Raw genomic sequence first — 69,183 nt, forward strand, 5'->3', positions numbered from 1 at the left:
TTCACTATATAATTTCTCTTCCACCAACTCCAATGAGATCTCCTCTATACACATTCCACTTATTTCTCACTCTTAAATAAAACAAAAACAAAAACAAAAAATTGTGTATACACATACATTTATAAGAGAGAGAGAGAGAGAGAGAGAGAGAGAGAGAGAGAGAGAGAGAGAGAGAGAGAACATGGAGTCTATTTTGTTATTTTGTCTTAGGCAACTATTACTGAGCATGTGCTGGTGATCTGCCCTGGAAGTGGCTGATAATTCCACTGTCCTATGGGTCCTATGGCCATGGAGTGAAGGCATCACATTTTTACAATATTCAAACTGGAGATATTGAGCTGGTGCTCAACTCGAATACCCTACTATCTGATGGTCATAGTACAAAAGACTCTACTACTAGAGAAGAAAATTATCACCAGTATCACCCAGCTGTGAACACCCTGCAAGCTACAGCAGTGATCTACATGCAAAGTACACCCACTGGCCCAATATTATCACAAATGTTATGGGTGTAGCCAACCACCTTTTTATTGGATTCAAAACTTCCTTAATGATACACTAGCCATACCTGATAGTGAAAATGTGGCCAAGAACATGAAACTAGATAGATCATATGCCATAGGGTAAAACCTACTATAGTTATTTTATTAAATTAACATACTAATAAAATGACACCTAGGGACATATTGCTATATCCATAGATCAGTATACCTCTCATGGTACATCAGAGATACTTCTTGCAGTATATAGAAATTAACACAGAGAATTCAACAAAGTTCTAGCTCCCTGTGTTCTGGCTTGTTACACTGGCCTTCTGTCTTCCTGGTCCTCTCCAGTGTTGCCACTCGCTCTGGTCGAGTCAGCTTAAGCCGAGAGGCTTGAAAGTCACTCATGAAGCAAAGAGCTTCAAGGAAGCTCTCCTCCTGGAGTCTGGCGTTCACTCTAACCCATACATTAATTTTCCATTCCTGCGTTAGTCTAGTGTATGGATCCACATGCTCTCTTTCAGTATTTTCCTATTATAAGTGCCTTTTAAGATTGAATTCTGACATAGCTAAAGCCTTCCGCCAGTATTCCAACAGTCCTAGAACGTCCTTGAGCTAGACAGTGACATTCAGAATAGCCTTCGGTATTACACTATCAATAAAAGCCAAGTTGCTCCCATATACAGGAATTTACAATGGTTTAGGAAGTAGATCGGGCTGTGGTTTTAGAGTATTGCATTATTCATGAGATGGTTAGCTAGAAGGGAACTCCCTAGTTAGAACCATGACTCGGGTGTGAAAGCCCTTGCCCTAGGAGAGTAAAGACCTCACACCTGGCTTCTAAGACTATAGCTGAGTTACACCCATACACATGTATTTACAATGGCCTAAGGGGAAGGTGGACTATACAATAGACTAAAATAAGAACTATGGCAAGGGCACGAAGCCCTTGACCCAGGCTTCTAAGTTTAAGTGAATCTTAGGTGGAGCCCTTGTTGATCCTAGTTGTTATCAATGAATTCTATCCCAGGTGGTTCCTGTTAGACCTTTTGTGTTTGCATTCCTCTGTTTTATGTAAGATTCCGGCTACCTCATTTGTACCTTGTGAATATGTCACCCAACTTCCTTATTGTCTTCTGCATAAAAAGTCTGATGCTTGATTTGAAAAATACATTCAGATCCAACACGACCTCTCCTGTGTGCATCTGTTTGTCACTCATCTGACGCTTTGCCCACCCGCAACGAGAGACCCGTTCCACGCAGACAAAGGGACCCAGAGGGTCTGCGGCATAGTATGTCCCTAAATGTTGTGCCTTGCCTCCTGTCTCTGGGATCAGGGAGGATGAACCCTTGTTTCCACCCTTTTCATTCCCCAAGCCTTTGATCAAGATGTAAATGAAGAGAAAAAAACACTAATATCATCCAAAATATAGTTTCCCATGAATTCAGTTTTGGTCCAGAACATCTTCCAACTGAACACCCTAGAAGGACACCCTCCTCTAAACAACAGCTTTGGTTTATATTTTCCCAAAAATATAGATGTTAGGAGGTATGGAGTTATATCTTGTGCTCCAGCAAGCCAGGTTAGGACACTTATCTTAACCTATAATTAAAACTGAAGAATTAGGTGGCACAGCTCTCCATTCTCAAATCCAGCTCATAGAGAGCTGTTCTCCCAGGATTGAAGTTACTCCTAAGTTTGCAGGTAAGACCATCACTCTTGCTCCAATAACTGCACAAAGAGGGAACTCCCAGGAGACCACAGGGCCTAGGAACCCTGGAGCAGCTGGTGACAGGATCCTCTGGGTCTCCATCAGCACCATGGAGCTAACCCTGTGGCACAGGACTCTACACCCAAATCCAACCTGAAGAGAACTGGTCTCCCAGGAGGTGCTGACACACCAAAGATCACATACTCACAGGCTCACAGGAGGGACAGACTCCAGTCAGAGTCAGCAAGACTAACTAATACCAAAGAAAAACTTATGGTGAGAGGCAAGCCCTGAAAAAGTAAACACAAAAATCCCTTAAAGAATTACAGAAAAACACAATCAAACAGGTGAAGGAATTGAAAAAAAAAACAAAAAACATCCAAGATCTAAAGATGGAAATAGAAACAATAAAGAAATCAGAAAGGGAGACAACTCTGGAGATAGAAAACCTAGGAAAGAGATCAGGATTCATTGATGCAAGCATCACTAACAAAATGCAAGAGATAGAAGAGAGAATCTCAGGTGTTGAAGACACCATAGAAAACATTGACACAACAGTCAAATAAAATGCAAAATGCAAAAAGTTCCTAACCCAAAACATCTAGGAAATCCAGGACAAAATGAGAAGACCAAACCTAAGGATAATAGACAAGAAGGAAGATTTCCAACTTAAAGGCCCAGTAAATATCTTCAACAAAATTATAGAAGAAAACTTCCCTAACCTATACAAAGAGATGCCCATGAACATACAAGAAGTCTACATAACTCCAAATAGACTAGACCAGAAGATAAATTCCTCCTTTCACATAATAGTCAAAACACCAAATGCACAAAACAAAGAAAGAATATTAAAAGCAGTAAGGGGAAAAGGTCAAGTAACAAATAAAGGCAGACTTAATCAGAATTACACCATACGTCTCATTTTTCTAATAGGGTTATTTGGTTCTCTGGAGTCTAACTTCTTGAGTTCTCTGTGCATATTGGATATTAGCCCTCTATCGTATGGTAAAGATCTTTTCCCAATCTGTTCGTTGCCATTTTATCCTACTGACAGTGTGCTTTGCCTTACAGAAGCTTTGTAATTTTATGATGTCCCATTTGTCAATTCTTGATCTTAGAGCATAAGCTATTGGTGTTCTGTTCAGGAAAATTTCCCCTGTGTCCATGTCTAAAGGGTCTCCCCTACTTTCTTTTCTATTAGTTTCAGTGTATCTGGTGGTATGTGGAGGTCCTTGATCAACTTGGATTTGAGCTTTGTACAGGAAATAAGAATGGAACGATTTGCATTCTTCTGCATGTTGACAGCCAGTTGAGCCAGCACCATTTGTTTAAAATGCTGTCTTTTTTTCCACTGAATGGTTTTTGCTCCTTTGTCAAAAATCAAGTGATCATAGGTGTGTAGTTTCATTTCTGGGTCTTCAGTTCTATTCCATTGATCTACCTGCCTGTCACTGTACCAGTACCATGCAGTTTTTATCACTATTGCACTGTTATACAGCTTGATGTTAGGGATGGTGATTCCCCCAGATGTTCTTTTATTGTTGAGAATAGTTTTCACTATCCTGGGTTTTTGTTATTCCAAATGAATTTGAGAATTGCTCTTTCTACCTCTATGAAGAATTGAGTTGGAATTTTGATGGGAATTGCATTGAATCTATAGATTGCTTTTGGCAAGTTGGCCATTTTTACTATATTAATTCTGCCAATCCATGAGCATATGAGATCTTTGCATCTTCTGAGATCTTTGATTTCTTACTTCAGAAACTTGAAGTTCTTATCATACAGAACTTTCACTTGCTTGGTAGAGTCATACCAAGGTATGTAATATTATTTGTGACTATAGTGAAGGATGTTGTTTTTCTAATTTCTTTCTCAGTCTTTTTATCCTTTGAGTAGAGGAAGGCTACTGATTTGTTTGAGTTAATTTTATATCCAGCCACTTTGCTGAAGTTGTTTATCAAGTTTAGGAGTTCTTTGGTGGAATTTTTTTGGGTCACTTAAGTATACTGTCATATCATCTGAAAATTGTGATATTTTGACTTCTTCCTTTCCAATTTTATCCCTTTGACCTCCTTCTGTTTTCCAATTGCTCTAGCTAGCACTTCAATATTAAATAGATAGGGAGATGGCAGTCTTTTCTAGTCCCTGATTTTAGTACAATTGCTTCAAGTTTCTCTCCAATTAATCTGATGATGCCTAATGGTTTGCTTTATATTGCTTTTACTATGTTTAGGTATCAACCTTGAATTTGTGATGTTTCCAAGACTTTTAACATGAAGCTGTGTTGAATTTTGCCAAATGCTTTTTCAGCATCTAATGAAATGGTCATGTGGTTTTTTTTTCTTTGAGTTTGTTTATGTAGTAGATTACATTGAAGAATTTCTGTATATTGAACCATCTCTGTATTCCTGGGACAAAGCCTACTTCTTGAATTTGGTTTGCAAGAATTTTATTGGTTTTTGCATCGATATTCATAAGTGAAATTGTTCTGAAGTTCTCTTTCTTTGTTGGGTTTGTGTGGTTTTGGTATCAGTGTGATTTTGGCTTCATAGAACAAATGGGGTAGAGTTCCTTCTGTTTCTATTTTGTGGAATAGTTTGAAGAGTGGTATTAGGTCTTCTTTGAAGGTCTGATAAAATTCTGCACTAATCTCATCTGTTCATTGCCTTTTTTTGGTTGTTGTACTTTTAATCACTGCTTCTATTTCTTTAGGGGTTATGGGACTGTTTAGATTGTTTATTTGATCTTGATTTAACTTTGATATTTGGTATCTGTCTAGAAAATTATAGATTTCATCCAGATTTTTCAGTTTTGATGAGTACAGCCTTTTGTAGTAGGACCTGATGATTTTTTTGAATTTCTTCAGTTTCTGTTTTTATATCTCCCTTTTCATTTCTGATTTTGTTAATTTGGATACTGTCTCTGTGCCCTTTGGTTAGTCTGGCTAAAGGTTTACCTATCTTGTTGATTTTCTGAAAGAACCAGCTCCTGGTTTTGTTGATTCTTTGTATTGTTCTTTTTGTTTCTACTTGGTTGATTTCAGCCCTGAGTTTGATTATTTCCTGCCATCTACTCCTCTTGGGTATATTTGCTTCTTTTTGTTCTAGAGCTTTCAGGTGTGCTGTGAAAGCTCACCTTTAAAGTGCTAGTGAATGCTCTCTCCAGTTTTCTTTTTAGAGGCACTCAGAGCTATGAGTTTTCTTCTTAGAACTGATTTGTGTCCCATAAGTTTGGGTATGTTGTATGTTCATTTTCATTAAATTAAAAAAGACTTTAATTTCTTTCTTTCTTTATTCCTTGACCAAATTATCATTGAGTAGAATGTTGTTCAGCTTCCATGTGCTTTTAATATTATTTTTTTGTTTTGTGCATTTAGTGATTTGATTATTATGTGAAAGGAGGAATTTCTTTTCTGGTCCAGTCTATTTGAAGTTCCATAGGCTTCTTGTATGTTCATGGGTATCTCTTTGTATAGGTTAGGCTGGTTCTTTCTTTCTTTCTTTCTTTCTTTCTTTCTTTCTTTCTTTCTTTCTTTCTTTCTTTCTTTCTTTCTATAATTTTGTTGAAGATATTCACTGGCCCTTTAGGTTGGAAATCTTCCTTCTTGTCTATACCTATTATCCTTAGGATTGGTCTTTTCATTTTGTCCTGGATTTCCTAGATGTTTTGGGTTAGGAACTTTTTGCATTTTGCATTTTATTTGACTGTTGTGTCAATGTTTTGTATGGTATCTTCAACACCTGAGATTCTCTTTTCTATCTCTTGCATTTTGTTAGTGATGCTTGCATCAATGAATCCTGATCTCTTTCCTAGGTTTTCTATCTCCAGAGTTGTCTCCCTTTCTGATTTCTTTATTGTTTCTATTTCCATTTTTAGATCTTGGATGGTTTTTTCAATTCCTTCACTGTCCTTGTAACGTTTCGCCAGCAAAACATACTCGGACAACCGGATCCTTCTACGGCAAAGCTTTATTGCTTACTTATCAGGAAGACCTCGAATACAGGAAACTCAGTCCTTTTATAACCCACAAAGAGTGGTTGGAGACGTGTTTCACCATGAATGGTTGCTCACTATCAGCCTAAATGATGCCACGGGACAGGCAGGGCACAAGGCATGGAAAAGTACCCCAGCACATGCGCAGACTACTTGTTTACTAGTTAGAACACCGGATATCAGCGCCATCTTGTAATGGCGATTGTAAGGGCGGCTCCTCACACTTCACCCGTTTGTGTTTTTCTGCAATTCTTTAAGGGATTTTTGTGTTTTCTCTTTAAGGTCTTCTACTTGTTTACTTGTGTTCTCCTGTATTTCTTTAAGAGGTTATTTATGTCCTTCTGAAAGTCCTCTATCATGAGATGAGATTTTAAATCAAAGTCTTGGTTTTTTGGTGTGCTGGGAAAATCAGGGCTCGCTATGGTGGAAGAACTGGGTTCTGATGATGCTAGTCTTGTTTTTTGTTGCTTATGTTCTTGTTTGACTTTTATTATTATTTAAATTTTTTTAGATATTTTCTTTATTTAAATTTCAAATATCCCTTTTCCTAGTTTCTGCTTCCCCCTTCTCCTTGCTCTCCAACCCACCCACTTCCATTCCTGGTTCTGACATTCTCCTATACTGGGGCATAGAGCCTTTACAGGATCAAGGGCCTTTCCTCCCATTGATAAATGACTAGGTCATCCTCTGCTACAAATATAGCTAGAACCACAAGTTCCACCATGTGGTTTCTTTGATTGGTGGTGATTGTGATGCCCCTACTTAGGCCCCCAAGTGTTGGGATTATTGGCATGTCCATCTCAGAAAAGTACTTAATTGATTCATACTTAAAATCTTACAATGCATAGAAATATAGAGGGAAAGTGCCTTAAGTACAGGAATAAATTACACTTTCAGAAGATCATGCCATTGCTTCCTCGATAATTCTGCTGGTGAAGATTATAGTAAACAAAATAAGCCAGGCATAGAAATATAACCAGCAGTATCTGGTTGTCCTGCCATGTGCAATCTCAAGAGAAATCACATCACATTCATAGAAACAGAATAAAACTGTTTGTGGGGTAGAGAGGAGTGAAACAATGAGTGTGTCAAACAACAGCAAGTAGCACATATATGCTATATGCCATTCCTGTGATATCTTGAAGATGATTGATAAGATTTTGAAAGAAAAGTAAATTTTGTTTTGAAAGAAAAGTAAATTTTGTTTGCTCTCAGATTACTATCTCCCAAAGGATATCTACCTCTATGAAATAGCAGATTTGTTAATCTTCTGGGTTCTAGCAAATTTTCACTATGCAAAAAACTTAATAATTCTAGTGTTGAAAAGGAAAACCTAAATTGAGCTTAATAGTAGATTTGCGCCAATGGGAAAGAATCCATGAACTTCAGATCAGCTCCATTGAGATTATCTAGTCCAAATGACAGAAAGAAGATAACTGCATAAGCCTTCTCAGAATTGAAGGGCAAGCCCAGAGCCAGAGCCAGAGAATGGAGGCCAGGAGAACCCATGCAACTCTCCTCTCTCTCAAGTTCTTTTAACTGGACAACTTGTTGAGTGTATCATCACCCTACTTTTCTGTATTTTCTCATTTTGTCCTGCTTTTGGCTGTTTGGAAGAAACATTCATTTTTTCAATGATGACTTTAAGATTGACTTTTATGCTATTGATGTCTTCCATCTTCGGACAGAGCATATTATTATACTATGTGTAGTATTATGCATAATATAGCTGGATAATACTGTGTATAATATATTTCATGGCTCATTTGTATTTAATTTATGTGGCTGTGTTCCTCATGTGCATTTGGTTCTCTATATCATGTTATTCTTGGATGTATGCTTATGTAGCAAGCATGCCTGGTAAGGCTGAATATATTCCAAAATATTATTTTGTGCCCCAAACTTTAGCTATCAGATTATTGAAACAGTGGTCCCAAATAAATTGAAATCCTGCTAGGAATCACCTTTTTGAAGAAGAAAAGTAGGAAACCTATAGAGAATTCAGAGAAAGAACTTACCTCCTGGAGAAAGATTTCCACCTTCCCAGGGGATCTTGAGCTGATATAATGATGGCGAGACCACATCTTGGCCTGATCTTCTGTCTCCCATCTTCTGTCTAAAACTTGTCCTCAGTATCAGGATCTCAAATGTACACTGGATTGTAGTGGGCGTTAATAGATCTATTTGTTGTTCTTCCCAATATGGCCATATCTAATAAGCCCTTTTCCAGCTTTTCACTAGTAATTATATGATTTTAACTATCTTGGAAAGATAAGTGTACTAATTTAGCTTGCTGGAGCAAAAAGTATGACTCCACAGTTCCTAACATCTGTATATTTTAGGAAAAAGTAAACCAAAGCTGTAGTCTAGAGGAGTGTTTTCTTCCAGGGTGTTCAGTTGGAAGATGTTCTGTACCAACTCTGAGTGCATGGGAAAATAAGTTTTGGATGATATTAGTGTTTATTTTCTCTTCATTTACATCTTGATCAATCAGGTTTGAGACATTTAGAGGGTGGGATCAAGATTTCATCCTCCCTGATCCCAGAGACAGGAGGCAAGGCACAATAATTAGACACACCCTGGAGTGGACCAGGTAGACAGAAGGCCAGCGAAACAATTCAGAACAGGCAGACCTAGAGCCTTGTTGAATTCTCTGTATTAATTTCTCATCTAGTGTAAGAAGTAGCTCTGATGTGGATGAGTGGTGTCCTGATCTATGGATATAGCAATATGTCCATAAGTGTCATTTTATTAGTATGTTAATGTAATAGAGTAACTACTGTAGGTTTTACCCTATGGCATTTGATCCCTGTCATTTCATGTTCTTGGCCACATATCAGGCATGACTACCATATCATGAAGGAGGTTTTGAATCCAATAAAAAGGTGGTTGAATACACCCATAACATTTGGATTCTATTGCACCAGTGTGTGTACTGTGCAGGCAGATCCCTGCTGTAGCTTGCAGCATGTTTATAGCTGGGTGAGACTGATGATTATTTTCTTGTCTGCTAGCAGACATAGGGCCTTCTGTACTATGAACACCAGATAGTAGGATATTCTCATTGAGCACCAACTCAATTTCTCCATGTTCAATAGTGCAATACTGTGATGCCTTCATTCTATGGCAATTGGAGCAACAGGGGAATTATCAACCCCATAAGGGTAGACATCATGCTCAGTAATAGTTTCCTGACACAAAATAGACTCCATATTCTGTCTCTGTCTCCCTCCCCCCCTTTCTCTCTCTCTGTTGGGTATGAATGTATGTTTGTGTACAGTTTCTTTTGTTTTTGTTTTATTTAAGTGAGAACTTAGTGGAATGTGTATGGCAGGGTCTATTTGGAATTGATGGAAGAGAAAGTATATATTCAAAATATATTGTATGAAGAACAAAAAAATAAAAATAAAGGGTGTGTGTGTGTGTGTGTGTGATTGAATAAAAAATGTTGATCTGAAAATTGAGACATTTTCCCAAGGGATAAAGTTTGGTGGGACAACTTACTGTTTTAAATGAGGTTCTAATACAACAACCTTCTATTGTCCCAAGCCCTGTAATCCCTCCATCTGCAAATGAAGCCCTACTTAAATTTGATACCATGGAAGAGTTACCCACTGTTAGGTCCCAGGAGGCCTGGGATCTGTGTTCCCTCTCCAGTCTTGTATGGTTCTTCTGCACTGCTCACATGTGGTTTGACAATAAATTCACGTAAGAGTGACATTGCTCAAATCATTACTCAGGACTAGGCAAGATTTCTGGAATGTCCCCTCTCCTGTCCTAAACCTGGACTTTAGCCTTGTATATTCTTAATCCTTTCTAAACCAAAACACAGGTTTCAATAGGATCTGAAGTTGATAAGCTTTAAAAAAGTTTCCTTTATTAAAATATCAGTTACACATCTGTCACTTGACTTCCATGTGCTTCCTTAAAATTGTTTTATGTTCTTGCAACAGCGGAGATTCTCTGGGTGACAGTTACTCATAAACCTGCTATTACCAGGACAAATATTATAGTGACAGAACCCTCCGAACTTGTAGCACCGTGTAAGTTGTGCTTTGAGTATAAGATGTTTTAGATCTCCAACAGCTGCAAGGAGAGAGTAAATATCCTTTAGAGTCATAGCTATAATGCCAAACGTTTGAGAACATTTTGGGGATACAAGATAGATAGATAACATGTCTAAGTTCATGGGACAATTTTCCCTTCCAAGCAATTGTCTTGAAATTGAACCTTGAAGATGGGTAATGAAATCACACATTTTGGAAGAATGAGAAGCAGAATTATGAGTGTAGCTTTTATGTTTGATGTTTAGACTCTCGCTTCTTCCCCAATATACATATTATTCCATCTTACAGTTGTGCCTAAGATGCCATATATACTATTTCTTGATGCTACAGGTGTTACTGCCTCAGGAACTTATTCTGAAGTGCCCCATTTCTCCTCTTTAATCAGATTGGTCCTTCTGAGTCCCATCCAAGTTTCCAGTCTTCTCACCACAATTTCTAGCAAACCTTATAATCATTAGTGCTATTCTGATATCGTGGTTGCCTTGGGAAATTTTCATAGGTTTCAGAAATTCGTACTTATTCTGCCTTCTGTGAGACATTACAGTACACATAAAATATATCTGACATTAATCTTCAACAGTATCCACGATGGAAAAAATTACTCTGTGATATACCTGGTAACCATCAAGTGGTAATTTTACACATATCCTTTGGTAATTTATGGGCTGACACAAATGCTCTGAAAATTCCTGCTCAGAAATTCAAATCCTTTAGGATTATAGAGTGTGATTGTTTTTGGAGATAGGCATTTACGGGTAATTGACATTAAATAAGCTATTTATATCAGACACTAATCTGAATTGATTGGCAGAAAGAATATACAAGGAATTTTATGTATTTATCACCAGCCAAGAGAAGAGGCTTTGTTTGTTCAAGTTTGCTGTCTGGAAAGTTGCTGAGCTCCAAGCAATAGTCTCTAAAATATGTACAGGCTCATATGTACTTATTCAAAGATGTTAAAAACCATGACGATGAGGGGTCTTCAGCATTGAAGAAAGGAACTGAAAAAGACACTAGGAGGTAGGAAGATCTTCCATATTTGTGTGTCAGCTCAGTTACTACTGATACAAAGCCCTTTCCCAAGGCAACCACACTAAAATTGATCTACAGAGTCAAGGCATTCCTACCAAAGTCCAAAGAACATTTTTGACAGGTATAGTGAAAACATACAATCCTTAAGTTCATATGATAATGTAAAGGACTAAAAAACAGTGAAAGCATTTCAGAGCAGAAAGAACAATGTTGTAGGGACTTTGATATCCCTTCCATGTATAGTTCAGAGCTGTATTGTAGTATACAGAAACAGTATGGCATCAGAACAGAAGTTGACAAGTCAGTTTGCAGTTCACCGTGGAAAGAGTCTCAGAATATCCTATTACTGCTTTTCATTTTCCCAATCCAAGGAGACTACCTGTGAGGCTGAATGACTCTGTCCTCACAACTGCAGCATCCCATGGCTGTGGGTGTCTGCTGTGATCACACATTGGCTTGTTTAGAGATACTTCTGTTAGTCCTGCTGAGCAGTAGACAGATCTCTTGCCTTGACACCTTTTCTGCACTGAGGACTACAAAAGGTCCTAATGATGTTATCTCTGGGTATGTCTGTGAGCACCAATGATGCTCCCTCTGGCTGTATCAGTTCTCACAGACACACAAACACATATACAGATCATCATCAGTGCCTATAGACACACAAACACACATAGAGATCATCAGCAGTTTACTCAGAAAAACTCAGAGTATCATTGGTGTACACACCCCCCCACACACACACCATCATCATCATCATCAGTGCTCATAGACACATTCAGAGAGTATCACTGGTGTACTCTCACATACACAGAGCATGATCAGTGCTCACAGACCCACCTAGAGAGAACACTAGTGGTTCTCTCTGTCTGTCTGTCTGTCTGTCTGTCTGTCTGTCTCTCTCTCTCACTCTCTCTCTCTCTCTCTCTCTCTCTCTCTCACACACACACAAAGATCATCATCAGTGCTCATAGACACATCCAGCGAGTACCATCAGTATACACTCACATACACAGAGCATTATCAGTGCTCATACCCACCTAGAGAGAGCATCTATGGTGCTCTCTCTTACACATGCTTACACACACACACACACACACACACACACACACACACACACACGAAGAAAGAAAGAGAGAAAGAGAGAGAGAGAGGGAGGGAGGGATAGATGGAGAGAGAGAGAGAGAGAGAGAGAGAGAGAGAGAGAGAGAGGGAGAGGGAGAGGGAGAGGAGGGAGAGAGAGAGAGAGAGAGAGAGAGAGAGAGAGAGAGAGAGAGAGAGAGAGAGAGAGAGAGAGAGAGACGGGGGATGCTTTGAGAAAAGTATACTAATGTTATCCATAGAATTTCATATCTTTGATTTCTGTAATAACTTCACTGTTCAGCTGAGGGAAGTAAGAACCAGAAACTTGTGACTTGATCTGGATCAACAGAAGTGACAGACTGGGAAAATATATCTTTCATTTCTTTTTACTGGAACCCACTTGCTCCTGAGTCAGAGATAGATTGTGTTGGCTCAGAGCATGTGGGTTCTTCCAAGCTGGACAAGAAGCACCCATTAAACAATGGAGACATTCCCTCAGGGAATAGACTACTACCCTGACTGCTTGAACATGCTTTGGGAAAGTCCCAGTCCCTGTTGCAGGAGTGGTGGCACATGCCCTGAGTTTGGGCACATGGGGAAGACCTCTCAGTGACTTGGGTGAGTATGGAAATGCCTGTCTGGGGATCAGAAGCTGGCCTCTGTGTGTGTGAGGAGCTTCACTGAAGATGAAGAAGAATCCCTTTGCTACAAGACATTTCCTCTATGTTAGGCATAGGACTTGGGTCTGCTCCTGAATAGGTCCAAATCCCTGCCAGGATCACAGCTTCTCCCTGCTCCAGTTTTCTGCCTCCATGTCCCCAGTTCTGAGCAGGTGCTGCAGGTCCTCAGGCTTACCTGGGGTGGTATATGCCAAAAGGAGGCAGCATATCAGCAGCAGAGAGCAGAGAGTTCTCATGGCTGGTAGAAAGGGCATTCAGACTCCAGAGAGGGTCAGTAACCACAGCAGGACTGAAAGTCTCAGGAATCCTGAGGGTTGCCTGCAGCTGAGGGTGAAGCTCATTAACTCTCCCTCCTGCTGTTTGTCTTGAGGCATTTCCAGTGCTCTTGATTGGTGTTCATGGTAAGCTGTAAAGGATTTTGCTTTCAATCTTGAAGCTCTATTTTGCCCCTTGCCTGGATTGCTGAAACTTTCAGGGTAGAGAATCTGAATGTTCTTTGACAGTGTAGCATCTGCTAGTATCATTCTGGCCAAAATGAAACAGAAAGCCTATAAGAGGAAGAAACCTAACAGCCCACAGTTCTTACAGGGTAGCTCAACTGCAAACCCTCTTTGAACAGAAGCTAAGCTGATTGAGTTATGAGAGTTCTTTCTCAGTAGCAGCTCTTGCCCATCTGTTTAATCAAGTTATTATTTAGTTAATTAATTAATGCACTTTACATCTTGATCACAGTCCCCTATCTCCTTTTCTGCCAGCCGCACCCTTCCAAATTACCCTCCCCAATCCCCCTCCTCTTGTCCTCAGAGAAAGGGAAATTCCCCTTGGGTACACCCTGCCTTGGGATATCCACTCATAGCAGGACTAAGCACATTCTTTTTTTCTGAGACCAGACAAGGCAGCCCAGCTAGGGGAAAGGTATCTGAAGACAGGCAACAGAATCAGAGATAGCCCCCTCTCCAGTTGTTAGGGGACCTATATGAAAACCAAGCTGCAACAACAAATGTGTAGGGTCCTAAGTCCAGTCCCTGCATGCTGTTTGATTGATGGTTTGGTCTCTGTGAGCTCCCATATGCCCAAGGAAGTTGACTCTGTAGGTTTTCTTATGTATCTTTGACCCCTTGACTCCGTCAATTCTTGCCCCCACTCTTCTACAAAACTCTTGAACTTCTGCTAATATCTGGGTGTTGATTTTTGTATCTCCTTCTATCACTTCTGGGCAAAGCCACTTAAGGGACTGTTATGCTAGGCTCCTGTAGGCATGAATCATATTAGGAATTGGCTCTCTTACATTGGATGGGTCTTAAGTTGGGCCAGTCATTGGTTGGCCATTTGCTAAACCTCTGCTCATTCATTATCTCTGAGCATAGTGTAGATAGGAGAAATTCGAGTTGAACGTGTTGTGGATGGGTTGCTATTCCCCTTCCTCTACTGGAAATCCTACTTGGCTGTAGGAGGTGACCACTTCAGTTTCCATATCACCAGAATCTCTGAGTTTAACTAGGGTCACCCCTACAAAATCCCAGTAGTCTTCCTTGTGTCAGGTCTCTGGTTAGTCCCAAGTATTTTTCCTACTGATTCCCATTCTCACTCCCAGCCCTCTCTGCCTCCCCACACATGATCATTCTCCCTATCTCCCTCATCACTCCCTTTCCTACCCGGTTGCCTCCCTCCATCAACTTCAATTTTCATTTTCTTCTCCTTCTGAGAAAGAGTCAACCTTCCTTCCTTGTGTCTTCTTTGTTATTTGGCTTCTTTGGATCTGTTCAGCATAACATGGTTATCGTGTACTTTATGGGTAATAGTCACTTATAAGTGAGAACATATCATGCATGTTCTATTGGGTCTGGGTTACCTCAATCAGGATGATCTTCTCTAGTTCTAACCATTTGCCTGCAAATTTCATGATGTGCTTATTTTTAATAGCTGAACAGTATTCCATTGCAGAGATTAACCACATATACTTTATTCATTCTTCTATTGAGGGATATCTCAGTTGTTGCCAGTTTCTGCCTATCATGAGTAAAGCTGCTATGAACATACTGGAGTAAATTTCCTTGTTGTATAGTGGAGCATCTTTTGGGTATATGCCTAGGAGTGGTATAGCTGAGACTTGGGTAGAACTATTCCCAATTTTCTAAGAAACTGAAGGAGTTGGTTACATTGTCCAACAGTCAGGGATATCTTTACATCATTTACAATATAGACATCTTCACAACACTGTGTCCCACATCCTTAGTTACTGGCCATTTCAGCTGAGGGAGCAGTTGGAAGGAAAGAGCTGTCAAGCATCATGAGTTCTGGACCAGGGCATCTATGAGGTTATGAGATGAAGGACTAAAGCCATGGGAGATGTTTGGGGTAAAAACAGGAGCAGGATAAAAAAGAATGCCATGTTTTCCAAAAGGTAAAGAATGACAAACACTTGTGAAGAAAATGGGAGTAGAATGTATGTAAAAATGTCCATGGGAGAATTGACTGGGCGAGTACTATCTCCAGAAGGCCTTGTATTACCATGGTCTTCTAGTTACGGTGGTGGGAAAAGAAAATACTTTGCTACTTTGTGTTTGTCATTTGTCAATCTTTGTTAGAGCAATGTACCCAGCCAAAACATTACTGGAAAAGAACATTGCAAATTGCCTGTGATGTCTGCCTCTTATAGGACACTTGTGCCCTTAGTGTGCATGCCCTGTCTTTGAAGTGCTTTGACCTTTCCCAGACTCTTACCCAGTCATGGCACTTTAGGGATTTCTGCTCATTAATCACATCACTTATAATCACCTGAGGATCAAGGCCAGTTATCCTTCCCAAGTCTTCACATTATTATGAATTAGATATTACTATAATTTTTCATACTTTGGTCACTTTACACAAACTCAGAATAAAAGGAGTCCCAGATTCACCATAGACTTCTACTTGCAGGGAAGATCTTATTCCCAGTTCTGCCCAGCTTAAGCTTTCTTAATAAACTGGAACCCTAACACTATGAGCCTTTGGGCACCTGCCTTGCTGCTGTCCTTGTCCACGTGGTCCATGAAACAGCCATGTTCAGCTGACATGTACATTGTGTCTCTTCAATACAGAGAGTCAGTTAGGATGTAGCATACATGGGTGAAAATTAGAGGTTTAAGAAAGTGGTGTCACTAGCTCCTCCTATAGGGTCTATGGTCTCTGTAGTCCTGGGTAGATGAATAGGTTTCTAGAGCCAGACATACTTTCCTCCTGTTGAGCAGCCTTAAATCCAATTAGGCTCCATTTTTAATATTTCCTTAGAAAGTATAGGACTTTTTTGTTTTGCATGTGTTTGTTAGTTTATGTTGGTGTGTTATTCTGGCAATGGTTTATGTAATCCAGAAAGATCCCAAACTTCCCATGTAGTTGAAGATGACCTTCAACTTGTCATCCTCCTGCTTCAACTCACTGTTGATGGCATATACCATGATGTTGTGTCATTGTGAAGGTGGGGATCAAAGCCAGGACTCAGAGGGTGGAGAAGCACTCTGCCATCTGAGTGACATCTGCAGCTCTTTTTTGTTGTGTTGTTGAACTGTGGCAGTCTGCTGCTCTTTCCTTGTGGTATTTCCTTTTCTCTCTCAGTTTTATACACACACACACACACACACACACACACACACACACACACACACACACTCAAACAAAAATTTCCAACAAGAGCTCTTGGATTTTATACTACTTTCCCTCTGACGTTTTCCTACTTTGTTTTACTAGAGAATTTCTTGAGTGTGCAAAATGTATTTTCATCTTTCTTCCCCCTCATCTTTTACATTTTAGAATTTTATCCATTTACTCAAAATGTTCTCTTCTGTTTATTTAATTTTTCTCATTTGACAGTAATTCTGGAATGCCAAGTGTATTATTTCTAGCCTCTGATCCTCACCCAGAACATTTTGTTACTCTCTTACAATCAGATATTGCAGTTTGTACCAGCTTCCCATGGCTTTGTTCTTCAGGTCCACACCACCCTCCACTTGCTGTAGTGCTTGCTTGGGCATTGAAGATCAAAGATGAAGCTCCAAGCTCTGTTTTATAGAAGCAGTGGGAGCAGAGTGTCCTTTCAATTGGTTCCATTGCAAGATGTTTCCCAGATAACCTTTTCTTTAATAGGCAAAGCCAACCTGGATTCCTGAGATGTGACTGACATGCATAGATAATAAATTGTCTTTTTAGTGTGCTGGTGTACAGAATGCACAAATGCACAAGAGAATGTGTAACTGGAAAGGTGGCACTGAAGATGGGTTGATCTTTAAGATTATTTATTAACTTGCCTGAGTGGTGGTGTCAGGTCTTTCATCAAGCATGGTTTTGCATGTTTCTGAGAGAGGAGGTTTTAAACAAACTCCCTGTTATTTGTGTAATGGTCAGTCAAATGTGGTAATGGGAAACACATAGGATGTATAGAAAGCAAGGTTAATTGTTCCCATGTTAAGAAATTGCATGGAAGGGGGCATGGAAGGGGAGGATGTGGGAAGAAGGGAAGTGATGTGGGTAGGGAAGGAAGTAGGGAATCTGTGGTTGAGATGTAAAGTAATAAATAAATGAGGTTAAAATTTTAAATGCATTTAAAAATTTCAACAATATCATTATTTTCCTGAGAATTTCATACAATGCTTCATTATCATTCTCCTCTTTCACCAACTCCTTGCAGACCCACAACCACCTCCTTGAACATCCAACACCCATGTCTTTCTTAAACCAGTTGATTCCAGTTCATGTCTGTTAACTGTTATTCTTCCCCATAGTGCTTACTCTGAAGTATGCACTGTATGCTACTGGTCACACTGTTACAGAAAACTGACTCTGCTTTCCCAGAAAAAAAGCAAGTGGCAGTAGCTTCTCTTCTAAGGGTGGGAATACACACCTTCCCACAATTCCAGAAGGTCCTGGAGCAGGAGGCAGAGCCTGCTGCAGGCATACATCAGTACCACTGAGGGAATAAGGTTGTGCGGGAAGGAGCAGAGTTATTTTGAGGCTCCTTTATAAAGTGAGGGATGTGGCACAGTGTTTAACTTAGACATGTTGGTTTGGATAAATTTGATGAGTTAGTTTGTTTGTTTTATTTTGTATTGTTTTGGTATCTAGTAAACCCCATGTCTCGTGACAGCTGTCTTTGTGATGGCCAAGGAAGAAGAGTATTGTCACCTGAAGTGTACCTGCTAGAGGGAGGAGGAACCTTTGAGCTTTAGAGTGTGACCATCACAGGCATGCTTCTGCGGTACTCTGTACTGTCCTTTTGGACTGACTGTGGATGGATGGGGTGTGGGACTTTCTTCCCAATGTACATAGTTTCCTGCTTTACTTTGTAGAGTAGGCAAGCATCACAATATACACCAAGTAAAGTATATACAACACAATCTATATTTTGGTAGACATGAACAAAGCAGACTGCTTTGTAAATAATGTGTTGTTAAGAGTCAGTTGATAGAAGAAAATCCAATTTCTTTACAGAGAAAACATTTTGGATATAGTTTATTCTTTAAACTCAAAGTATACTTTTCCTGAGTCTTCTTCCAATCAGGGACCATCCCCTGGGCCATTCCAGGAGTGTGCTCAGCCTGGAATGGGTGAAGCAGTATATAGAATTGGACATAGAAGTAGCTTTAAAGACTGTTGGTCTCTGGCCCTCTAGATCTCTAACTATACTGAATGCTTTGTGATAAATTTTAAAACACCCGCAAATCTTTCTTGCTCATTCTTAGGGTTAGAAACTGTTGGCTGCCCCACCTATGGAATGATTCTCATCTCCAAGACTCTAAATCCAGACAGTATTGCTGAAGCCAAGAATCACTTGCTGTCAGGAGCCTCAATGACTGTCTCCTTAGAGGCTCTGCCAGAGCCTGACCAATACAGATGGACATGCTTTAAGCCAACCATTGGAGTGAGCAAGCCCATAGTAAGAACAACAATATCAATCAACCAACCCCCCTAGAGCTCCCAGGAGTTAAACCACCAACCAAAGAGTACACATGGAGGGACCAATGGCTCCAGCTGCTTATGTAACAGAGGATTTCCTTATTTGGCATCAATGGGAGGGGAGGTCCTTTGTGCTTTGGAGACACAATGCCCCAGAGTAGGTGAATGCTAGGCCAGGGAGGCAGGAAAGGGTGCTTGGGTGGGTGAGTTCCCTCATAGAAGCAGGAAGAAGAGGGCATGGGATAGAAGTTTGCAGAGGGGAAACCTAGAAGGAGGATAACATTGGAAATATAAATAATAAAATAACCAGTAAAAAAAGAATATTCTTATTAAGAAAAGTGAAATCTGCAAGTAAATGCATGGAGTTAGATAAAAACCTGCTGGCTTTGACAACTAAAACCTGTAGCCTATCAGCAGGGGATTAAGTAGAGGGTTAATTGCTAGGGTTTATTTCTCTTGCCCAGCAGTCTTGCCTCTTGGAGGGAGGTTTGGCAATGAAATTTAGTGAACCAGGAGAAGAGAATGATCATTAACCCATTAGATGAGAAGGGTTCAAGTACAGCATCCAGGGAGGTCACTTCACAGGAACAGGAGTTCTCCCTGTGGGAACTGCTACAATGCCACTGAAGCCACGTGAGCATAAAACCTTGGAGTGCTAACCAAGAGGGAGTTGTATCAGGTTCTCTGTGATGCCAACAGCCTGCCTGTGCTCATTCTAACAACAGACTTAAGAATGTAGTAGAGATGAGAAGCAAACAGACCAGGGAAGAGGTGATTGCACTTAAAGTTGAAGACAATCAATTATGACTGAGATTGAGAAAAGAGTCAAGAGGAGGCCATCAGTCAGGAGATGTAAAGAAGTGGAGTTCTTGGGACTGGTAACCACGGAGAAGGAGGGACCACAGGGTAGAGATGAGTTATTTCAACCAAAGCTGCCCACACAGTACAAGGGAGGGCACAGAGATTGTCTAGAGATGTTGAACTCTAAGGCATTCACAGTGAGGAGATGAATGAGTGTATGTGAATCCAGGAGAGAAGAGGAAATGATATCGCTAACTTGTAGTGATTTGTTGGTAGGTGCTAAAGCCTATTTAGAGATGGCTTTCTGGGAAATAGAAACTTATAATTCGGATAGACTTTCTCAGGGGTGTGGGGAGTTAGTAGCTGAAGTACCTGAAATAATGCAGTTCTAAACAATGAACTGAGGCAAATTGGTGGAATGATCAATGGAAGTCATGCCAGTCAACAGGAAGTGATCCTGGAAAACAGCAAAGGATAGCTCATCTGCCCTTCCTCCTTTTTGGAGCAACCACACTGTAGTAAGGGCTGGGACACCTGGCCTCTAGACTGAAGATAGTTTATCAATAAAGCTGTAGATATTTAATTGTAGGAGGTCAGTGTTTTTTAAGCGAAGAGAACAAAAGTTACTCAAGAAAGATTTTTGTTCGTATGTAGGATAAATGTTAAAATAGGGACTAAGATTAACCTTGAGTGTAGTCTGCTCGAATTCATGTCTATTTGAGATGACTCAAAGAGGAAATGAAGATGAGAGGGGTAAGGGAGGTTTTCCAGCCTTCCTTGTACAAAAAGCCCACAGATGTTTCATTATCTGTCTGAAATCTAACATTATTTCTCTACTTTGTTCACTCGATTGCTCACCACATATCTAGTACCCACCATCTTTCCTTCAATTGTTGTTTACATTCACACATTCAATCATTATCAGGCTCACTATGCTCCTCTATTTTATACTCTAACTAGCATGACTAACCATGGGGAAGATATACAGGTAAAACACATCCCATGCCAGAAAATAGTAAATTTAGTGGGATAAGAGAACAATGGGTGCGGAACATTGACATTTAGAGAGAGGATGACTTAAAGTCTCATCGAGAATGTAGGAATTGCATAAAATCCTAAAGAATAGCATGTTATGGTGGCCAGGGGCACCAAGGTGAGGCACCAGCAAAAAGCAATGCATTGAGGAGCAGCCTTGTTGGGTAAACTTGAAGAGTATTGGGAGGAGGCCCCTGTGATCAGAGCAAAGGGAACAAGAATTCAGGGTGATCTAGGGACATTGCTAAATGACCTTTCAGGCTAGGTAGAGATGCTGTACCAGAGCAAAGTGCATTGGGAAGAAGGCCATTGTCTTCATGCTGGATTGGAGATTTTGGCAGAGTGGATAGCAAAGGGACCCTTCTTTATATGGTAGTATCCCATTATTAAACTCATCTTTCTGAATGAGAAAACTTTGGTCTATTGTCCTGTAATTAGCTCTCTTTCCCCCTGACCCATGATGGATAAGACAAGCAATGTACTTCACTGGATTTGGATACCACATATTAGAGATCAATAGGCTTTCTTGTCTTTTTAGGTCTGGAAGTCCATTTTCCAATCTTACACATCATTTCATTATGCAGTACAATTTCAACAGAACACATTTAAGAAAATCCTCTGCAGATTCAATTAGAAGTTCCCTTTTATACATCTTCTCAATGTATAAGGAGAAATTTACACATAATATATAGTATTATTCCTTTGTTAATGAAGGCATTAATTTTGTTTCCTGGATGGACCTAATCTCATTCTGTTATTAACATATAGGGTGCTAACATTTTTGACATTAAGAAATAAGGAGCAGTTATATTATCTTTAATAAGTATACCAGCTAATAAAATTAACACTGTTTAATAGTCTATATGATCATTGTTACACCATGTTCCAAATTTCCTTTAAGAGAGATGTGTTCTATTCAATCTCCCATCAAAAGTGTATTGTCATTGAAAATACTCCACATTTTTCCTAACTCCTAATATCATTAAAATTTAACTCTGGGTAAAAAGTAGTAGCTGACCTCTTTAATAGCATAGAGTCCCGTGCTATTTCATTTTTTCCTAGTGTACATATTTAAAGAGTATTAATAGTGTGTTTTGGTGTGCAAATTCCTAGTGAATGTCTATTAGTCAAGCAGACGAGCATTCTATCTTATATAGTTGACTTTTGCAAATGTAATAATGTCTGGGTTCTTCCAAGTTAGCAAATGTTGGGCATATAATATAATAGTTCTCTCTGGAATCCTCACATCCCTCAGTGTAGACTTGAGTCCTGTATAACTGTGTCTTTGCACCAGCTGAATTTCCTCTTCTTGTTCCTCCTCCCAAACCACCTTTGGTCTTCTTCTTCCTTGATATTTAATTATTTTCAAACCTATACTTTCAGTTTTTTAAGAAGTTAATATTTTAGTTTTTGAAAAGTCATCATATGCATTAGATTATATTGTTGCAGTTTCAGTCAAAGAGTGTTTTTGTGGGTCCCCTACTTCAAGTTTTCTATATCCTGTAATAGCCCTATTCTGCTTTTGTACTCCCTACCCATATTTTCCTTTTTTCATGTATGGAATAAGGAAGAATATAAGGAATGAGAACCAGTGAGAAGCACAGATGTCACGAGTCTCGGAAATGTGGCTGGTTACCTGAGCAGTATGACATTACTGAGCTCAAGTATGACTGACAGGGTTTGTTGACCCTATTCCAACATCCACCATCTGTCTGTAAAGTTGGCTGGCTGGAGAGGGTACACAGGGCAGTCTCTTCTAAATTGTTAACCGTCTGCCTTCTCAGATAACTAACTCTCAATACACTACAGCCTGAAGATTCACTCCATTTCTGGTCATTGACATTTTCAGAGAATGATAGTGTGAATGTAAGAACACCCAATTCTTCTAATTTAACAACTATCAACTACATAACACAATGTTAGTTTCTGGAAAATATGCACACACACACACACACACACACACACACACACACACACACATTCAGACATATATACACTCCTGTTCAAGTATATATGCACAAAGAAACTAATAAAACAATAAAACATGCTCTTAATTCTCTGTAGCCTCAGCAGACATAAAAATACAAAACCTCATGCATTTCTAGGGCTCATCACTCAGGTGGGAACTGTAAACTCTGGGATGTTTTTTGATTTTTTTATTTCTATTCTAGGTTTGCATGTAGCTTACACCAGCCCCAATATCTATATGTAGTCAAAGATGACCTACAATTCCTGGTCCTCCTACTTTTACCCTGCAAGTGCTGGGGTTAAAGGCATGCAACACCATACCTGGACTACATGTTGAGGTTTTGGCCCAGGGGCAAACTTTTTACAAGGGAGCTGGATGCCTTGTGGCTCTTTCTCTTGTGTTGCCGAAGGGCTGCTGTAAGAACTTATAGTATATTTAAAACCACCTCTCTGGTCTCTGTGCTTTAGAGACAGTTATGACTGCTCATCTACACTCAGGATCAGCGAAATCAGGAGCCAAACTCTACAGAGTGAGGAGCATGGACGACGTACAAAACTCTCTGTGAAGCCATCTTTCTACAGGAACGCAAGACTGAGTATGTGTCTTCTCATTGTCTCATCTACTCCACTCTCAAAAAGTATTGCCATGTGATCACAAAAACATTGTTAAGTCTTGGAAAAATTATCATTGTTTTCAAAACAGGACAATATCAAAGAAAGCTCTCTTCTTGCGGGGATATTACATATTGCAAGAAGACAAAAGCAGTGTAAAACCATCAAAGCTAGCTTAAGATAAAACCCTCAAATGTAGCTCCCCGTCTTTATAAAAAGCAAATGTTCACATAATTGGTGTAAAATTCTTGAAATTATTTAAAATCAATCTAAAGTCCAATGTAAATATCATTGATGATTTAAATTATTTCATCTTTATTGTGTACCCAATAAAATTATTGCATTATTTTTATAGTTGAAGTCTATATGTAATGAAAAACAAGCCCTTTACTCCAGAGTATGCAAAGCAGTCTTACGAGCAGAGACAAATATTGTGTAGAACACTTAAACAGTGCTGAATGGTAAATTTAAGCTAAGAAAGATCTTTCTGGACAATAAAAGAGTAAGATTTTAAAATACGTTACCCAGGAAGGTTAACATTTGTGTGTGTGTGTGTGTGTGTTTATATCTCTGTCAAGGAGTACATAAAGGAAATATGAATGTATGAATAATCAGATAGACAGATAGGAAGATGACCATGATCCTTCTCTGGTCATGAAAGAATAGATATATTCAAATTACCATATAATGTACAGTATCACTTGAAAATTCTTATCATCTTACTTGGGATATGATGCAGGGCAAGAGGCATTTGGAGATGGCTTGCCTAGCATCTGTCTCTCACTATGGTCTTTGACACCTGTGGTGTATCCAACAGATTGGGATGGTGGAAATGGATGTGCACATGCCACTTAGACTTCTCCCGTAAAAGTATAGAATGTAGAAGTAGCAGACATAATCAGTTTAAAATGGCACCAGCAAAGTCTGTGGATAGATATGCAGGTCACCAGAAAGGTAAGATAGCATGCCATGTTTGTCACCTGACCTCAGAAAGAAGGAGGTCCTGGAGACTAAAATCCATGGACAAGAGAGAGGAACCTGCCTATCCTCCAGCCAGTAGTATGGAGTGGCTCCCTGGCCATAGGCATAGCCTATATGCCCATCCTTGGGTTTTTATACAGCAAGGCTCACTATAGTTCAAGGCTCAACTTCTCAGTCCAGGAAGTGTGAGCATCTGTAAAATACTACAGTGAAGAAGATTAGAGGGATAACATCAGTTTGGAGGAACCTAATCAAACCCACATTGCTATTGTAGCCTATGGAAAGACTAATGAGTTTGCTATTGTGCTAGCAGTTATGGGGCAGACAGCTGGATTTGTTGTTTTGCCCCAAGACAGAATGAGATAAGGGCTAGGGATCTTCAAGCTGCTTTTATATATTTTTTAGCCTTAAGGTCCCAAAAGCCACACTATGAAAAGCTCTGTTCACTAGGGATGCCTCTGGTCTAGAGAAAATTCTCCCCCAACTAGCCCATACCCCTATTAAACCACTGTATACACCTCACCTTGTCAATAGCTTTCTGGGTTTGATATCCATTTAAGTCTGCATATATAATTAAAAAATGTTAACCACATTCTCTGCAGGGACCTGAGTGTGTGTGTGTGTGTGTTAGGGTGGTATGAGTAGGCTCAGGTATTTAATACCCACAAACTTACAAGCTAGTTCCTGGTTTTCCTCTGAATGCAACAATCACAAATACATCCTTATCTTCACTTGATCTAAGCCTCCTCCAACGGCCCATGTATTAATGGCTGGCTTGTCAGGTCGTGAGGACTCCAACTTCACCAATGTAATTAGAAAATGTTTCACAGACTTGAAAATTAAGCAAAAGGTGTATAAATAGCATGTGCAAGTGAAGCAACAAGTGAAAATGAAACTACAGTGGATCTCAGGAAAACATGTGGCCAGCTTGTTGAGCTCACTTGACACCTCAAACTGGCCTTCAACTTGTGATGTCCCGACTTAGTCTCCCAAGTGTTGGGATTATTGGCATGTCCATCTCAGAAAAGCATTTAATTGAATTACACTTAAAATCTTAAAAAGCAGAGAAATATAGAGGGAAAGTGCCTTAAGCACAGGAATAAATCACACTTTCAGAAGATCATGTCATTTACTTCGTCGATCAGTCTGGAGAACCTTATACTACATAAAATAAGCCAGGCATAGAAATATAGCCAGCAGTATCTGGTCTTGCTGCAATATGGAATCTCAGAAGAAATCACAGCACAGACATAGAACTCAGAATACGTAGAGAGGGGTGAAACAAGGAGTGGGTACAAGAACAGAAAGTAGCACATATATAGGATATGCAATTCCTGTCGTATAATTAATTGTGTTACCTTGGAGATGTTTGGTAAGATTTTGATAGGAATACAAATTTTCGGTGCTCTCAAATTACTACCCCCAGAGGGGGATATCTACCTCTTTGAAATAGCAGATTTGTTAATTTTCTGGGCTCTAGAAAAATTTTCACTATGCAAAAAAGTAATAATTCTAGTGTTGAAAAGGAAAATCTAAATTGAGCTCAACAGTAGATTTGAGCCAATGGGAAAGAATCCATAAATTCCAAATCAGCTCCATTGAGATTATCCGGTCATTGAGATTAAGACAGAAAGAAGGTAACTGCATAGGCCTCCTCCGGATCAAAGGGCAAGCCCAGAGCCAGAGCCAGAGAATGGAGGTCAGGGGACCCCATGAAACTCGCCTCTCTCTGAAGTTCTTTTAACTGGATAACTTGTTGGATGTATCATCACACTACTTTTATATATTTTCTCATTTTGTCCTGCTTTTGGCTGTTAGGAAGCAAAATGTATTTTTCAGTGATGACTTATGCTATTGATGTCTTCCATCTTCTTACAGAGCATGTTATTATACTGTGTGCAATATTGTGTATAAAATAGGTACATAATACTGTGTATAATGTATTCCATGGCTCATTTGTATTTAATCTATGTGACTGTGTTCCTCATATGCATTTGGTCCTTGATATCATGTTATTCCTGGTTGTATGCTTATGTAGCAAGCATGCCTGGTAAGAGTGAATATATTCCAAAATATTATCTTGTGCCCCAATCTTTAGCTATCAGATTATTGAAATAGTGGTCCCAAATAAATTAGAATCCTGCTAGGAATCACCTTTTTGAAGAAGAAAAGTAGGAAACCTATAGAGAATTCAAGAGAAAGAACTTACCTCCCAGAGAAAGATTTACAACTTGCCAGATGATTTTGAGCTGATAAAATGATGGTGAGACCACATCTTGGCCTGATCTTCTGTCTCCCACCTTCTGTCTAAAACTTGTCCTCAGTATCAGGATCTCAAATGTACACTGGATTGTGGTGGGAGTTAATGCATATATTTGTTTTTTCCCTAATATGATCATGTCAGATATGGCTCCTTTTCCAGCTTTTCACTAGTAGTTATATGATTTTAATTATCCTGGAAAGATAAGTGTACTAATATAGCTTGCTGGAGCACAAGCTATGACTCCATACCTGCTAACATCTATATATTTTAGGAAAAATTAAACCAAAGTCTAGAGGAGTGTTTTCTTCCAGGGTGTTCAGTTGGAAGATGTTCTGTACTAACACTGAGTGCATGGGAAAATAAGTTTTGGATGATATTTGTGCTTCTTTTCTCTTCATTTACATCTTGATCAATCAGGTTTGGGACATTTAGAAGGTGGGAATCAAGATTTCATCCTCCCTGATCCCAGAGAGAGAAGGCAAGGCACAATAATTAGTGACACCCTGGAGTGGACCAGCAGGACAGAAGGCCAGTGAAACAAGCCAGAACAAGGGGAGGGAGAACCTTGTTGAATTCTCTGTGTTAATTTCTATCTAGTCTAAGAAGTATCTCTGAGGCAGGATGAGTGAGGTACTGATCTATGGATATAGCAATATGTCCATAAGTGTCATTTAATTAGTATGTTAATGTAATAGAATAACTACAGTAGGTTTTACCCTATGGCATTTGATCCGTGTCATTTCATGTTCTTGGCCACATATCAGGTATGACTACCATATCATGAAGGAGGTTTTGAATCAATAAAGAAGTGGTTGAATACCCCCATAACATTTGGATTCTATTGCACCAGTGTGTGTACTGTGCAGGCAGATCCCTGCTGTAGCTTGCAGCGTGTTTATAGCTGGGTGAGACTGATGATTATTTTCTTGTCTGCTAGCAGACATAGGGCCTTCTGTACTATGAACACCAAACAGTAGGATATTCTCATTGAGCACCAACTCAGTTTCTCCATGTTCAATAGCGCAATACTGTGATACCTTCATTCTGTGGCAATTGGAGCAACAGGGGAATTATCAACCCCATAAGGGTAGACATCATTCTCAGTAATAGTTTCCTGACACAAAATAAACTCCACATTCTCTTTCTGTCTCTCTGTCTCTTTGTCTCTCTGTCAGTCTCTCTCTGTCCCTCTCTGTCTCTGTCTCTTTCTCAGGTGTGAATGTATGTTTGTGCATAGTTTCTTTTGTTTTTCTTTTTCTTTTTAATTTAAGAGAGAAGTAAGTGGATTGTGTGGGGAAGGTATCTATTTGGAGTTGGGGGAAGGGAAAGTATATAGTCAAAATATATTGTATGAAGAACCAAACAGCAAAAATTATTTTTTTTGCATGTGTGTGTATTATTGACTAAAAAAATGCTGATATCAAAACTGAGACATTATCCCTTGAGAAAAAGCTTTGTTGGGACAACTTACTGTTATAAATGAGGTTCTAATACAACCGACATCCACTGCCCTAAGCCTTGTAAACCCTAGATCTGCAAATGGAGCCTTACATAAATTTGAGACCAGGAAAGAGTTACCCTGTGTTAGCCCTCATAAGGCCTGGGATCTGTGTTCTCTCTCCAGGCTTGTGTGGTTCTTCTGCACTGCTCACATGTGGTTTGACAATAAATTCACATAAGAGTGACATTGCTCAAATCATTACTCAGGACTAGGCAGGATTTCTGGAATGTCCCCTCTCCTGTCCTAAACCTGGACATTTGCCTTGCATATTCTTAATCCCTTCTAAGCCAAAAACAGGTTTCAATAGGATGTAAAATTGATAAGCTTAAAAAATGTTTCCTTTATTAAAACATCAGTTACACATCTGTCACTTGACTTCCATGTGCTTCCTTCTAATCATTTCATGTACTTGCAACAGGGGACCTTCTCTGGGAAACAGCTCCCAGGACGCCTGGCAGAAGGAGGACAAATGGCTCTGACACAGTACCCTCCATTGGTGTGGCAGTGGTCAAGTTCTGCTTCGTATCCAATACTTTTTAAATTTCCAACAGCTGCAAGGAGAGAGTAAATATCCTTTAGAGTCATAGCTATAATGTCAAATGTTTGAGAACATTTTGGGGATACAAGATAGATAGATAACATATCTAAGTTCATGGGACAATTTTCCCTTCCAAGCAATTGTCTTGAAATTGAACCTTGAAGACAGGTAATAAAATCACACACTTGGCAAGGGTGAGCAGCAGAATTATGAGTGTAGCTTTCATGTTGGATATTAAGACTCTCACTTCTTCCCCAATACACCTATTATTCCATCTTACAGTTGTGGCTAAGATGCCATATATACGATTTCTTAATGGTATAGGCATTACTGCACCAGGAACTTAGTCTGAAGTGCTTCATTTCATTTCTACTCCTTAGTAGTCAGATTGGTCATTCTGACTCCGGTCCAAGTTTCCAGACTTCTCACCACAATTTCCGCCCAAACCTGTAATTGTTAGTGTTACACTGATACTATGGTTGCCTTGGGAAATTTTTGTAGGTTTCAGAAATTGGTACTTATTCTGCCTTCTGTGGGATATCACAGTACACATAGAATGTATCCTAGATTAGTCTTCAACAGTATCTAGGATGGAACAAAATTACACTGTGATACACCTGGTAACCATCAAGTAGCAATTTTACACACATCCTCTGGTAATTTCTGGGCTGACACAAATGTTCTGAAAATTCCTGCTCAGAAGTTCCAGTTTTTTAGTATCCTAGAATGTGATCGGTTTTGGAGACAGGCATTTACAGATAATTGACATTAAATGAGGTATTTATATCAGACACTAATCTGGTTGGTTGGCAGAAAATATATACAAAGCATTCTATGTACTTATCACCAGCCAAGAGAAGAGGCTTTGTTTGTTCAGTTTTGTTCTCTGGAAATTGTCGAGCCCCCTTGCAATAGTCTATAAAATATGTATAGGCTCATAAAACACTTAATCAAAGATGTTAAAAACCATGACGATGAGGGGTCTTCAGCACTGAAGAAAGAAACTGAAAAAGACACTAGGAGATAGGAAGTTCTCCAATTTTTGTGTGTCAGCTCATTACTAATGTTATAAATCCATGACAATGAAATTGATCTACAGAGTCAAGGCATCCCCACCAAAATCCCAAGGACATTCCTCACAGGAACAGTGAAAACATACAATCCTTAAGTTCATATGACAATGTAAGGGACTCCAAAAGAGTGACAGCATTTCTGAGCAGAAAGAACAATATTGTAGGGGCTACAATATCCCTTTCATTTATACCCCAGTTCTATAGTGTAGTATACAGAAACAGTATGGTATCAGCACAGAAGCAGAAAACATCAATAGCATAGAGTAGAAGGCCTTGAAGTAAGCCTACACAGCTACTAATGAATTCTTGTGAGAAGTGCTGTGGTTAATTTCTATTGTTAATTTAGTTAGATTGAGAAACAGCTAGCAGGGTAGCAAGTTAGAGAAACATAAAGAAAAAGAACTCCTGCCAAGATGTAAACATGCAAAGGTGTCTGAATAGGATATGGTGATGGTTTGGAAATAAAAATGTTATAAAACATGAAATGGCTCACATGTTGTAGATCTTGTTTCTGGTTCATGGCCCTAATGTGAAAATTTCTAGGCAGTTTAGGAGAAGTAGCTCACAAGGGGCAGATGGAATCTTTGCTCTTGCATGCTCTTCTCTATGTCTTAGCCCCTTCCTGCCATGTGGTAAATAAATGTCTATGCCACTTGCCCCAGCACTGTGTTCTTTAGAAGTGCATGGGCTGTGCATGGAGCATGCATGGGGCAGACATGGGGTATGTATGTAGTGGCCTTCAGATTTTTCATAGAGACCAATTATATGAACTAAAGTACATACCTACACACACACATACACACACACACACACACACAGATTCACACACAGATTCACACACACACACACACACACACACACACAGAGATTCACACACACTGGAATGTAAAGGGATATGTGGTCTGTGTTATCATTTGCTTAGTTCTCAAAGTTGACGAGTCAGTTTGCAGTTCACCATGGAAAGAGTCTCAGAATATCCTCTTTCTGCTTTTCATTTTCCCAATCCAAGGAGACTACCTGTGAGGCTGAATGACTCTGTCCTCACAACTGCAGCATCCCATGGCTGTGGGTGTCTGCTGTGATCAGACATTGGCTTGTTTAGAGATACTTCTGTTAGTCCTGCTGAACAGTAGACAGATCACTTTCATTGACATCTTTTCTGCACTGTGGACCACTAAAGGCCCTGATGGTGTTATCTCTGGGTATGTCTGTGAGCACCAATGAAGCTTCCTCTGGCTGTATCAGTTCTCATAGACACACAAACACATACACAAATCACCCTTAGTGCCCACAGACACACAAACACACACACAGATCATCATCAGTTTTCTCAGACAAACTCAGTGAGAATATCATTGGTGTACACACACACACACACACCACCATCATCATCAGTGCTCATAGACACATCCAGAGATCCAGAGAGTATCATTGGTGTACCCTCACATACACAGAGCATGATCAGTGCTCACAGACCCACCTAGAGAGAACACCAGTGGTTCTTTCTCTTACACACACACACACACACACACACACACACACGAAGAAAGAGAGAGAGAGAGAGAGGGAGAGAGAGAGAGAGAGAGGATGCTTTGAGAAAAGTATACTAATGCTATCCATAGAATTTTACAGCTTTGATTTCTGTAATAACTTCACTGTTCAGCTGAGGGAAGTAAGAACCAGAAACTTGTGACTTGATCTGGATCAACAGAAGTGACAGACTGGGAAAATATATCTTTCATTTCTTTTTACTGGAACCCACTTGCTCCTGAGTCAGAGATAGATTGTGTTGGCTCAGAGCATGTGGGCTCTTCCAAGCTGGACAAGAAGCACCCATTAAACAATGGAGACATTCCCTCAGGGAATAGACTACTACCCTGACTGCTTGAACATGCTTTGGGAAAGTCCCAGTCCCTGTTGCAGGAGTGGTGGCACATGCCCTGAGTCAGGGCACATGGGGAAGACCTCTCAGTGACTTGGGTGAGTATGGAAATGCCTGTCTGTGGATCAGAAGCTGGCCTCTGTGTGTGTGAGGAGCTTCACTGAAGATGAAGAAGAATCTGTTTCCTACAAGACTTTCCACTATGTCAGGCATAGGACACCGGTCTGCTCCTGAATAGGTCCAAATCCCTGCCAGGATCACAGCTTCTCCCTGCTCCACTTTTCTGTTTCCATGTCCCCAGTCCTGAGCAGGTGCTGCAGGTCCTCAGGCTTACCTGGAGTGCTATAAGCCAAAAGGAGGCAGCATATCAGCAGCAGAGAGCAGAGAGTCCTCATGGCTGGTAGAAAGGGCACTCAGACTCCAGAGAGGGTCAGTAACCACAGCAGGACTGAAAGTCTCAGGAATCCTGAGGGTTGCCTGCCACTGTGGGTGAAGCTCATTAGCTCTCCCTCCTGCTCTGTGTCCTGAGGCATTTCCAGTGCTGTTGATAGGTGTTCATGCTAAGCTCTGCAGAGATTTGGCTTTCATTCTGGCGGCTCTAATTTATTGCCTCATGCCTGTGTTGCTGTAACTTTCTGCTTAGAGAGTCTGAATGTTCTCTGACAATGTAGTATATGCTAGTATCATTCGGGCCAAAATGAGTCAGAAAGCCTCTAAGAGGAAGAAGTCTGACAGCCTAGAGTTCCTATGGGGTAGCTCACCTGTAATCACTCTCTGGACAGAAGATAAGCTGATCCAGGGTTTAGAGTTCTTCCTCAGTAGCAGCTATTGCCCCCCTTTAAATTAATTAATTAATTAATTAATTAATTAATTAATTAATTAACTTTATATCCTGATCACAGCTCCCTCTCCCCTCTACTCTCAGCCAGACCCTTACAAATCCCTCCTCCCCAAGCCCTCTCCCCTTGTCCTCAGAGAAAGGGAAATTCCCCTTGGGTATCACCCTGCCTTGGGATATCCACTCACAGCAGGACTAAGCACATTCTTTTTCTCTGAGACCAGACAAGGCAGCCCAGCTAGGGGAAAGGGATCCAAAGGCAGGTGACAGAGACAGAGACCGTCCCTGCTTTACTTGTTAGAGGACCCACATAAAGCCAAAGCTGCACATCTAACACAAATGTTTAGCAACCTAGGTCCAGTCCCTGCATGCTGTTTGGTTGATGGTTAAGTCTCTATGAGCTCCCATGGGCCCAAGTTAGTTGACTCTGTAGGTTTTCTTGTGTATCCTTGACCTCTCGACTCCATCAATTCTTGCTGCCACTCTTCTACAAGACTACTGAACTTCATCTGATATTTGGCTGTGGGTTTCTACATCTGTTTTCTATCAGCTGCTGGGCATAGTCTCCTAAGACACAGTTATGCTAGTCTCCTGTCTGCAAGCATAGCTGAGTATCATGAATAGTGTCAGGAGTTGGCTCTCTCACATTGGATGGGTCTCAAGTTGGGCTAGTCATTGGTTGGTCATTTCCTCAATCTCTGCTCCCCCTTTATTCCTGTGCATAGGGTAGGTAGGAGAAATTTTGAACTGAAGGTTTTGTGGATGGGTTGATATCCCCCTTTCTCTACTGGAATTCCTACTTGGCTGTGAGAGATGGCCACTTCAGATTCCATATCCCCAGAAGCCACGAGTCTTAACTAGCATCACCCCTATAGCCTCCCAGTCACCTTCACTTTCCCAGATCTCTGGCTACTCCCATGTGTTTGTCCTACTGATGTCCATTCTCACTCCCAGCCCTCTCCCTGTTTCCCACACATGATCATCATCCCTATCCCCCTCCTCACTCCCTTTCCCACCAAGTTGCCTCCCTCAATCAACTTCTATTGTCTGTTGTATTTTTTCCTCCTGAGAAAGATTCAATCTTCCTCGGTCCTTCCCTGTCATTTGGCTTCTTTGGATCTGCTCAGTGTAACATGGTTATCGTGTACTTTATGGGTAATATTCACTTATATGTGAGAACATATCATGCATGTTCTATTGGGTCTGGGTTACCTCACTCAGGATGATCTTTTCTAGTTCTTTCCATTTGCTACAACTTTCATGATGTGTTTATTTCTAATAGCTGAGTAGTAGTCCATTGGGTAGATTAACCATGCTTCTTTATCCATTCTTTTGTTGAAGGACATCTTGGTTGTTTTGTTTCTGCCTATTATGAGTAAAATTGCTATGAACATGGCAGAGCTGTCCTTGTTGTATAGTGGAGCATCTTTTGAGTATATGCCCAGGAGTGGTATAGCTGAGTCATGGGTAGAACTATTCCCAATATTCTAAGAAACCGCAGCAGTTGGCTACATTGTCCAACTGAGATGGACATCTTTACATCATTTACAACATAGACATCTTCACAACACTGTGCCCCACATACTTAGTTACTGGCCATTTCAGCTGAGGGAGCAGCTGGAAGGAAAGAGCTGTCAAGCATCATGTGCTCTGGACCAGGACTGCTATGAGGTTATGGGATGAAGGATTACAGCCAAAAGAGATGTTTGGGGTAATAACTGGAACAGGATAAAAAACAATGCCACATATTCCAAAAAGTAAGGAATGGCAAACTTTTGTGTGGTGAAGAAAATGGGAGAAGAATGTAGGTAAGGATGTCAATGGGCATCTTGACTGGGTGAGCACTGTCTCCAGAAGGCCTTGTATTACCATGGCCTTCTAGTTGTGGTGGGAAAAGAAAATACCTTGCTACTTTGTGTTTGTCATTTGTCAATCTTTGTTAGAGCAATGTACCCAGCCAAACATTACTGGAAAAGAACATTGCAAATTGCCTGTGATGTCTGCCTCTTATAAGACACTTGTGCCCTCAGTGTGCATGCCCTGTCTTAAGTGCTTTGACCTTTCCCAGACTCTTACCCAGTCATGGCACTTTAGGGATTTCTGCTCATTAATCACATCACCTTTATTCACCTGAGGATCAAGTCCATGGGAAGTCAGCTATCCTTCCCAAGTCTTCACATTATTATGAATTAGTCTTACACATTATTATAATTTTTCATACTTTGGACACTTTACACAAACTCAGAATAAAAGGAGTCCCAGATTCACCATAGACTTCTACTTGCAGGGAAGATCTTATTTCCAGTCCTGCCCAGCTTAAGCTTTCTTAATAAACTGGAACCCTAACACTATGAGCCTTTGGGTGCCTGCTTTGCTGCTGTCCTTGTCCATGTGGTCTCATGAAACAGCCATGCATCAGCTGACATGTACACTGTCTCTCTTCAACACAGGGAGTCAGTTAGGATATAGCATGCATAACTGAAAATTAGACTGGTTTAAGGACATGGAGTCACTAGCTCCTCCTCTAGTGTATGGTCTCTGCAGTCCTGGGTAGATGACGAAGCCTCTAGAGCCAGGCATAGTTTCCTCCTGTTCATCAGTCTTAAATCCAATTAGACTCCATTTTTAATATTTCCTCAGGAAGTATAGGACCTTTTTTTTTCAGCCCGTGTTTGTTAGTTTATGCTGGTGTTTTTTTCTGGCAATGGTTTATGTAATCCAGGAGGACCCCAAACTTCCTAAGTAGTTGAAGATGACCTTCAACTTGTCATCCTCCTGCTTCAACTCACTGTTGATGGCATATACCATGATGTTGTGTCATTGTGGAGCTGGGGATCAAAGCCAGGACTCAGATGCTGGAGAAGCACTCTGACATCTGAGTGACAAAGAAGCAGCTCTTGTTTGTTGTGTTGTTGAGCTGTAGCAGTCTGCTGCTCTTTTCTCATGGTATTTCTTTTCTTCCGTAGGATATATATATGTGTGATGGACAGTCAGATGTGGAAATGGGAAACACATAGGATGTATATGAAGCAAGATTAATTGTTTGTGTGTTAATAAATTAGATTTTAAACTTGCTAGTCATATATATACACACACACACACATATATATGTGTGTGTTTTTCTAGTTTTCTAGTTTTCTGTTTTTCTAGTCCTTGACCCTCACCCAATATATTTTGTTACTGTCTTTTTGTTGTTGTTGTTACTGTGTTTTGTTTTGTTTTATATATATATGTGTGTGTGTGTTTGTGTGTGTGTGTGTGTAAATTCCAATGTGAATTATTAGATTTTATAGTACTTTTTTCCTGACCTTTCCCTACTTTGTTTCTCTAGAGAATCTTGAGTGTGTAAAATGTATTCTTATCTTTTTCTCACCCTCACCTCTTACATTTTCGACTTTACCCATTTACTCAAAAATTTCTCTTCGGGTTATTTAATTTTTCTCATTTGACAGTAATTCTGAAATCTGTTTTTCTAGTCCTTGACCCTCACCCAATATATTTTGTTACTGTCTTTTTGTTGTTGTTGTTGTTGTTACTGTGTTTTGTTTTGTTTTGTTTTGTTTTGTTTTGTTTTGTTTTTCCAAGATAGGGTTTCTCTGTATAGTCCTGGCTGTCCTGGAACTTACTTTGTAAACCAGGCTGGCCTTGAACTCAGAAATCTGCTTGCCTCTGCCTCTCAAGTGCTGGGATTAAAGACGTGCACCACCACTGCCCGGCTTGTTGTTACTGTCTTATAATGTGATCTCTCTCTACCAATTTGTACTAGCTACCTGTGGCTTTGTTCTTCAGGTTCACATTGCCCTACACTTGCTGTACTGTTTGCTTGTGCATTTAAGATCAATGATGAAGCTCCAAGCTCTATTTCTTGGAAGTAGTGGGAGCAGAGTGTCCTTTCAAGTGGTTTCACTGTAAGATGTTTCTTGGATAACCTTTTCTTTAATAGGCAAAGCCAAGTGGGATTCCTAAGATGTGACATTCATAGGTAATAAATTGTCTTTTTAGTGTGCTGGTGTACAGGATGCACAGGAGAATGTGTAACTGGAAAGGTGGCACTGAAGATGGGTTGATATTTGAGATTATTTATTAACTTGGATGAGTGATGGTGTCAGGTCTCCAATCAAACATGATTTTGGATGTTTCTGAGAGGGGATGTTTTAGACAAAACTCCTTGTTTGTGTGATGGACAGTCAGATGTGGAAATGGGAAACACATAGGATGTATATGAAGCAAGATTAATTGTTTGTGTGTTAATAAATTAGATTTTAAACTTGCTAGTCATTGCTAGTTGATATCATGGGAGGCCTCATTTTTTTCTGAGGAGAAAAGGTGGAGGAGATGGGGCAGGGAAGAGGAGAAGTGGTATGTGGACAGAAGGAGGAAGGGAAACTGTGGTTGGGATGTAAAATAATAAATAAATAAGGCAGAGCCTGATGCAGGCATACACCACAATCACTGAGGGAATAAGGTTGCAATGAAAGGAGCAGGGTTATTTTGAGGTTCCTTTGGAAAGTGAGGGATGTGGCATGGCCTTTAGCTTAGACGGGTTTGTCTGGATAAATTCGGTGGGTTAGTTATTTTATTTTGTTTTGTATTGTTTTGTTTTGCTATTTAGTAAGCCCCAGTGTCTTGACAGCTCTCCCTGTGATGACCAAGGAAGAACGGTATTGTCACCTGAAGTGTACATGCTAGAGGGAGGAGGAACCTTTGAGCTCCAGAGTGTGAACCTCACAGGCATCCTTCTGGGGTCTCTGTACTGTCTTCATGGACTGACTGTGGATGATGGGGTGTGGGACTTTCTACCCAGTGTACATAGTTTCCTGTTTTACTCTGTAGAGTAGTCAAGCATCATAACATAAACCAAGTAAAGTATATACAACACAATCTATATGTTGGTAGACACTGAACAAAGCAGACTGCTTTCTATGTTATGTGTGGATAACAGACAGTTGATAGAATAAACCCTGACTTCTTTGAAGAGAATAGATTTCAGGGTATAGTTTATTTTTCAAACTCAAAGTATACTTGTTCTGACTCTCCATCCAATCAAGTATTGCCTCCCCCTCCCATGCCAGGGGTGTGCCTTGCCTGGAATAAGTGGGATCCAGAGTTGGACATAGGAGTAGCTTTAAAAACTGATGCTCTCTGGCCTTCTGTCTAACTATACTGAATGCTTGGTGATAACTTCTAAAATAAGCTAAAACCTTTCTTGGTCATTCTTAGGGTTAAAAACCACTGTCTTCCACTGTCTTAACACCTGTATCCTAACAGAGGGGGAGATTAAGCAAAGGGTTAATTGCTATGGCTTTGCTCTCTTGTCCAGCAGCCTTGCCTCTCAGAGGGAGGTTTGGAGCAATAAATTTGTATTGAACCAGGAGAAGATTGTCACTATGACAGAAGGAAAAAGCTTTACACAAGCAAATATGCCTAAGTGCACACAAATTCACATACAAATAATACATACTCATACACCTCCATGAAAAACAGTTGTGTTCAGCTACATACTTATCTCATAATTACATACTTACATATACACATCCATACATATATGCACATGGAGCAAAGGTCCAAGTGTCAGTGTAGAAAGAACTCACTCATTCTAGGTGAAAAATGAGCTACAATCTTTATTGCATAGAAAAAGAAAAAGCTTGTACGTTTTATTGCTAAATGAATTAAACCCATGTCTGTAAGAGAAAAGGATGGATCACAGGGCCCCCAAAGGAGGAGCTAGAGAAAGTACCCAAGGAACTAAAGGGATCTGCAACCCTATAGGTGGAACAACATTATGAACTAACCAGTATCCCGGAGCTCTTGACTCTAGCTGCATATGTATCAAAAGATGACCTAGTCGGCCATCACTGGAAAGAGAGGCCCATTGGACACGCAAACTTTATATGCCCCAGTACAGGGGAATGCCAGGGCCAAAAAGTGGGAGTGGGTGGGTAGGGGAGTGGGGGGGAGGGTATGGGGGACCTTTGGGATAGCATTGGAAATGTAAATGAGGAAAATACCTAATAAAAATATTTTTAAAAAAAGAGAGAAAAGCCTGCCTTGCTATTAAGAAAAGACCTGTTCTGTCCCAAGGCCAGGAGAAGCCTTCCTGTTCCTTCTGCTCTTCCTGAAGTTTCTTCTTTTTTCCTCTTTACCTCTGCATTCTTTATACTGCTCTCTTAAGTTCTAAGTTTCCTTCTAATTTCTAAAGTATCCTATAGTACTGTCCTTCTCCTTCCTATCTTGCCCTTTCCTTGTGCTCTGATGTAATAATTTCCTTGCTCAATGTGCCATGTACCTTTTCTAGAGGGCATGGATCAGATAGTTTTTTCAAGCATCTTTTTTTTTTCTTTTACAAAAGCTCACTAGAAGTTCATTAATTCAAACCATAAATTGAATAAGGAGTTTACAACAGAGAATATTTACATATGATTCCATCAAGACTAGACATTTCTTATCTGTCATTAGCTCTTGTATAGATAAACCCAGTCAATATTTTATCTTTTGTCCTTGCACCTACAATAAGTCATTAGTTCTCTTTTTATATCCTTTGGTTAATTGTTTTACAACCTCTTAGAATGTTCTCTAAGTTGTAAGTTCCTGCTTTCTATCTCAGAAGTAATTAACTCATGACACTTAAAAACTGGCAGAGTTCTCATTTCAGTTTTGACATCAGAAAGGACTTAATAGCAGTCCTTATTATAAAGGGCTTAATAATTACTAGCATAATTTTAGGAATTCTTATAGAACCATCATTAAGAATTAAGAAATCGCTGGGCAGTGGTGGCACACGCCTTTAATCCCAGCACTTGGGAGGCAGAGGCAGGTGGATTTCTGAGTTCAAGGTCAGCCTGGTCTACAAAGTGAGTACCAGGACAGCCAGGGCTATATAGAAAAACCCTGTCTCGAAAAACCAAAAAAAAAAAAAAAAAAAAAAAAACCAAAAAAAGAATTAAGAAATCATCTATTTGTGTATATATAACATCAATAGAAAATAGCACATCTTTTTGTTCTGCAGAAATCTGCTCAAAAGAGTGGGCTAATACCTAGTGATTGTTATATATATATACATATATATATGTATATATATATGTGTGTATATATATGTATATACACATATATATCAATCTTAAATATATATTATGTATGTTAAATATATATTTAATAATTACAGGAAAAGCATATTAATAGCTGGAATCTTTCCTAAAGTATAATCTCCCAGGCCTTGCCTTATGGAGTAAATCTATCATAGTGTTACAGTCCATGATGGAACCATCTCAGGAAGGTCATCTGCTAGTTTTTAGCTTCTCCTAGATGGCTCCTGGAGTCTCTCTTGAGTCAACACCACCCCCAATATTGCTCCCATGTTGGTTTAGAGATAACTTGAATTTGAAATGACATTATTTAATGTCTGGTCATCTTTCCTCTGGTTATGAGATTGAGTCTACTGGCCCTTGTTTGGTTCCAAGACTCATATTCCACCCCTACATTTATTAACTTATTTCAAAAAGAGACACAGGACTCAATTTGTTCTGACAAAAGCATTTTTCAACGGATGTTTCACTTTATTGAAACAATGGTCAAATATTCTTTATATGGCTTCAGTGTTCTATATATTATTCATTCTCACAGGTACCATGCAGCATACAGAGTTCGTATTATTACAGAGATCACCCATGCTGCTATAGAAAGAGCAATCGTCACCGAAAACAGCTTCCATTTTTGGCATACACTTGATCCTGATGTGAAATGTACCAGGGTGACTGCCAACACCTGAAAGGAGAGAACACAGATATTAGTATATTTTAGTTGTATGTGCAATGAATTTAGTATGTTTGCTGAGGATGATAGATACTGATCTGCAAAGCTCACAAGAGAATTTTCCCTTCCAAGATAATCAGTCTAAGACAACTAAGAAAAGCAGATCTGTGAACAGCTCACTAGTCAGGCAGAGTGGCAAAACTCTGGACGTTGTTTTCTTTTAAGGAGAGGCCTTGGGATGTACAGGGAGATCAAGTGATGACCCCTGATCATTTTAAAACTCACTCTACCACAATGCAAACGTGATTGTTTTTTCTCAGTTTGCAAATGCTTCAGTAGAGTCTGTGTCTGTGAGAAGTTGATGCATCTACTCATGTTCTGTCTTTAGTTAGACTGACCCTTACCTCTTGAATATCAGCTCTTCCACCTCTCTAACCTTATTTCTACTGGAATTTGCCATCCTTTCTTATCAGGAGGAAATTATGTTTACTCTATGATGATATCAGTTTTCTACAGTTAGAATCTACTATGACTTCTACTCAGTACCATGAAGTCCCAATAGTTAGGTACTCCAGTAGTTTTCTGTGTATTTAGTGAGCTACCACCTTGCTTCATGACTCATGGTTATTTGAATGAGAGATGTTCTCTCATAGTCTCCTATATTTGAAAACTTGATCTCTATGATAGCTCCTTTTGGGGAGTTTTATACCCACTTATTGGAGGAAGTATGTCACTGGTGACTAGTATTGACATTTTAAGGTCTCACCGTACTCTTAGTTCTTCATGCTTCTAGTATTCAATATAACCTCTTAGGATACTGCTGTAGCCACTATATCTGCTGCTTTCTGTGAGGTCTCCAGGCCATGCCAGACTCTTATGTCCTTATATAACCATAAGCACAAATAAACTCTTTCTTCTACATTTGTCATTATTAGGAAAGTAAATAATACGCAAGTCTTTCCCAGCTCAGCAACATTGTTCCCAAGAATTTGGCTGTTTGGAGCTAGACTTTAGGTTGAGCTGTCCCCTAGGACAGGGATGGCCTATCTATTACTTTAGAAGTAATGATATTAAATGAGATGGGAGAAAGCTATAAGGGTTTTTAATACCTTTTTGAAAAGAAATGTAGATATAGTCACATAGGGATAAGCTGATTGGGAATGCAGAGAGAAGATACAACTTGCAAGTTAGGGAGACATACTCAGCAGAATCTAAAACTGCTGTCACTTTAGCCTTAGGCTTCAACTACACAGAGCTTGGAGTCTGTGACATTTACTGTACCACCCAAAGGAGATCAACAAACTAGGCCATCCCTGTCCTAGGGGACAGCTCAACCTAAAGTCAGGTACACTGTGTCACTCTAATAAGCTTGGAAAATATTTTTACTTTAACTAAAATTGTGTTGTTAGGAACTTCCATTCAAAAGCCCTTCCTCTGATTTTTTTCAGTATGCCAGTGTGGTAAGTCACTCAGATGAAAATCAACTTTGGGGATGGGCATTGTGGTACACACCTTTAGTCCTAGCCCTTGGGTGTCTGTCAGAGGAATATGGATCTTAGTGAGTTCAAGATCAACATGTTCTACATAGGGAATTCTTGACCACCCAGGGCTACATAGTGAGACCCTGTCTCAATAAATGAATGAATGAGTAAATGGATGAATGAAAATACAAAAAAGGGCAAAACCTTAGTCAAGGGTTTCTTTCAGCTTACAGGTTACAGCCCACCTTTGAGGGAAATCAGGGCAGAAAGATAAACTTGAACTTAAAATGGAAACTAAGGAGGAGTGCTGAAGAATAGCTCTCTGGCTGGTTTATGCTCAGCCAGCTGTCTTAGACAGAACCACGGGCTTGGTTCTGCTTACAGTGGACTGGGTCCCTCCTCTGTCAATTATCAGTGAAGAAAGTTGTCACAGGCATGAACACGAACCAATGTCTAGGCTTTCCTCTCTCAGATAACTTTAGGCTGTGTCAAGTTGACAGCCAAAGAGCAAACAAGAATACAATCTAATTACTTTTGAGCACACTCCCATTTATAGTGATTTCACTTAAAAAATATTTTCCATTACTCTAGGAGACTACTTTCTATCCCTTCAGAATTTTGTGCATTTCCCTATGGAGGAATTTGAATTTGTATGTATGCTTTCTAATGTTTGGGGACTAAAATACCTTAAGAATCTCCAATTGAGATCAAAGCTGTCTTCACAGTTCTTGTTTTTTTCCTGGCCACTAGATACACAGATCTATCCACATTTAATGATCTGAAACTTAACTTTTAATATTAAATTTTAAAATATTTTCATATATTTATATACTATTTTTATGTCCTTCCAACCCTTTCTTGTCTCCTAATGTTCCCATGACCCTACAACTTCCATTGGAATTCATAATCTCTTCTGTAATTATTACTCTAGTAAGTCCAGTTAATGTTGCCTGTATAGTTTAGGATTAACCACATAGTTTTGAATAAGCTATCACGGAGTTTATCCCTGGAGAAAATTTATTGTAACCCTGACTCCAATATCCATTAATTTCCTTTAGCTCTCCATCAAGTGGTGGGGCCTTGTGAGGTTTCCTTTGCCCATGCTGTCATGTCAGTTGGTAGGGTCATTGTATTGGTCTTTTGCCAGCAGCTGCATAGTTGAGATATTAAAGATGCAGCTTTCCTTTGGTACCAAAGTGACCATCTCACAGATGCATCCTCCTCTGTTGACAAACTTTCTGCCCTATTTTTTCCCATGAGGTTCCCTGGGCTTAGGCAGAAGGATTTTGTTATTGATGGCTCAAGTAGGACTGGACAGTCCACACTCAATATTTTGTACACTTGTGCCTCTATAGTTGCCTCATCAGCTGCTCTATATCTTTAGATATAAGGACAAGTGTTTAGAATACTGTTGGAAGCTTTATTGCTTTATAGAAATGGCTGTGATGGCTATTCTTAGTTGTCATCTTGACTACATCTGGAATTAACTAAAATTCAAGCATCTCAATACATCTGTGAGGAATTTTTCTTAATTAAATCATTTGAAATATGAAGGTCCATTTTTAATCCAGGTGTGTGGAGATCAACCTTTAATCTGGGACACACCTTCTGCTGGCAACCTGTGTAAAGGAGATGGAAGAAGGAAGTGTTTTCTTTGCTTACTCTTGCTCTCACTGGCAAGTCCCTTACTTTCTTGGCATTAGAGCGTACTGCTTTGAAATTCTGCCATACACCTGAAGACCAGCTGAGACATCCAACATCCTCTGAGCAGCTACTAGATTCTTGAGCTGTTTATTATTAATATAAAGTCATTGTTGTACTAGCTGGACTACAAATTGTAAGCCATTCTAATAAATCTAAATAATCATGTATATGTGAATATATTAGATGTATAGTCATACATACTCATTCTGTATGTTCTGTCCTCTAGAGAACCCTGACTAATACAATGGCAGTAGTATATTCCATCACCTTCCTATCCATGTGTTCTAGGCTAGATTTACAGCATGAGGCATGAGTTTCTGCTTATAGAATGGGCCCTAAGTTCATTCACATAGCTGTTGTTTACCCTCAAGAAATTACTGCCACTATTGCACCATTGGGAATATCTTGTTAGGTCGTGTGTATGTTATTGTGGTTCACAGAATTCACAACTGAGTATAACTATTGACTACTTCTTCCCTTGGCAGTTTTTATAGTACCTTCTGGGTCTATTGTATAGAGAACTCTGAGGGTACTCACTCAGAGATTGTGAATGATGATATGACTCCTAATTTGGCCTAGGTTTAGAGTGGCAACGGGGCAAGGATGTGAAATGACACATCTGGAAGATCTGCACACAGGTGTGTTGACAGCTGGTCCTAGGCTTAGGGTGGTGTTGTGGGTAAGTCTGTGATGGTTCATGCAGGAGGCACAGGCATAAAAGTGTGTGTGACTCCAGCTAGGCCTGGCCATGGAGAAATGACCTACATTGAAGTTTTCCTTATAAAAATGAAGGAACTCCGTATAAACATGTCCCTCTGAATTGCTTCAGTGGGTATGGAAATATAGAACATCATTATCAACATAGAAGTTTCAAGTGGACAATGCTATTTGTATATGAATGAGAAAGGAGAGACATTCTACTGCCATCCTACTCCCTACCAAGAAAGAATTCTAGGTCATGGATACTAGGTTGCTCACACAAGGGACCCTTTTAATCTCCAATTCTCATCTTTACTCTAGACCATAGTGATTTCTATCACACTGAACCTGGCCTACTCCTAGTATGTATTATCTGTTATCAGCCTTGATACAATATTGATTTCAGATAGCATCATAGTCAACAGGACTACCAAGACATCTCAGCTCCAGCTTTTGTGCCCTTTACTAGCATCTCTAATTATTGCAAGGATATTTAGAAAATGATTGGTAAAATCTGTATCTGAATGTGTTTGACATTCTACCTTTTAAAACAACATTTTAACTTTATATACATTGCTGGTTGTTTTCTTTACCTTCTTAGATATGGGGAACTATAACTGCAGAGATTGATAACTCAAAGCTATTGGGTTATTTTTAATAAGAATTCCAGTTACCTTTCCTTGTATAGCTCCTTTCCATTTGTGGGACTGAGAACTCTAAAACTCAGATCGAACTGATACTTATTTAGCAGAGAATTTTATATTGAGCCTTAGAAAGTACTTAGCAAGGTCATGGCAGATTAGCAAGTACCTGTTTTCTCCAAGAAATACACCTCACTAGCAAACACACACACTGATGAAAAAGACAGATTGAAGGTTAAAGTATTGAGCAAATGAATGTTGGATCAACCATTTTAGTATCTGACAAAGTTGACTTCAACAAAAAAATCAAAGAGATCAAGAAAGCCACTACATATTAAAAATGGGATTAATATATCAAGAAGAAATTATATATATGTATATGCATATGCATATGCATATATATATATATATATATATACTAACAGGGATCTTGATTTCATAAAGCAAACATTATGGACACAAAAGAACATGTCAGCCTAGATAAAATAGCAATAGGTGATTTCAATACACCTCTTGTATTAGGGTGAAGTAAATGAAAAACATTCAAAGTTGAGTTTCATCATAGACACACTCAGAAATCTATGTCAGGAAAACCTGTAAAATCATAAATCTATAGCAAGAAAACCTGTAAAATCTATATGAACACACTGAAATAGAATAATACATTCTTCATGATAGGTAAAGAAATGGAGTAGAATATTTTAAAATTCTGTAATCAAACGAACATACACATACCATAAACAAAATAGACTGCAATCTTTGGAATAGAATGAAGATAGCTCTAAAGTAAATCTTATTTGAGTACTTGCATTTTTAAAAAGCAGAAAAATCTAAAATAAACATCGAATGATGTACCTCAATATCTTAGAAAAATGAGAATGAGCCAAACATGACATCAGCAGATTGAAAAAATTATGAGTTCTGAAACAGGTTTGCAATTTAATGAACAGAAAAGTAACACAGAAACACAGAAAGGGTGATAAAACATACTTTTGGATTTTCTAAAAGATAATCAATGTTTATTATTCTCAGACAATAGAAATGAAAGAATGAATTTCACATACTAATCTAATAAAATAAGAGATAGAAAAGGTAGTATTACAATAGATTAGTAAATAGATTGTAAAATTTTATTCCAAAAAAAGTAAGTAGGAACCTGTAAGAAATGATATGTTCATAGACAGATTTTATCTATCCAAATTGAATTCAGAGATTCTAGACAACTCAGACAGATCGATCTACATCAAGCAAGAAACTGAAATGATGTTAAAGAGTTTCCCATCAGGAAAAGACCACTGGGGCAGTGTGGATTCACAGCTGACTTGTCCCAGTTCTTTAAAGAATAATTAAAATAATATACAAATAGTGTTCCTCAAATGTTTTCATGAAACATAAGGGCAAGGAACAGTAGCAAATTCCTTATAAAGCAGCGTTGTTATTCTGATACCAGAATCCAGTAAGAACAAAACAAGAGAAAACTAGAGTCCAATTCATTTGACAAACGCAACAATTTTAATACCTATGTCCCTGGATGCCAGCCCCTTTCTTAGGATGAATAAGAATATGTGGCTATTCCTACCCAGAATGTTCTTTGTTGTCTTTGAGTAAGGTACTCAAAAACAAGCTGGCAGTTAGCAGATGAAAATACTCCATGAGAAAAAAAAATGTTTTAAAACTATCTTGACTTTGTAACATGTGAAAGAAATGACAAGTCTTTTCTCAGTGGAACAAAGCATGTGCCCGCGCGTGCGCTTGCGGGGGCGCGCGCACACACACACACACACACACACACACACACACACTGCAAATCCAGATAAATTAAACAGCATGCACTTTACTGCTCAGCACACACTGATATTTTCAATTCAGTAAGCTGATTACCTCTCCAATGAGCCACAGTCAAACCCCTGAAAAACCTTCATCTTTGATCAAGGGGCTTCAGAAAGGAAAACTCAGGCAAATATATTTGCTATAAATGATAAATGTAAGGCAAATCTCTAAGATAAAGTGATAGCCTGCAGACAAGAATAATAAAGTTTTTGTTTTTCCATAAATTTTGTCAGCTCTACTTCTTCCTAGAGGACCCCTGTTTCAGGGATGAGGTAACAGAGGCAGAAAACATGATTTATCCAAGATTCGGTGTGTGACAATGCAGAAGTTGAAATGTGTTCTGTTTGTATTTGTTTGTTTGTTGTTTTAAAACAAGGTTTCTCTGTGTAGCCCTGGCTACACAGAAACTCCCTATATAGAGCAAGTTGGTCTTGAACTCAGAGAGCCTCCTGTTCCCGACCCTGCCTCTGCCCTTGCCCCTGCCTAAATGTTGGGATTAGTGGGCTACAACTGCCTGGATCAAATGCTTTCTTGATCCCTGTTGTAAGATTTCTGCTTCTCCCTTATCAGGGACAACTTTGGCTCATAGAAGTGGCATCTCTGTTGTGACACGAAGCCAGGCTCCCTGTACAAGGGAAGATATCCTCACTAAAAAAATGTGCTTGATTGCCATAATAAAGGCTTCCCTGACTGCCAGATCATTTGGTTAGTCATAAGTCTGACTGACAAGCTGTGTGGACGAAACAGTGGCATTTGACTTGGAGCAAACATGGTGGGTACCTCTCCCCATAGGATAGTTCCTGCATGCTCATGGCACAGACAAATGATGAACTGCTGAGAGCCGCCAGTGATAAGCCCTGCATCTGTGCCATGATCAGACCTATGGTGCCCAAGGTATATAGACATTAAGGGCATCAATGCAGCCACTACATCCAGGGGAGCTCTCCTAATTCTCTCTCTGGGCCTACAAAGCAGCATTCTTCAGCCTTCCTCAGTCTGTGTTTTCCTTGCTCGGGGAAGTTGCTTTAGCAGGTGATGGTGTTTACCTTTGACCATCAGGTAGAGGAGGCCGGAGGTCAGCAACAGAAGGCAGAGAGTCTTCATGATGGTTGTAAACTGGGAACAGGGCACAGAGAGAACGAGAAACTCCTAGGAGACCTAAGGAGGGAAAAGAATCCCGAAGACAGAGAGCAGCTAGATTTATAGAGAGGTATCATTGCATAAGCTTATAAATGAGGCAAAGGGAGGAGCTAATCTAGATTGATGGTCCAGCTGGCCCAGTGACCATTTGTCTTGAGAGATCTCCAATACTGTGGACACGTGTCCGTGTCTGCAGCTGGAGTTTGTGCTCCTGGAAACCCTGAAATCTTAGATCCTGTTGTGTTTTCTAGAGTAGGGAGTTCTGAGGGTTTCCTAGAAAGATAGCTCCAGCTAGGATCTCTGTCTATAAGGACTCAGAAAGCCTATGGAGGGAGGCATCACACTCCAAGCAGTTAGCTGCCTAGTCTTGGCAGGTGTTTGTTCCTCTCATCTAGCTGTGTCCCTTCTCAGGCCTGATACCTTGCCCTCTTGTGTTTATAAAATATGTGCTGGATGTAGGGATGGAATTTGTTCCTCTGATAGACAATGCTGTACTTTGTCTCTCTCCTTGACTCCATCTTTCTCCTTGAAGCTTGGATTTCGGGTTTCTTCCTCCTACAGAACATGCATGGGTTCTTGGGATTTTTCTATTGAGTATCCTCAGAAGTGCACTCCCATGGGCTCATATAGGGGCCATTGGATAAAGTCTCAGAAGCTTTTGCCATCTGTCCAGTCTTAATTTTCTAGTGCCTTGCACCCATTATGTGCACACTGATTCTAATACTTATTGACTTTTAGTACCACTCTGAGATCAGCTTTCTTGATGTCTCAGTAAGTAGACTGATTTTTCACATTAAAATAACCAATCAGTATATATAAAATACTTTTGGTGCTAATTTTGATCTTTTTTTTTAAAATGTTGTTTGCTTATAATCATAGGGATGTGTGTCATACTGGCATTTAATTGTAATTAATTAATTAATTAATTAATGTAATTATTTGTATCACATGCAGGAGATGTAATGGCTCCCTGTTTAACTCTTTCACTTCCTCTCTTTCTTGCACTCGCCCTCTTCCTTTTCCTAACTAGAGCCATTCCAGTTTGGTTTCTGTTGCCATAGTAAATACTATGATCAAGAGCAATTTGGAGAGGAAAGGTGTCATTTTGTCTCCAAGGTTATGTTTTGTCCTCCAGGGAAGCAATGCAGTAGCTTGAGGAGGAGCTGGAAGCAAAATTCATGGAGGAGCATTATTTGGTTCCAGGTTTATATTTAGCTATATTTTATATATAGTCCACTCTCACCTGCCTAGGGATGATACCACCTGTGATGGGCGAGCCCTCCTACATCAACTAGCAATCAAGAAAATTCTCCCACAGACATGTCCATAGAACAATTTGATAGGGGCAGTTCTTCAATAGAGTTTTCTACTTTCTATCAAATATAACCATCACACACCTCTTCTACCCTCATGTCACATATAAAACAGTTTCCAAATGAAAGAAAGTGTGTGCCATTTATCTTTTTGTATCAGGCTACAAGTGACAGTATTCAGTTCCACATAATTAACCACAGCTGGCTTAAGTGTAGTTTTCTTTATAGCTTAATAAATGCCATTGTAAACATGCAACATGTCTGTATCCATTTATCTATTGATAAATATCCTGGCTGATTCTAGGCCTTACCTATTGGAATGAGCACCAGAGTAAACACTGAAGCACACATAATTCTGCAGCACATTGACTTAGAATGTTCCTAGAAGTGATATGGCTGTATCATAATATTGCGTGTCACTGTTTAGATTTAATCTGCATTTATATGATGACCAATGCCTTAGTTATTTTTTTCCTGAGGTTGTGACCATATTCCTTGAGAGGGAAACTTAAGGAATTGTTAATTTTGGAGAGTTTCACTGTGCAAGCCTATCATGGCAGGGAATCCACAGAGGCAGGCACTTTTGGGCAGCTGTTCACAATGCATTTGCTCTCAGGAAGCAGAGAGGTCTATTCTACTCAGCTGTTGTTCTCCTTCTTTCTTATTCCATCTGGCAGCTAGGGCAGATCTTCCTACCTCAAGTAATCTAGATATCCTTCATAAACAAGTCACGAGGCTTGCCTAATCTGAATATCCCCTCAGAGGGAAGGACGGAGGCAAATCTACTGTGTGGTCTGTCTGTCTGTCTGTCTGTCAGTCTGTCTGTCTCTGTATGCATCAGTGATGCTGGAGATTGAATAGAGGACCTGGTGCATGCTAGGTAAGCACCCTGGAACTGAGTCACACCCCTTTCTACATGATTCTAGATGTTTTGAGATTTTCAATTGATAGTAGTCATTTGATCTATGAGTGTTGAACACTATAGATCTTACGAAAGAGCAATCGATAAGCTCACCAAACCACTGATGGGTCTGGAAAGTTTTATCTCTTCATTGCCACAATGTAACAGACATGGGCCAAGGAGGACCCTAGTCTTTCGACTCTCTGCATGAGACTTCCCAACAGTCTTAGCAGCCATTGCAATCACTATCTAGCAAACTATTTATGATGAGAGGAGGAGAGAAAGAGGGGGGAGGAAGGGAGGAAAGAAGGAAGGGAGGGAGGGTGGGATAGGAAAGAGAGAGAAAGAGAGAAATAAAGGGAGTAACTTTTTTCAATCCCTGATCTTTTCCCCTAATCTCAAGGCCTGGGTCTCTCAGATGCTCAGTCTCTCTGACAGACTCTGTCCTGAGATAAATTGTAAGGGATCAGGAAGAGCAGGAACATGTGGACTAATTCAATACTTTTTAAGCATTTATTATTCCCTACCACAAAGCTTCATAATGAACTTTTTGAGACAAAAGCTATAAGGTGTTAGGTAAATAATAAGGAATGGGCAGCATTAGTTCTGTCACTCTCTAATTCAAGGACTTTTATTTAATTTCCAATTTTATCAGGGAGTCTTTGGAGCTTGGAGAATGGTGGATAGAAAATCTTTAATTTACCGTCTCTTAAAAGCTTCACTGGAGAGGCAGATGAGCCTAGAGAGGATTTCAGCAAAACCCTGGATTCCAGATATTATGAGCAAAAATTCAGATTCTCCCCTCATGAATATTCAACAGTATAAAAGTTCAGCTGGCTTTTTTAGAAACAATTTTTAAATTAGATATATTCTTCATTTACATTTCAAGTGCTATCCCAAAAGTCCCCTATACCCTCCCCCTACCCTGCTCCCCAACCCACCCACTCCTGCTTCAGGCCCTGGCATTCCCCTGTACTGGGGCATATAATCTTTGCAAGACCAAGGGCCTCTCCTCCCAATGATGGCTGACTAGGCCATCTTCTGCTACATATGCAGCTACAAACATGAGCTCAGTGGGTACTGGTTTGTTCATATTGTTGTTCCACCTATAGAGTTACAGACCCCTTCAGCTCCTTGGGTACTTTCTCTAGCTTCTCTATTGAGGGCCCTGTGTTTCATCCAATAGATGACTGTGAGACTTCTGTATTTGCCTGGCACTGGCATAGCTTCACCTGAGACAGCTATATCAGGGTCCTTTCAGCAAAATCTTGCTGGCATATGCAATAGTGTCTGCGTTTGGTGGCTGATTATGGGATGGATCCCCAGGTGGGGCAGTCTCTGGATGTACCTTCCTTCTGTCTCAGCTCCAAACTTTGTCTCTGTAACTCCTTCCATGGGTATTTTGTTCCCCATTCTAAGGAGGGACGAAGTATCCACACTTTGGTCTTCCTTCTTCTTGAGTTTCTTGTGTTTTGCAAATTGTATCTTCGGTATTCTAAGTTTCTGGGCTAATATCCACTTATCAGTGAGTGCATATCATGTGACTTCTTTTGTGATTGGGTTACCTCACTCAGGATGATATCCTCCAGATCTGTCCATTTGCCTAAGAATTTCATAAATTCATTGTTTTTAATAGCTGAGTAGTACCCCATTGTGTAAAGGTACCACATTTTCTGTATCCATTCCTCTGTTGAGGGACATCTGTGTTCTTTCCAGCTCCTGGCTATTATAAATAAGGCTGCTATGAACATAGTGGAGCATGTGTTCTTATTACCAGTTGGAACATCTTCTGGGTATATGCCCAGGAGAGGTATTGCTGGATCCTCCGGTAGTACTATGTCCAACTTTCTGAGGAGCCACCAGATTGATTTCCAGAGTGGTTGTAAAAGCTTGAAATCTTATGATGGTGTCTTTTGCCTTACAGAAGCTTTGCAATTTTATGAGGTCCTATTTGTCAATTCTTGATCTTACAGTACAAGCCATTGCTGTTCTATTCAGGAATTTTCCCCCTGTGCCCGTATCTTCAAGGCTTTTCTCCACTTTCTCCTCTATAAGTTTTTCAGCTGGCTTTTAATGCAATATATCTTCCCTTTTTAAGTCTTTATATAGATTTGGTAAACAAACAAACAAACAGAAAACAAAAACAAAAAAATATCTAGATTAGCAAATTCTCAACCTGTAGACTATCATTTCTCAGGGAATCGAATGACCCTTTCATAGGGGTTGCCAAAGACCATTGGAAAATGCAAATATTTATGTCACAAGTCACAACAGCAGCAAAATTATAGCTCTGAAGCAGCAATAAAAGCAATTTTATGGTCGAGCCCCCCACAACATGAGGAACTGTATTAAAGGGTCACAACACTAGGAAGTTTGAGGAGCACTGCTGTACTTCCATACTGATATCCAAGAGTAAACAATTCTAGTCCTTCTGTGTTGAAAACTATTCTAATTTGCTCTCATGAGGCTGACATATTGGTTCCCATGGCTCCCACATGGAATCGATTTTACCTCATGACATGGCTGCCAATCCTCTACAATTTTCTGGAAACAAATCCTAAAGGAGAGACTTATGCACGTACCTCAGTGGAAAACCAATTCTTTCAAAGGCCTCCTGGGCATTTGATGGTCTCTTTATATGTAGATATTAGGTATTTGTTTTTGAAAAATATTATCCTTTATTCCTGTGATACTTTTCTTAGTTTTCATTTCCACCCTCTTAAAAGTAACTCCCGGGGGGTAGGGGGGTTGGGTTTGCCAGTAGGAAGCTTGAGAGGAGAGGCTCTTGTGGAGGGAGCTTGGAAGATGAGAATCTGCAGAGGGCTGTTGGCCTATGTCTGTTTGCTGAGCACGTAGGGCAAGGCTATCAATGCACTGTTTCTGACAAGCATGACTTCAGGGCTGATCAGGGGTGATCTCTGGGCAGGTTTCAGTTATTCCTAGTCTAACTCTAGGGTAATCAGCAGCCTTGATTTTTGACCCCTTTACAGTTTGCAGCCTTTAAACCCAAGTCAGGCTGTCTTCCCCACCTAACCCCCTAAGGCGGCCTGGTTAATGCTTCAGGAGTTACTAGTACCCAGGAAGATGGCCATCAGTTCATTAGAGAGTTGACTGATTGCTTTATATCTATTACTCAGACTGGATGTTAGGGTGACTCTCTCCCAATTCTGTAGATTTCTATGCTGTAAAATCTAGGAAGGCCATCTGAAAAGAGAGCAGACCATGTTTGAGAAAGATTTGAGGTACATCTGGCTGAAAGCAGGTCTGGAGGAAGCCCCTGAAGGCTGGTAGACCCCAAAGATCTACAAGAGGAACAAGTAAGTCTGGGGTCTCATCCCTCTGCTTCTCTTGCTGTGGCTGACCCATTATAATAAACTCAATTTTAAAAATAACTCCTTTAATCATGGGATATCTTCAGTGTGACTTTATTGTCTCTTTTTTCTAATATTCTCTACTTTTGTATCTTTAGACACACAAATTCATGTTTCAGGTTTTATTGCACAATTTCTATCTTTCCAATAATTGTTAATTGGACGATATTTTATTTGCATTCTCTGTTTTTTCTTAGTTCATTTTTTGCATCAAATCAAATGATCATGTGATCTCTATTGAGTTTACTTATATGGTCTATTGCATAGAAAAGGCATCAAACAAAATCTAACATCATTGTGTAACAATTGTGTTGGAGGATATAGGGATAGGGGGACACTTTTCAACATAATAAAGGCATTTATCAACAATACCTCATGTAGTGACATATTAAATAGGAAAACTGTGAAGCATTTCCATGAAAATCAGGAACTAGACATGTGTGTCTCTTTACTTTGTTCAGTATAATCAATCCCTGTGGTCATAGCTTGAGAAATAAGACAAGCGAAGAGGATGCAGTAAAGACAGAAGAGGAAAAAGTCGAAGTATCATTTTAGCTGATAGAATTTTACATATAAAAGACCTTACCAAAATAAGTAACCAGGTACATTAAAACAGAAGCCTTCCTGTAAACTAATAACAAATACCAAGAAAAAAAATCAGAGAAACACTCCTATCACAACAGCCTCAAAACAGAGCAAACCAACCCAAAAGCAAAATGACAAAAACAAAACAAAACCAAAAAACAAACAAGAACAATAAGACAACCCATGGAACAAATTAATCTAAGATTTCAAAGATTATCCCAGAAGATGGAAAACCTCCCATGCTCATGGATCGGTAGGATTAACGCTTTGAAAATGGCCAAATCACCAAAAGCAATCTACAGACTCAACACAATTCATATCAAATTCTAGCACATTCTTCACTGAAACTAAAAAAGAAATTGCTAAGAATTTATATAGAAACACAAGAGAGCCAGGGTAGGGAGAAAAAAAAAAACTCCAACAGTAAAAATACTCGTGAAAGCATTGCTACTGCTGATTGAGAGATGCACTGTGGTCTATAGAAGAGAAAGCAGCATGGAGTGGCATAAAAATAGACACAAACAGACACACAACTGATGGTGTAGAGCTGATTTAGGTATAATTCCACACTCCCACAACTAAGTAAAATTTGACAAATAAATAGTGTGCATTGGAAAAAAGACAGAATCTTCAACAAATGATTCTGGGTGGATTAGATAGATACATGGAGAAATATGGAACTAGATTTTAAAATCCAACAAGCTGTCACCCTGCACAAAAGTTAGAGAAAGCAGAAAATATGGTTCAATGTATAGGGATAGGAAGTGGATTTCTGAATAGTATTCTGGTAAGCACAGGCATTTTGACCAACAGTTGAAAAATGGGACCTAATTAAACTAAAAAATATGTATACAGTATATGAGCGAAGAAGCAGCTTTTAGAATGATGAAAAATCTTTAACAGCTAGCTATACATGTGACAGAGGGTCTAGAATATGACCTAGACCCATGGTCTAGAATATGTACAGAAAGAGCACAAAAAAATGTAAACATCGAGAAAACAAACACTCACCCAAATCAGTGGAATCCCTGATCAGGGCTAGAATAGAGTCCAGATAAACATGTAACTTTTCCAGAATGTGAGCCTGGAGTCACTTCTGCTGTTTTATCACTAGGTGGGGCTTCAAACTCAAGTTTCCATCAATTCTGCAGTAGACTTAGAACCACCAAAATATGATCTGGTTGGGTGTAGATGGCTCTGTGATTAAGAATACTTGTTGCTTTTACTTCAGACTTGATAATCAGCACCCACAGACCTCTCCCATAACACATTTGACTTTTACACCCAGCCAGATCTTACCCCCACCCCCACTCCAGGCTTATACCAGGACATACATTATGCACACCAGTTCAGTCCTCTCTGTCTACTTGATTTTTTTTCACCCTAGCCATTTCAACCTTTAGACCCAATACATCCTTTCTTCTGCTCCATTCTGCTTTGTCCGTATCAGACACAGAACTAACAACAAAATCTACATGCCCAAATCTCATTGCAAAAACATCAGTGACATGAATGAATGGTCAAGGCAGTATTTTCTTTAAAATCTACCAGTTCTATAGAGAAGTTTGCCAATGAGAATTACCAAAGATGAACCCCAGAACACAGAATTTAAAAGAAAAATAATAAATTTCATCAAAGAATTCAAGAAGTTTAAAACACACACACATACACACACACACACACACACACACACAGCTCAAAACAATAAAACAATTAAGGAGAAAAATCTTAAGAATAAATGCCTGAGTTCTGCCCAAGAAAGCACAAAGATGAGGTTGGTGGAAATGACAGAGACAACCCAGGACTTGAGACTGGAACTCAGGGAAGTGACTGAAACATCGAAGAGGACACCTGCTGAAATAAAGATGGGACTGAAAAATCCAATAACTCTACTAGAAGCCCAAAGGAAATCCTTACAAGTAGAATCAATCAAGCAGAAGACAGAATATCAGGACTCAAAGTAGGAAATCTAGAGAAAATAAGCAAGACATATGAAAAATTAAAAAAAAAAAAACCACAGGAAAGGAACATACAGGAAGTGTAAGACAATTGTGGAAAAAAGCCAAACCTCCATTTTTTTTTTTTTTTTGGTTTTTCGAGACAGGGTTTTTCTGTATAGCCCTGGCTCTCCTGGAACTCACTCTGTAGACCAGGCTGGCCTCGAACTCAAAAATCCGCCTGTCTCTGCCTCCTAAGTGCTGGGATTAAAGGCATGCACCACCACTGCCCGGCTCTGAACCTCCAATTTATAGACATAGATGAGGGTAAAGAATTCTGTCAGTGACATGGACCTGATATTCAACAAGATCTTTGAGTTCCCCAGTTTAAGGATAGAAACTATGCAGATTCTTCTAAGAACCACACAGAACACCAAAACGACAAATCCAGAAAATCAAAATCTCTCTACCACATATCACCATTACCCTAAGAATACAGAACAAAGAGCGTGTATTGAATGTTGTAAGAGGAAAAAACATAAGGCACATACAAAAGGAGAACCATCAGAATATCAGCAGATTTTTCAATGGAAAATGTGAAAGTCAGAGGAGTCTGGAGGAGGAACAACAATATGAATTAACCAGTACCCCCAGAACTGTGTCTCTAGTTGCATATGTAGCAGAGGATGGCCTAGTCGGCCATCAATGAGAGGAGAGGCCCTTGGTCTTGTAAACTTTATATGCCCCAGTACAGGGGAATTCCAGGGCCAGGAAGTGGGAGTGGGTTGGTTGGGGAGCAGGGGTGGGGAGGTATAGGGAACTTTTGGGATAACATTTGAAATATAAATGAAAAAAATATCTAATTAAAAAAGAAGACGAAGAAGAAGACGAAGACGAAGACGAAGAAGAAGAAGAAGAAGAAGAAGAAGAAGAAGAAGAAGAAGAAGAAGAAGAAGAAGAAGAAGAAGAAGATATCTGGGAATAAACCTAACTAAGGAAGTAAAGGATCTCTACAATGAAAACTTCAAAAAAATTAAAAAAAAATACTCAATGAAAGTATGAGTTCTTTTTTTTTAAAAAAAGCAAGATTGACAAACACCAGTTTTATTATTTATTTATTTATTTATTTATTTATTTATTTATTTATTTTTGATGTGTGAACAAGTTGGTCAAATCTGTAGACTGCAAACCCACAGATGAGATCTACCTTATTCCATTCCAGAAACTTGATATCTTATTTCACTTTCTTCTGTTTGATGATTCTCTTTCTGGAATTTTCATCTGGGTAACACAATGTCCAGCGCTCTGCAGTTAGAGATAGCGGGTCAGAGCAATTCCATGCGGGAGGCATTATAAACCCTGACCATGGCATGATTCATGGTTGGAGGTTTGATTCTCGTTTTTATCATAGCACATTAAAGATATCTGGTCAGTAAGTGAATTTCTGACCATAGGACCAAAAATATCTATATATTTGACCTTCTAAAAGTATGTTTCAGTGCTATAGGTTGACTTTTAGGTGTTGTTGGGTGTAATGTACATAATCACTTCACAGAAGTGAATCTATGCCATACAGTGCTTGGGCTAGCCATCCATCATCTATGCCATACAGTGCTTGGGCTAGCCATCCATCTATGCCATACAGTGCTTGGGCTAGCCATCCATCTGTGCCATACAGTGCTTGGGCTAGCCATCCATCTATGCCATACAGTGCTTGGGCTAGCCATCCATCTATGCCATACAGTGCTTGGGCTAGCCATCCATCTATGCCATACAGTGCTTGGGCTAGCCATCCATCTATGCCATACAGTGCTTGGGCTAGCCATCCATCATCTATGCCATACAGTGCTTGGGCTAGCCATCCATCTATGCCATACAGTGCTTGGGCTAGCCATCCATCTGTGCCATACAGTGCTTGGGCTAGCCATCCATCTGTGCCATACAGTGCTTGGGCTAGCCATCCATCTATGCCATACAGTGCTTGGGCTAGCCATCCATCTATGCCATACAGTGCTTGGGCTAGCCATCCATCTATGCCATACAGTGCTTGGGCTAGCCATCCATCTATGCCATACAGTGCTTGGGCTAGCCATCCATGGTTACAGAACCTCAAGGAAATGCTTCTTCCTTTTCTGTATTCTTGGTTTTGCAGGGTTTTGTTTTATTTTCCAAATACTTTCTTCTTTGTCATACTTGTATTACAAATCACATCATTTCTTTCCATTCTCAAATTTATGTGCTGAAGCCTTGACTCGCCCCAGTGAGATTGCATATGGATAATGGGCCTTTGAAGGAGGTAATTAAGCTTAAGTAAAGTCATAGCTTGCTATCGTCTGAGTATCATTTATATCCCCCAAACTTCAGATTCATACTTTCCAGAAATGTGAGAAATACATTTCTGTTGTTAAAAAATATATATCCATTGCTGGCACTTTGTAGATTCCATTTTTCCCCCTACGGATTCAGATTTGAGCACCCTTTCATTGATGAATTTGAATTGATTCTTGCAGAAACTTCTGGAAGTCTTTCCTAAAGGAGAGATTTATTATAGCACTTTTACAGAAGACCTCATCTAACTTGAGATCTTCCTGATATAGTTCATGGACTGAAATTTTGACATATGTCTGTATACTAGGCTTTTTCATTCACACATTGATTGAGCATTAGATGGGCTCTTTAGTGAAAGTTATGTTTTTTGAGGAAAATGCCTTCTTTATTTTTGATAATTTATTGTGTATTTTTCTAGTGTCTTTTTCTATAATTTTTTTCTTTTTTTTTTTCGAGACAGGGTTTCTCTGTGTAGCCCTGGCTGTCCTGGAACTCACTCTGTAGACCAGGCTGGCCTCGAACTCAAAAATCCGCCTGCCTCTGCCTTTTGAATTTGGGGATTAGAGGCGTGTGCCACCATGCCTGGCTATAATTTCTTCAAGCAGAGTATTTCTTGGATTTATTTTATTCTTCTATTCTCATGGCCTTGTTGGTCTTTAGACACCTACTCGAACTCCTTTTTTCAGGTTTTAGTATAAAGTATTTACTTTCTTCAGGGCTGGAGAGATGGCTCAGGGGCTAAGAGTGCTTGCTGCTTTTCTAGAGGACTTGGGTTCAATTTCTAGCACCCACTGAGCTGCTTACAATCCCCTGTAACCCCAGTTAGAGGGGGTCCTTCTGGCCTTGTGGGCACTGCACATAATGCTGCACAGACATATGTGTAGATAAAACACTCACATGTATACAATAATAAAATTTAAAAAGCAAATCATCTTGAGAATAACTTCTATTCTCTGTTCTTTTTGGAACATTTACTTATTGTCATATTGATGAAACATCATAGAGGTAGTTTGTCATTTGATGGCTGCTTCTACCAGGCTTTGATGCTTTGATTGTTCCTTGGTTTCTTGTTATTCTTGGTGGTGTATTAGCATTTAAATGGGGAAAATCAATCTTTGATCTAGAAGGTCAGTGTTCTTAACCTAATCTACTGGAACATCTCTTTCCATGCTGAACTTTTTATTGACAGAGAAAATCATTTGGAAAATTCTCACAGGGAGAGCATGTGGATAAGATCTTGTTGTTTATAGGTTCAACAGTAGAGCCTGGCACCAGTGGAGAGTGAGAGGCCAGCATGTTTCCCGATTCTTCCAGTCTTTGTAGACTTTACTGGACTTCAGTGTGCATATATTTACTCACACATTGTTCTAGATGTTCCTTGGAGAGCGTTTCTAGGACAAGATGAATTCTTGCTTCAGTTGTTTGGATGGGTTAATGACTCAGGCTTGAGAAGAACAAGACGCAGAAAAGGCTCGTGAAGGACAGTTTTTAAAAAGTTGATACTCTTCTTAAGCTTTCTCATCTTCTCAGGCCCCAGAAACAGAAATAATGGGCCCCACAGGGCTAGATATATGACCGGGATGTAGATTATAAGAAAATGGGGTAGCGAAGCCAGGAAGAAGGGAACCAGAATCTTTGCTTGTGAATTTGGTGTAAGTATGGCTGGGCACCATGTGCAGTTTAGAATCAGCTTAGAATGGGTTCTGTAGACTTCAGGCTAGGGGTGATCATTTGTTGCTTGGTAACTCAGCAGGGGATGACCAAAGGAGAACACTACTATCTTCTGTGATAGTTAAGTCAGAGAAAGGATAGTGGTCCTGGCTTTTATATCACAGGAATACTGGTAAGGCTTTCACTGTCTCCAAGAACTGCTTAATTTTCTCTTGAACACTTTCCACATTTAATGTTTACAATGTCAAAACTGTAATATGAATATATTCATTAAAAGAAATTTAGTACAGTATTTAAATTCATTGATTTTTGCCATTTCTTTCCATATATGCTTTGGAAGTACTAGATGTGCAGGAAAATGTTTTAGAAGAAAATCTAAGCCTTTGGTCCAGAACAGAGGTTCTCCAAGAGCAATCTCCTGCTCTGAAAATGAAATTCTGTCCTCAGTCTCTAGCCTGCCAGGCCTCCAGTTAGCATTTTGGCTCACCAAGATTCTAAAACACTATGAGCCAAACCCTTGATAAAAAAGTCTTTCTGGGAAATCCCTGTTGCACTTGTGGGTCTATCTTCCCAGGCCAGTCCTTCTTGTAGCTCCCAGGGTTCACAGCTTGGTAAGACTGCTGATGGCTTTGCTTCTCTGGTTGTGTGTAGCACTATCCTACAATGTGAAGCTTCTAGTTGATACCAGCTTGATTTCTCCATGTTCTATGACTCCAGTATGTGATATCCTAGTTCACTCAATAGTAGGGTTTTACAGTCGATTTCTAGAGAGTAGCCAAGAGCAATGTCAAGAGCTTGTCATGTATGGAGGCCTATGAGACCCCAGTGACCAACAGCTAGAAAAGAAAGCAACCCAAACTTGGCATTGTGCTTTTTATTTGATAATCTCCAATTCCTAAGAGAGGCATTGCCCCCCACTCACCCATAATAGGGTAACTACATTTAAACTCATTTTATATATGTATTTGCACATATATTAGGAAGCTTCTTTGATAGTAGGTTTTCACTTCCCACCCCACTAGTACATGTATCCTGGCCTCCCATCCCCACCCCACTTAACACTTCCTGTTCTATTATCTCCCTTCAAGCAACTACATTTTCTCTACTGCCTTGAAAACCCCCTTATGGCCACTTACTAGTTTTCTGGTTTCTAAGGATGCTCATTTTTGTGTGTGTATGCATATATATGTATGTGTGTGTATGCATATTTGTGTGTGTGTGTGTGTGCACGTGCACTCATCTTTGGGGCAATTGAGGTGTTATTAATATGACTGTATGTGCAAGTCTGTTTTGTATCTTGCCAAGATGCTGAGCTTGCTTAACTCTGATAAATTTTTGTGGATCTCTAATGTATGGAATCAAATTATCTGCAGATAGGGATAGCTTGACTTCTTTGTGTAGTTGTATCCCTTTAGTTTCCTTCTCTTGCCTTATTGCTCCAGCTAGTGCTTCAAGTACAATATTCAAGTGGAGTGGGGAATGTGGGCATCACTGTCTCACTCTTGTCTTCAGTAAGATGCTTCCAGCTTTTCTCCATGTTTGATGCTGTTGGGTGTGAGTTTCTTATATGTAGCTATTATTAATTTAAAGTATGTTACCTCTGGTCTATTGCATCTAGAACTTTTATCATGAAGACATACTTGGGTTTTGTCAAAAAGCCTTTTTGTACCTGTTGGGATGATCATGTGATTTTTGTCTTTAAGTCCATTTGTGGTTTATGACATTTACCGACTAGCATATGATGAATCATTCCTGCATCTCAGGATTAAAGCCCATATGATCATGATAAATAACATTTTCGATGTGTGTCTATATTCTGTTTTTCATGTTATTTATTTATTTATTTATTTATTTATTTATTTATTTATTTTGTTTTTCGAGACAGGGTTTCTCTGTGTAGCTGGCCTCCAACTCAGAACTCCACCTGCTTCTGCCTCCCAAGTGCTGGGATTAAAGGCGTGTGCCACCACCTACCTGTATTCATGTACTTTATTAAATATTTTGATCTATGTTCATCAGGAATATTTTGTCCTAGACGTTTTTAGTTAGAAGCCTTTTTATTGCAAATCCTTTGGCTAGTTTTATCTCAACCAAACACAAGCTAGAGTCATTTTGGAAGGGGAAGCTTCAGTTGAAAAAATTCCTCCACCATATTGGCCTGTGGGCAAGCCTGTAGTGCAACTCCTTGATTGATACTTGATGTAAAAGGCCCAGATCACTCTGGGTGATGCCATTCCTGGGCTGGAAGACCTGGGTGCTATAATGTGGGGCTGTGATAGGCAGCCTATTTTGGTTGAATGGGGCTTGCTCTAGTGACCCAGTAGAGAAATCTACAAGGGACAGAAAGGTGAGACACGTTCCCAGAATCAGGTGCCTGTCCATAATTCTGTGACTCAGTCACGCAGACAACGTCCCAAGCTTCTGGCATTCTGGCTAGACTCCACCCCCACAGTTACCTGACTATAGCCAGGTATGCTCCTCCCCACAGTTACCTGGCAACATCAAGAGAGCCCAGCCCACTAGAAGAGGGGCTGCTTGGCCCCTCCCCGCTCTTTAAGCTCTCATCTTTCTTACTCTCTAGCCCTCCTTCTCTCTTTCCCTCCCCCCCCCCCCCCAACATGGCCATGACCAACCTCTCTCTTTCTACCTTCTCTCTTTCTCCCTGCCTTTCTACAATAAAGCTTTAAAACCATAGTCCATCTCTTGATCATCAACGCTCACAATACTTGAATGATGGGATGGGCTTTCTCCTAACGAGTCACATCTGACCTCCCACCAGAAGGCCATCCTGTGCTCCAGCCACGGACCTGACCAAGGACTCTCGCCCTCATGGGAACCATCCAGCGTCCCCTCTCCTCCCTTCATCCTCAGGGCTGAGTGCTGCCCCAAGGCCCCCACTCTTTTCTTAGCTCCTCTGCCATATCCATCATGGGATGGCAGAGGCTGGGAACCTGGTACCTAGGGCTGCCCCTTGTCCACCTCCCACCATGTGGGGTCAGTGGCTTCACACAGCCAGATACCCACCCATGTGGAAAGTGTGCAGCAGTCCTGCATCTGCCCACCCAGAGCACCGAAACTCTGGCGGGACTCGGATTCTCTCCCACTCCCTCTTTCTCCCACACTCACCGCCCCACACTATAAAAAAGCAGGGAGAGCAGGACATGGGGAGCAAGCCAGTAAACAGCACTCCTCCATGGCTTCTGTGTCAGTTTCTGTCTCTGGGTTTCTGCCCTGGTTGAGTTCCTGCCTCGACTTCTCTGGATGATGACCTATAAACTGTAAGATTAAATAAACACCTCACCAAGCTACTCTTAGTCATCGTGCTTTATCACAGCAATAGGAACCTTAACTAGGACACTATTTTAATCTCTTCATTTCTTATGGGTCTGTTTATATTACTCATCTCTTCTTTGTTTAATTTGGTGGATTAGTAAAATCTAGAAATTCATTCATTTCCTTTAGAGTTTCCAACTTAATGGAGTACAGGTTTTTTTTTTTTTTCTAATCACTTTGACTAAGGATTATTGTTTTAAGATATTGGATGTAATCTTGCTCTGCTTTGTCTATAACACATCCCCTTGGCTCACTCTCTGAATAGTCCCAATTTATACTGCAACACATATGCTTCTGTCAGGTGTGACATGGTTATGAACACAGCTGCATGACACAATTTCAGCTGTTGGGAACACCATTAACCTGATCAGTGCATCTCTGGCTTTCTAGAATACAGATGGCTTTGCTCTTTCATGCGTGTGTGTCTGATTTGTCTTTTTCTATACCATATTTGTCTTCAAATACAATTCTGGTAAAACTTTCTGAGAAAGGGATTGAGGGCATTGCTAGAGAAGGAAATGGCTTTGATGTCTACTAGGAACAAACTCCTCTGGCCTTGGTCATTCAAGCAGCCAACAGAAGTATAACAGGACAACGGGTTCTGGAGGTGGAAGCTAACTGCCTGAATTGTTCTCTGGGGGATTTTTTGTTTGTTTGTTTGTTTGTTTTTTGTTTTGTTTTTTGAGACAGGGTTTCTCTGTATAGCCCTGGCTGTCCTGGAACTCACTTTGTAGACCAGGCTGGCCTCGAACTCAAAAATCTGCCTGCCTCTGCCTCCCGAGTGCTGGGATTAAAGGCATGTGCCACCACGCCAGGCTGTCTGGGAGATTTTAACTAACTCATGATGATTAAACTGTACCAGAAAATATTTGAAGCAGGAAACGTTTATGAGAAGCCTGAAGCTTTAACAGTTAAAAGAATTGAAGACCCCAAGGAGCAGGAACACTGGGTTTGGGTCACTAAGGACAGGGATGTCCATAGAAAATACAAGGAACAAGAGAGGGGAAGAAATAGCTGGGTCTACTTGCTAGAAGGGTCAGTTCACTAATCTTACAGCCCTTTCATGAGGTCCAAACCCTTTGACCCATCCTTTACCTTTTTTATGTATAGCTTGCTTTAGCAGACACTGAACTGCAACTTTGTGTGTGCATTGTACTTTCTGGTGATCTAGTTGCATGAGGGTTAGTGAGCAATGGTGAGAGCCCCCCGCATGGGGAGATCTCTAATAATAGAAAGTTTGATTCAGAAATACTATTGGGGAATCGTGGAAGTTACATGTTTGATAAAAAAGAAAGATAAAGGATGGGCAGAAGAATTTGGACCCCATGAGAGGGCTGTTAGATTAATGAACTGACCCTTCTAGAAAGATTGGAACATACTATTTGACTCCCTGGCGTTGCCTGCCTAAGGAAATTAGGGTACAAGTTTTAAGAGATAGAATTCAGTCTTGGGAAGGATCCCTGGGGGAAGATGCAAGAGGAATTAATATTGCATATGGAAAAGAGTTTGAAAATCATTATGGAAATAGATATTTGGATAAGCTCAATAAACCAGATGAAGATATTTTGCAAATTTAGATCAGCTAAAAATAGTAACATTACTCTGACCTGTTTAGCAGCTTTCTGTTCTCATGCTAATGCTGTAACCACAAGTTTATGGCCAGATGACCTGTGATTTGCAGGTTTTTCTGAGAGCTAAAAGTTAATGTATAGCTTGCTTTAGCAGACACTGAACTGCGACTTTGTGTGTGCATTGTGCTTTCTGGTGACCTAGTTGCATGACGGTTGTTTTTGCTTTTTTGTTTTTTTTTGTTTTTTTTGGAAATAATAATTTGAGAAAAATAATTTAAAGGCTTTTTATTGTTTATTATTGTATAACAAGGGCATATGTAACTAATAAAATACTGAGGTGAACTCAGAAAGAGAGAGAGAGAGAGAGCAATCTGTCTGTGAGCACAGCTTCAGAACAGCAATGAGTCACCTGCCAGCTTGCACCTGCATCCTTGCCTGAGATTTCGCCCCATTCCAATCCTTCCATTCTCGAGACCACAAAACAACTGAGGTTGGTCCCTGGCATTCTTTCTATTTGGTGTCCTGCTATTTCAAAATCAATATCAGAATATTTTAGAGATCTACTTTTTGCTTTAAAAATATTTTTATGTATCTAAAGAGACAATGTATACGTTGAATCATAAATCAGACTACTGGACTCCCAGTTGATTTCAGAACAAAACCAGTCTACCCCTGAATTACTTGAAAAAGCTCATTAAAGAGAGGGAAAATCAAGTCTCCCAGAGAAAAGACCCCACAACTATTGAAAAGTTTTACTGTTGATTTTTCTCTAATTATGTAACTGCAACAATGCCCAGTGCTCTGAGCTGCTATCATGAGCTGGCTGTTATCAAACCAATCAGACCATTAAGCTAGCTATTCATAGAGTAGACCCTCCTTAGGAGAAGGGTTGTCAGGCTTGAGCAGGTCCTAAAGGTATGGATAACTTACAGTACATGAGTCCTCAATGCCCTAGGTCCTTTCCCCTGGCATTTGAGATTCCTCCTCAGAGAACAAGGAACCTAGATTGTGTTTTATATTTTCAGTTGAAGAAAGGGGTTAGATGCATGCAGTTCAAACCACTGTATGTGTGTTACTCAAAATATCTGGATTCAGTTGTCCTTGGAAGAGATTCTTTTTTTTTTTAAAGATTTATTTATTTATTACATGTAAGTACACTGTAGCTGTCTTCAGACACTCCAGAAGAGGACACCAGATCTCGTTACGGATGGTTGTGAGCCACCATGTGGTTGCTGGGATTAGAACTCTGGACCTTCGGAAGAGCAGTCGGGTGCTCTTACCCACTGAGCCATCTCACCAGCCCTGGAAGAGATTCTTATAATAGATATTTTTACTTAGTGTTACAATTAGTAGAGGCGAAGGGTAAAGTTGCTGCAGCAGACTGAGGAGACAGGGTGTTGCGTGCCTCATCAAGAGCTTTTGAGAATTTATTTTAAGAAAGACTGTGTGATTGGTTTTCACGCTCTTGTGAGTTTCTACAGTGAGGATGGACTGGCACTTGATGTGACTGTGTCCTTACAGGGATTTATTGTGTGTACCTAAGCTATGGTGTTAGGACAGTGAAAAATGCTGATTTGAAAACCAAGGCATTAGTTGTAGCGTATGAGAATCAGGCAGTGTAGCTTTAATGTATACAAATAAGAGAATATATATATATATATATATATATATATATATATATATATATATATCAGCCCTAAGGCTGAGCATCTTAGCTTTTTAAGACCTGGAAGAGGAGGTGACAGTCATGGTTCCTCAGACGACCCCTATCTCTGAGCTTACTACCAAGACCATATCAGTGGGGCCATTCTCTGGCAGGCCCAGGGAGGCCCTGGAGTCTTGTTACACTAGCCATATCAGCTATCCCAGGAGCCACTTGGGCTCTCATCACTCTCATGTGGGTTTGCTTATAAGAACCCAGGAATTACGACATTGTGAAAGCACTTACATCATTACAGTTGAACATGGTCACATTTGAATGTCACATTTGTCACTCTTTTATGAGTTGACTCGAAAGACTTATTTAGCTGGAGGAAATTATGCTTCCAAGAACATTTTATTAGAATATTGTTTCTAGACTATTCAGTTGGCTTCTGGGTTCTGTCATTTATTCTCAGTTAGTTTGTAGCAAATGGTTAAACCCCATCACACATGCCAGTCTGCTGCTCAGGTCTGTCTCACTGAGTGGAGCACACTTGCCTCCATGATTGAAACAAAATCACCTCCAGAAACTTTGTAAGCCATTTCTTTATTTCTACTTGCAAGGAGAGAACAGTTATCCTGAGATCCTTAGCCTGCGACCATTCTGTAAGTCCATCAGATAGTCTTCAGGGGGATCTATGTACACAGATGGTGGAGCCTCCAAGAAAAATAGACAAACATACAGCTCTATCACCAAGAATGAATGGAAAGGAGCTGTATAGAATTTTCTCGTGTTGATATACCTTCAGTTATAAAAGAGAACTTCAGTTATTCCCTCAAATGAGTTTAGTATTCTATCTCGCAATCTCTCAGGGGCACTTCATCACAAGCATACTGTGAAGTGTCCTGTCTGCCTCCCTTCCATTAAACAGATGCTTCTCACTTGAGCTCCACATATCTATCCCCAGTTGCTATTTCTGCAGAATGCCATGATGCTTTCCTGCCAGGCAGGCATTGTGGCTTCCCTGTATAAATGCCACAGGCATCTCCAGTTGGAATTTGTTTTACCTTCTATCCTATTTGACAGGAACCTCACAGTTAGAAAGGAACTAACACTACTCCTGAGTCCAGTGAGGAACAAAGTCTTTGCATGGCTACATGGTAAGTGACCCCCACACCACCATTTTCCCAGTCTTAATTGTGTAATGTTACTGGATGTTGCTGTGATTTGGATCTGGACTTGCCTGGTTCTTATGTATTGATATTAACTGATAAGGATTTGGTGTCCAGGGGCAAGGCTTCAAATTTTTTTTTAATTAGGTAATTTCCTCAATTACATTTCCAATGCTATCCAAAAAGTCCCCAATACACTCCCCCCCCAGTCCCCCACCCACCCACCCCCACCCCTTGGCCCTGGCATTCCCCTGTACTGGGGCATATAAAGTTGGCAAGTCCAATGGGCCTCTCTTTCCAGTGATGGCCTACTAGGCCATCTTTTGATACAAATGCAGCTAGAGACAAGAGCTCTGGGGTACTGGTTAGTTCATAATAATGATCCACCTATGGGGTTGCAGTTCCCTTTAGCTCCTTGGGTACTTTCTCTAGCTTCTCCATTGGGGGCCCTGTGATCCATCCAATAGCTGATTGTGAGCATCCACTTCTGTGTTTGCTAGGCCCCGGCATTGTCTCACAAGAGACAGCTATATCTGGGTCCTTTCAGCAAAATCTTGCTAGTGTATGCAATGGTGTCAGCGTTTGGAAGCTGATTATGAGATGGATCCCTGGATATGGCAGTCTTTAGATGGTCCATCCTTTCTTCACAGCTCTAAACTTTATCTCTGTAACTCTTTCCATGGGTGTTTTGTTCCCAATTCCAAGAAGGGGCACAGTGTCCACACTTTGGTCTTCGTTCTTCTTGAGTTTCATGCGTTTAACAAATTGTATCTTATATCTTGGGTATCCTAAGTTTTTGGGCTAATATCCACTTATCAGTGAGTACATATTGTGTGAGTTCCTTTGTGAATATGTTACCTCACTCAGAATGATGCCCTCCAGATCCATCCATTTGCCTAGGAATTTCATAAATTCATTCCTTTTAATAGCTGAGTAGTACTCCATTGTGTAAATGTACTACATTTTCTGTATCCATTCCTCTGTTGAGGGGCATCTGGGTTCTTTCCAGCTTCTGGCTATTATAAATAAGGCTGCTATGAACATAGTGGAGCATGTGTCCTTCTTACCAGTTGGAACATCTTCTGGATATATGCCCAGGAGAGGTATTGCTGGATTTTCTGGTAGTACTATGTCCAATTTTCTGAGGAACCGCCAAACTGATTTCCAGAGTGGTTGTACCAGCTTGCAATTCCACCAACAATGAAGGAGTGTTCCTCTTTCTCCACATCCTCGCCAGCATCTGCTGTCACCTGAATTTTTGATCTTAGCCATTCTGACTGGTGTGAGGTGGAATCTCAGGGTTGTTTTGATTTGCATTTCCCTGATGATTAAGGATGTTGAACATTTTTTCATGTGCTTCTCTGCCATTCGGTATTCCTTAGGTGAGAATTCTTTGTTCAGTTCTGAGCCCCATTTTTTAACGGGGTTATTTGATTTTCTGGAGTCCACCTTCTTGAATTCCTTATATATATTGGATATTAGTCCCCTATCTGATTTAGGATAGGCAGAGAAGGAAATTAGGGAAACAACACCCTTCTCAATAGTCACAAACAATATAAAATACCTTGGCGTGACTCTAACTAAGGAAGTGAAAGATCTGTATGACAAGAACTTCAAGTCCCTGAAGAAAGAAATTAAAGAAGATC

General features: G+C 39.9%; 3 protein-coding genes and 1 pseudogene across 3 annotated transcripts; 1 reads left to right on the forward strand and 3 right to left on the reverse strand.

Annotated features, from left to right (window-relative positions):
• Window positions 1-10,115: 10,115 nt before the first annotated feature.
• LOC110300144 (beta-defensin 10) lies at window positions 10,116-13,285 on the reverse strand. Its single transcript, XM_085844335.1, has 2 exons — window positions 13,225-13,285; window positions 10,116-10,276 (listed from the first exon to the last, which is right to left on the reverse strand). The coding sequence occupies exons 1-2, from the start codon at window positions 13,283-13,285 to the stop codon at window positions 10,116-10,118; spliced, it is 222 nt and encodes a 73-aa protein (XP_085700461.1).
• A 15,249-nt stretch (window positions 13,286-28,534) lies between these two features.
• LOC110300143 (beta-defensin 2) lies at window positions 28,535-32,026 on the reverse strand. Its single transcript, XM_085844336.1, has 2 exons — window positions 31,966-32,026; window positions 28,535-28,689 (listed from the first exon to the last, which is right to left on the reverse strand). The coding sequence occupies exons 1-2, from the start codon at window positions 32,024-32,026 to the stop codon at window positions 28,535-28,537; spliced, it is 216 nt and encodes a 71-aa protein (XP_085700462.1).
• Window positions 32,027-40,066: 8,040 nt separating this feature from the next.
• Window positions 40,067-47,677, reverse strand: LOC110300935 (beta-defensin 50). The gene is made up of 2 exons (XM_021171147.2): window positions 47,620-47,677; window positions 40,067-40,230 (listed from the first exon to the last, which is right to left on the reverse strand). The coding sequence occupies exons 1-2, from the start codon at window positions 47,675-47,677 to the stop codon at window positions 40,067-40,069; spliced, it is 222 nt and encodes a 73-aa protein (XP_021026806.1).
• A 5,130-nt stretch (window positions 47,678-52,807) lies between these two features.
• LOC147002491 (small ribosomal subunit protein bS22, mitochondrial pseudogene) lies at window positions 52,808-53,248 on the forward strand (annotated as a pseudogene).
• Window positions 53,249-69,183: the final 15,935 nt, after the last annotated feature.

Source organism: Mus caroli, unplaced genomic scaffold, assembly GCF_978045245.1.
Source record: "Mus caroli unplaced genomic scaffold, Mus_caroli_1 scaffold_10, whole genome shotgun sequence".
In the NCBI taxonomy this organism is placed as follows: Eukaryota; Metazoa; Chordata; class Mammalia; order Rodentia; family Muridae; genus Mus; species Mus caroli.

Excerpts from the sequence above, each read along its gene's own strand:
- LOC110300144 (XM_085844335.1), bottom strand. The coding sequence starts at position 13,285 with ATGAGAACTCTCTGCTCTCTGCTGCTGATATGCTGCCTCCTTTTGGCA. Across the intron at positions 10,277-13,224 it reads TTTGGCATATACCACCCCAG|CTGTTGGAGATCTAAAACAT; the intron begins GTAAGCCTGAGG and ends CTCTCCTTGCAG.
- LOC110300143 (XM_085844336.1), bottom strand. The coding sequence starts at position 32,026 with ATGAGGACTCTCTGCTCTCTGCTGCTGATATGCTGCCTCCTTTTGGCT. Across the intron at positions 28,690-31,965 it reads TTTGGCTTATAGCACTCCAG|CTGTTGGAAATTTAAAAAGT; the intron begins GTAAGCCTGAGG and ends CTCTCCTTGCAG.
- LOC110300935 (XM_021171147.2), bottom strand. The coding sequence starts at position 47,677 with ATGAAGACTCTCTGCCTTCTGTTGCTGACCTCCGGCCTCCTCTACCTG. Across the intron at positions 40,231-47,619 it reads CCTCTACCTGATGGTCAAAG|GTGTTGGCAGTCACCCTGGT; the intron begins GTAAACACCATC and ends CTCTCCTTTCAG.